The 72,089-nt window shown below is 37.2% G+C and overlaps 3 protein-coding genes and 1 long non-coding RNA gene across 13 annotated transcripts; 2 read left to right on the top strand and 2 right to left on the bottom strand.

Annotated features, from left to right (window-relative positions):
• Positions 1-8,162: 8,162 nt before the first annotated feature.
• On the top strand, positions 8,163-14,550 carry LOC139193399 (DEAD-box ATP-dependent RNA helicase 20-like). The gene is made up of 7 exons (XM_070816396.1): positions 8,163-8,358; positions 11,701-11,760; positions 12,313-12,459; positions 12,549-12,605; positions 13,564-13,705; positions 13,845-13,937; positions 14,286-14,550. Exons 1-7 carry the CDS (start codon positions 8,163-8,165, stop codon positions 14,548-14,550), a joined length of 960 nt encoding a protein of 319 aa, XP_070672497.1.
• Positions 14,551-32,134: 17,584 nt separating this feature from the next.
• On the bottom strand, positions 32,135-36,056 carry LOC103414419 (developmentally-regulated G-protein 2). The gene is made up of 12 exons (XM_070816700.1): positions 35,880-36,056; positions 35,528-35,619; positions 35,340-35,407; positions 34,968-35,044; positions 34,663-34,843; positions 34,403-34,459; positions 34,110-34,184; positions 33,839-33,958; positions 33,479-33,649; positions 33,061-33,174; positions 32,772-32,942; positions 32,135-32,548 (listed from the first exon to the last, which is right to left on the bottom strand). Exons 2-12 carry the CDS (start codon positions 35,595-35,597, stop codon positions 32,453-32,455), a joined length of 1,200 nt encoding a protein of 399 aa, XP_070672801.1. The 5' UTR covers positions 35,598-35,619; positions 35,880-36,056; the 3' UTR covers positions 32,135-32,452.
• Positions 36,057-37,726: 1,670 nt separating this feature from the next.
• LOC103414429 (uncharacterized) lies at positions 37,727-44,461 on the bottom strand. Of its 10 annotated transcripts, none has more exons than XM_008352822.4 (9): positions 44,160-44,461; positions 43,567-43,729; positions 42,897-43,068; positions 42,339-42,394; positions 39,533-40,396; positions 39,237-39,374; positions 38,681-38,971; positions 38,512-38,568; positions 37,727-38,110 (listed from the first exon to the last, which is right to left on the bottom strand). In XM_008352822.4, the coding sequence occupies exons 2-9, from the start codon at positions 43,693-43,695 to the stop codon at positions 37,949-37,951; spliced, it is 1,869 nt and encodes a 622-aa protein (XP_008351044.1). In that variant the 5' UTR covers positions 43,696-43,729; positions 44,160-44,461; the 3' UTR covers positions 37,727-37,948. The 10 variants fall into 10 exon arrangements, with proteins under 10 accessions (XP_008351044.1, XP_008351047.1, XP_070672696.1 ...); XM_008352825.4 differs by having other exon boundaries at positions 43,567-43,685; positions 44,160-44,376; XM_070816595.1 differs by having other exon boundaries at positions 37,727-38,287; positions 39,533-40,561; positions 44,160-44,371.
• Positions 44,462-66,435: 21,974 nt separating this feature from the next.
• On the top strand, positions 66,436-67,531 carry LOC103414451 (uncharacterized). Its single transcript, XR_526069.4, has 4 exons — positions 66,436-66,575; positions 66,656-66,735; positions 66,830-66,924; positions 67,229-67,531. It is a non-coding gene; the product is annotated as an uncharacterized lncRNA (long non-coding RNA).
• Positions 67,532-72,089: the final 4,558 nt, after the last annotated feature.

Here is a 72,089-nt window from a genome sequence, read left to right as displayed (position 1 = left end):
AATGATTTCCAGATCAATAAATGGTCACATGCATAAAGAGTTAATGTGTTTATATGTACACCACCATTTATTAATGAAAATACACCATGATTTAATATACACAAGGTTTAGATACTAAATTGAAGTTTCAATGTGTTTGATTTGTTGGTGTTGAACTCTAGTATGTGGTATTTAATTAGGGATGAGGATCCTCTGATCCTCACATCCTATATATTATCATATATCATCGGTCAATTTTCGTTATACACTGTTTGTGTTTAATTTTAAATAAAAAAATTCAAAATAATTTCTAACCGGATAATGTACAATAAACGGATAAAATCGATATGAGGATTTCTAGGATCCTGATGGGACCCAAATCCTTTAGTGAAATGAATGGATAATGACTACATGAAATATATATCCATAGGTACAAACACAACTGTGTGGGAAAAGAATTGAAAAGTATTAGCCAATAGGCGGAGTTGCAATGTGTTTGATAAGGGTTGGAGTAAGCGAGGCTGGGTGAAAAAAGGCTCTTTGCAGGTTCGACCATTTATGGCACCAACCCAACCTAACGACAGAAAATAATTCAGCTCTACAGATTTTAATGGTGGCCTACGTGGCCTCGCGGGTTTCCTTAAAACTAGAAGGAACAGAAAAAGGAAGTGCATGCAATGCATGGTAGTAATATAGGTTGAGGAGTGAGGAACGGGTGTCGGTAGGCGTGGATGAGCTTTTACTTCTTAGAAAAAATATAAAACTTCAAAGCAAAATGATAAGTTCATACGCTGCAGATCCGCATCTATGAGTTCAAAGATTTGAATGAACAACTTTGCAAGAAGTTGTTGAGACTAATAGGCTTTCAAATCGTTCATTTGAAAGAATTTAAACTCTTCTAGTTGGATGATCATAATACCCAAAAATTTAAATTATTGATCATAATCCCAAAATTATTTAGAGCAAATTTTCAATTAACAAAATATTGGTCTTAATTATTTTTCGATTTTTTTGCTTCAATGTTGGCTCGTACAAACGACTCTGTTAATTAAACTTGAATTCTCATTTTGTTAATTATCATGTATTCCATCACATACAGAACTAGTAGCTCTATATAATGTATCTCGAAGGGAGTTATTGAAGTAAAGAATAAGTGACAAACAATAGTAGAAAAAGTGACTGTACAATTTGAAATTGAATTATTGCAATATTTTTGGGTTTCAAAAAGAAATATTTAAGGGTTATTTGATAAACACTTGTTTTCAATTTTTATTTTTACCTTCTTGATAACTGAAATTTGAAATCAAATTTGATAAGTATTTTCAATTAAAAAAAAAATCTGAAACCACTTTCTTAAAGTTTTTAAAATTTGGTCTTCAATTTTTATTTTTTTTAAACATGAAAATAAAATAGTTATCAGACGAATTCTTAAATTTCTAATCTTAAAGAATTATAATGAACATTTACGGGTCGTTTAATAAATCTGTCCATTAGAGCAAGGCCACCCCTAAGGACTTTGCGCCAACACCCAGCGTATTTATCCACTCAAGTGAACAATAATAGACTGGAGTGAACAGTAATAGGCCAAGGCATCTCTACCCCTAAAAAAATGCGCTGGCACCCAACGCATTTATTTGGTGTGTTTTTTTTTTTTTTAAGTGATAAGATTTTTAACCAATTTCGGATAAAATTTCAAATAAACTTTAAAAAAAAATACAATAAAATAAAATTATATACTCATCAAATAAACTTAAAAAAAACACACTAAAATAAAATTACATAAACTCATCAAATAAACAATAAAAAAAACACACTAAAATGAAATTACATAAACTCATCAAATAACTTTATTCTTCAACCACAAGTTTTTTGGTATTTTTTTCACACAAAAAGTATATGAAAGCTTTGGTAGAAAGTATAGAAAATATTGAAATGTGGTGTAAGGTGGAAGATGAGGGTTAGGTATTTATAAAAAATAAAAAAAACTTTTTTAAATTTTACTGTATTTTTAATTTTTTTTTTTAAATTTTAAATTAATTTTAATGTAGTTCATTAATCTGAACCGTTGGATTTGAAAAATATTCAAATCCAAGAGCCCAGGATCTGCCACGTGGCCAACGATCATAAATCTGACCGTTAGACCCTTTTTTTTGGAGGGGGGATGGATAAAACATTGACCGTTGATCTATGATTGAATGGTCCAGTTTAAAATTTAAATTTAAATTTTTGTTACCGTTGGAAATCCAACGGTCTAGAAAAACTAGCCGTTGGAAATCCAATGGCTTTAAGAGAGCCACGTTGCTGCAGCCAAGGAAGAAAATATCGGTAATATCAGAAATATCGGTAGTCCGAAAACACGGAAATATCGATGGAAATATCGGGATAATATCGATATCGATAAAAATTACATGGAAACCACGGAAATTGTAAGAAAAACTTGGAAATTTTTATTGAAACTTTGCAGGATGTTTATTTAGTCAATTATCTATTAGTTTATCACAAAAAATTGGAAGGAAATACATTGCATGATGGATTTAACATTATCAAGTTGATTATATAGCGAGCTGACAAACATTGTGAGTGTAGAAAATATGTAGTAATTAATGAAAGAAGTCTAAACACACCATAATCATTTATATATAATGAATTAGTACAATATTTTACACTTTATACATTGCATGGTAAGATACATGAGTGACTTAGTACCACATAGAGTTCCTATGAGGTTCAAAATTTTGACTATCTTCATCATCTCTATGTGTAGAGTGAGTGTATTGTGAAGAGTAGTTATCAAATGATAAATCCCCAAAATAATTTTGCAAGTAATTGTTAACATGCCACCCATATAGATCTGAGATTGGTTAACCTTGTCCATAAGCAAAATCATTTGAAGATTGAGTCTCGGATTGTTTCCATGAGTCGCTCGATTCCATCCCAAAAGGAATGGGATATGAAGGGTAGGGAAATGGTTGGTTATGAGTATTACCATAGTTACCACTTCCCACTCCAACAGAGTCCGAAGTTCTAGATAACGAGTCATCTTCTTGACTTGACAAAATCCCCTTGCCTCTTTCTCTGCGAGTATAGTCCTTCCCTATGGCACCAATTCTTGGTCCTGCCCGTCTACTGCCATGGTCATCATCCTGTGTTGCATGCGTGAAGTTTGCCTCACCAGTGAAGGGGCTTATAAATCCGGGAGGTGGTCCATAATAGTTTCCATATCCACCACCACTACCTCCAGCTCCACTATGTCTTTCATCATTCCCACCTTCGGTGGTAGGTGAGTCTCCTGATCTTGTACTAGAGCTATCATTAGTATCAGCACGATGTTGTGGTTGTGTAGGATTGGAAGAAGGTGGAATTCCAGTGTTTCTTGGTCTTGGGCACAAAAGTTCTTCCAAAGAGTCAGCGCTGCTAGATCCCACATCCTCCTCTAATACTCTTTCTACATTTATCCCTTCATTACGTGCTTCTTCAGCAACTCTGAGAGCTGGGTTGCCTTCATCATCATCTAAATGAAGAGGTCTAATCCATTGAAAAAGTTGGTTACCCTCTGTATCATCATCTTCACCAACAATATCAAACACATCTAGTGGGTCACCACGGTCGACATGATCTATTTCTGCTTCCTTATCTCGAATTTGAAGCTTCATGTTGTAGTAGCCATAAACTAATTTTTCCAAGCTACTATGAGCCAACTTATTTCTTTGCTTTGTGTGTATGAGTGCAAATGTGCTCCAATTTCTTTCACAAGCAGATGAGGAAGCTGTTTGTGATAATACTTTGATTGCTAACTTTCTCACAGTTGGTGCATCGGTCCCATACATGATCCACCATTCAGCTACAATGAAAAACAATGTTGATAAGCCTAATAACTCCAACAAATTCTATTATAAACTTATAGTGAAATATGTTTATACTCACTAGGAGACATATTTGTTCGAGTAGCAACTGATGTTAGTTCTCCAAAAGTTCTTCTTGCATCTTTAAACCATGTTAGCTGAATTCAATAAATTGTGTTAGTTTAATCCAACAAAGTAATTATTATAATTTAAGTAATTGTGTACCTCATTTCCAAATTGGCCAACTGCTGGTGATGCAGGGTCTAATTTAGAGTATACATTATGTACAGCACGTATAAGGTTACCATCATCTCCAACACCGGGTTTGTATTGGTATCGGGGATTCAAATAATATGTTGTTCAAAGAAACACATACTCTAATAAGAGAAATAATACTTATGCAACTAAATAAATGAATTGCAAATTATGACATAATTTATACCTGCTGCATGCAAATCGTGGTATAATGTTTTATACCATCGGTCTTCAATTATCTTTATGACCCACCTTGCACCATGTTTTCTTTCCAATTCATCCTTCACTACACGCATCAACTCATACACTGCCCCCATAGTAGGATACATTTCTGTGTCAATGATCCGTAAAACTTTGTAAAGAGGTTCAAACACTTGACACACATGTTTTGATTGAGTCCAAAAAGCATGATCAAGCACTATACTTTCCACCATACGACCTGTATTTGAGCGGCTCAAATTGTGGTTGGCCCAATCGTCACTAGTGAATAGTTGCTTCAACCTTTCTTTCTTCTTGAGTAGGCTGTCTAATGCAATATAGTTGGTGGCGAATCGAGTGGTAGCTGGACGAATAATTTCTCCTTTGCAAAATTCATGCATCTTTGCCAACAACCAACCGTGATTGTAAATATAATTTGTGATCGTTCTAGCTCTTTTGACCACAGTAGCAACATTCTCTCTTCCCCATTGCCTCAAACATGAGATCAATACAATATGCTGCACATGATGTCCAAAACACATTATGATGCTTCATTAACTTTTTTCCGGCGTTGACAAATGCAGAACCGTTGTCGGTCACGACTTGGACAACATTATGCTCTCCCACCTCCAATAATAATCCAATTTGATAATAATCCAATTTAATAATAATCCAATTTAATGAATAGTCCAATTTGATAATAAGCCAATTTAATGAATAATCCAATTTAATGAATAATAATCCAATTATCTTAAAAATAATCCTAATATAAAACATAGTGATGAATAATAATCCAATTTGATAATAATCCAATTTAATAATAATCCAATTTAATGAATAGTCCAATTTGATAATAAGCCAATTTAACGAATAATAATCCAATTTGATAATAATCTAATTTAATGAATAATAATCCAATTTGATAATAAAAAAAACCTAATATTAATGAATAATAATCCAATTTGATAATAAAACATAATATTAATAAAATAAGAAATAACATTAAACATATTAAAATTATCCTAGAGAATAATTATACAACATTACTTAATTACTTAAAAAAATTAACATGTAATTGTTAACATTACTTAACTACTTACAAAAATTAACATGCAAGTATTAATTACTTAAAAAAATTAACATACGAGTCCACACAAATTTATTTGTTGTTGTATAAATTACAATAATATAAATATAAGTTTGTAAACTTACCTTAAATATGGAACCCTTTGTGTTCAAGCTTTGGAATGGATCTGGAATGGCTTTGAAAATGGTAAGGGAAATAAAATAATAAATAACATTAAACATATTAAAATTATCCTAGGGAATAATTATACAACATTACTTAATTACTTAAAAAAATTAACATGTAATTGTTAACATTACTTAATTACTTACAAAAACTAACATGCAAGTATTAATTACTTAAAAAAATTAACATGTAATTGTTAACATTACTTAATTACTTACAAAAACTAACATGCAAGTATTAATTACTTAAAAAAATTAACATACGAGTCCACACAAATTTTTTTGTTGTTGTATAAATTACAAGAATATAAATATAAGTTTGTAAACTTACTTTAAATATGGAACCCTTTGTGTTCAAGCTCTGGAATGGATCTGGAATGACTTTGAAAGGGGTAAGGGAAGAAGAAGAAACGAAAATGCTCTGAATGGCTCTGATACTCCACCTCTTGAAAGAATATCACAATGGCAGCTTTGAAAGAATATCACAATGGCTCTAATACTCCACCTTTTAAAAGAATATTGACACACGGTTTTGAATGAAACCACCATCCATGGTCTGAAAAGAATACAAGTTATAATTGTAAAAGTGGTCTGAAATTGTCAAAATAATTGTAAAACTTGTCGGGAATCCTGAGTGAGTCATGTGTCCTCCTGACAGGAGGAACCCACACACACACACAACGCACGCAACCACACACGCACACAACGCACGCACACAAACATCACACACGCAGACACGACCTCTGTCTCTCTCTCTCTCTCGATCCTTCTCGATCTCTCTTCTCCCTTCTCCCACACACACACACACACACACAGATCTCTGATCTCTCTTTTCCCTTCTCCGATCTCTCTTCTCCCTTCTCCCAAACACATACACACACACAGAGATCTCTCGATCTCTCTTCTCTCTTTTCCCAAACACACACACACACACACAGATCTCCGATCTCTCTTCTCCCTTCTCCCAAACACACACACACACACACACACACAGATCTCTCGATCTCTCTTCTCCATTCTCTGATCTCTCTCCTCCCTCTCCTTTCTCTCTGCACCGAGACCCACACACACACCACGGCTTTCTGCTCCTCCTTCTCCTTTCTCTCTGCACCGAGACCCACATACACCTCTCTTTTCTCTCTGCACCGAGACCCACACGCACACCATCGCACCTGCTCCGGCGAGTTCCTTCAATTTCTCCGGTTAGGTAAGCTTTGGGTTTTTCATTTTATGTTCTAGATCGAATCTTAGATATGAAATTGAAGTTCTATCTCGTCTTTTTGCAAGGATTTTGGGATGAAATCGACTCGGGAATAGGCACACCCATCTCCGCGCGAAGTCGTGGGTGTCGAAAAACTTTTCGAACACCTCCAGCCGTTTCACGGTAAACGGACGTTATAAAAACGTTCCTCTCGTCTTTTATTTCATGTTCATACCTAGATCGAAGTCTAGAGGGTTGTTTTACAGTCGGCCGGAGCTGTAGAAGCTTCGGCATTCGTCTCCGACATGCACAGTTCCGATATTTCACGATAATATCGATATTATCGATATTATCGCGAAATTTGTCCGAAAACCCCTTGGATACCAATTAAAATATCAGCTTGGGCAAAATTCGATAATATCGGAGATATATCGCCGATATTATCGATATTTTCTTCCATGGCTGCAGCACAAGTGGACTGACAGCGACTGCCGGCTTCTCTCCTACTCGCTGCCAAGCGCGCGTGTAGTCCACGCACCAACCAAATAGGTCGGCTCTTGGGTCTGTCAAAAATAGGCTGGTCTGTTGACTGGCATGGGCTGTGTGCCAGGCAGCTCGACGGGCTAGAGCTTGTTATTTGGATAGGGTGTTGGGCAAAAACCACTCCGGTGGACTTGCTCTTATTAATTTTTAGTTTTTGATTTTTTATTTTTATTTTGTAAACTTATTTGGTAACTATTTTAAATCAGTTGTTGGGAAAAATTCCATATACGTGTGTGTGTGTGTGTGTGTGTGTGTGTGTGTGTGTGTGTACACATAAAAACAAAAAGCCTGACTCACAGATACACATAGGTTTTAACCATCCAACTATTCTGCTCGCGGTACTCCTCCGGGTGATCATCTCCTATACGGGAAGTTATTAAACTAATCACTAAACTAATAATAATTAGCGCACTAAAACTTAATTTTCCCTTGTTTGCACAAGAATTCGATTTTTGTTAGAAAATTCTAAAATAACACAACCATGTCATTTCTCAACCATTTTACGCACAAAAGGTATCAACACGAAGCATAGGACGAGGAGAACATTTTTATACCTCTTGGGACCAAAAGCTAGGCGGAGGTGATCAGAAAATGGCATAGGGCTCTCGGCCAAACTTGAGTTTCACTCGAACTTAGCAGATTCGAACATGCAATACTCGAACATAGTACTCTGGACCTAAGGAAGGAGTTCTGTGATTTCAAACTCGACCAAACCAAAGAGATTTGGCCGTGTTTTGAACGGAAGTCCTACAAACTCGCCGGAAAAATGGTGGGTTAGATATTCATCCCTCAAACGCACTAAAACGCATGCATGCATGAAACCTTGTTAGAACTTGAAGAAGACCTTGAGAAAGAGTTGAAGCTTACCAAGATGAAAGTGGTTTGGTCAGAAAATGGCTCAAAAGCCACGGAGGTCGCCGGAGTTCGTCGTCGGGGAAGGTATGCATGCACATGCAGAGGATAATCGGGCTGAGATCGAGAGTAAGAGCTCGAAGCTCTCGGATCTTCAGGGGGGAGGGGGAAGGAAAAAAGAAGGGCTTTTTGTGGGTGGGGTAAAGGGTGAAGGAGGGGGTGCTTTTTGTGGGTGGGGTAAAGGGTGAAGGGGAAGGGAGAAGGAAAGAAGAAAAAAAAACAGAGAGAGAGAGCTACCCCGGGGGGGTTGGGGTGGGAGGAAAAAAAAAGGAAGACTTTGGATGTGGTTTTTAGGTATGAATGTTCTTTGGTTTTTAATTTTTGATCGAGGTCTTTGAAATTAATGTGATAATTTATTTCTACGTATGTTACTATATTTTTTAAATTAAAAATTAGAAATTTTAGTTGTTTATATAAATAAGATTTTAAATTTAAAAAAACATAATTTAAGGGATTAAAAATATTAAAATATAAATATATTATTATTTGTATGTATATATACATGGGAAATTAACCAAAACAACTATTGTATCAAAACATGAGTATATTCTTCAAAATCACAAAAAACAAATATATATATATATATATTAGGCTTAATAACATTAGTAAATTTCTTCGATTAAACTTGACATGGATACATTTTAAAATCAAAGAAAAAAAATGTACCCATATAAGTTTAAAAATGGATTAGAAAAAAATTGAATAGATTTTATATAAAAAAAAAGGTACATTTTACACATAACAAATTGGTATATTTAAGAATGAGTACATATTAAGATTAAAAAGTTTTACATGAATGGGTACATATAATTAGCATGGGTACATTTAGCAAAATAAAAAATACAAATAAAAAAAAATGGGTACAAATACAAATAAACTTCAAAAAATATGAGCACAAAAAAAAATTAATATATGGGTACAAATTAAAACTGAAAAAAAATTGATACAAATTAAAAAAGGATTACAAATTAAAAATGGGTACAAACTAAAATTAAAAATATATGAAAAAAATTTAGTCATAAATATAAATATACTAATTGTAACATTTTTAACATTAAATGAATATATTTAGAAATAAAAAAATATTTTATTATTGAAATAATTAATGATGTTATTAACCTAAGGATCTTGATCAAAAATTAAAAAGGAATAAGATTTTAATCAATAATGTAGAAAAAAGATCGATAAGAACTTAATTTCTCCAAAAATAAAAGAGGGAGCGAGAGAGAGATGAAAAAGAAAATAATGAAGTGATGCATGTGTGTTTCAGAGAGAGAGAGAGCTACGGTATGAGAGAGCTTAAGTGAGGGTGAAGAGTGAAAAGAGAGAGGGAGTGACGTGAGGGAGATGGGAAATGGCGCTTGTGTGTGTCAGCTAAAGAGAAGGAGAGATGTGAAGGAATTGAGCAGTGAGATAGAGAGAGAAATCGGTTGTAAATGGGGGAGGTGGGTTGCATGCACTTCCATTTCTATATTTTTTTATTTTTTCTTGTTTGTATGGTCACGTTTAAATCATATTAATATTTTATATTTTTATTATTTTTTGTTTTATTATTTTTATAAAAAAATCAATACAAAATGTTAACATGGTTTAACCATGATCACACAAACAGGAAAGAATAGAAAAAGTATGTAAGGAGGTGGATTATTGGCCGCGGATCTGCTGTCCCGAAAATGATGTCTCCTCTATGTCTCCTTGTTTATTTTTTTGACATGTGTCATGCAACTAACTCTAATTTAACTCTATTAACTTTTAATAACTTAAAAAATATATATAATAAAAATAAAATCAATTGACTGTTCATCTTCTCTCCTAATATGTATTTCAAAACAAAAATTTATTCCTTTAAAGAAATACAAAACAATAACCACAATGGAAGTCTGGAACTTCTTCCAATCTTTTCTCAGCAAACAAACATGAAACAATCCTCTTTATCCCTGGCGAAACCTCTTTTTTTTCTCTCCTCTTCCATTAAAAAAAACCAAAACAATAAACACAACAAAAAAAACCAAAACAATAAACACACCAAAACCCAACATAGGAAGTCTGCAGCTCCTTCCAATCTTTTTCCCAGCAAAAACAGTAACCCCAACAGCCCAACCAATTGTTGCTGTCCACGGCAATTCTCACCGCCGTTCAAGCTTTATTTCCACTCTCTCTTTCTATCTCGAACCAACGAAACCGCATAGGATGAATGAATTGAACCTTGCGATCAGTTCATCTCTCGACGTTTTTTGTTTTCGAGTCGATTCAAATCGGATTTATATCGATCGATCAGATTTCTTCCTTCTTCAAACCAAAATTTACATAAAATTTGTTGTTTGTCGGGCTGGGTCGATCACAATTGGGTATTTGAACAGACAAGAAAATGGCGAAGGAGAGAAGACGAACAGTCAACTGATTTTACTTTTATTATATATATTTTTTTAATTTATTAAAAGTTAACAGAGTTAAATTAGAGTTAATGGTATGACACATATCAAAAAAATAAACAAGGAGACATAGAGGAGACACCATTTTCGGGACAGCAGATGTAAGGAGGTGGATTGTCTGCCCTCCCATTTCCACTCTTCTCATCTCCTTCTGTTTGTGTGATCACGGTTAAACCATTTCAACATTTTATATTACTATTATTTTTTGTTTTATTATTTCTATAAAAACAAATTAATATAAAATGTTGACGTATCATTACTTTCCATTATTAAATTAATTCCCACTTTCTTTTCACTTTTACATACTCACCTTTCTCTCCCCTTTACAAAGATCGATTGTTTTCCCTTTCTTTTCATTTTTTTCTGTTTATGTGGTCACGGTTAAATCATTTTAACATTTTACATTACTATTACTTTTTATTTTATTATTTTTATAAAAAGAAATTAATATAAAATATTGACGTAGTTTAACCGTAATTATACAAACAGAAAAAATGAAAAGAAAGGGAAAACCATCGACCTTTGTAAAGGGGAGAGAAATGCGAGTATGTAAAAGTGAAAAGAAAGTGGGAATTAATTTAATAATGGAAAGTAATGATAGTATCTGATGGAGACGGAAAATTGGGTTGTCCAAAACCCAAATAAACCATTATTTTAAAGATCCACTTGCACACACCAACCAAAGTGGTTAGCATATGCAATAAAAAAAAACTCTACACGAAGGCAGATTTCCCTGCACAAGAAATTCCAAGTTTTGAATTTATCTTGGATATTTTTACACAATTTCGAACATAACTTATTTGTTAGAACTTTGAATTGAATTCTGTATGCGATCACGTGTTCGTGAAAATAAATACTATTCGAAAATAGTAAAATATGATTGGAAAAATGAAAGGAAAAATTGAGGTCCACGTAGAAGACCTACGTGACATTTGAAGAGCATTTTGATAATTTCACCACTACTGATAATTTCACAATCTACTTCCCTTAAGAAAATTTCATTCTCGAAATTCGAAACAACAGAATTTAATCAAGAAAGAAGTACAGATACAAGTTTCTTACATGTTTCTCTGTTTCCTATATGTAGCCTCTTTAGCAGAGTGGTATCTTCGAATTCCGTATCGCTTGCATCCACGTGATCATAATGGTGAGCATTACGAGAGTAGGTGTGTGTGTGTGTGTATGTGTCTTTGGGTCAAACCCAAACAGTAACTAATTAGGCACGATGCCTAATTAAAATATTACCGAATACAGGCCTACTTACCCACTTACTTAACGAACACAACAAATAGGACATCAATATCACAATCTACAGCCTGCAATACCGACAACCAACTGTTATCTCGATAAACCAGTAATGTTACTACGAGAATGCAAAATTACCATTTTGCACCTCATCAGAGAAAAAAAAATGCATAAATCGTGCGATTTATGCCTCATTTGGGCACACATGTTCGTAAGAACACACACTACCTAGAAAGACATGATACAAAGAGTAATAAGGACTCAGATGTCCACGCCTAAAATCCGTGTAGGATTTCCACTTAGCCGGTAAGGGCGTTTAGGGAAATAAAATAAAGATAAATGTAGGACGGGATTCTGCCAATTGGTCTATAGGGTGTTCTAATAGACCAATAGAAGATAGGCACGTTAGTAAGTCAGGAATAAAGTTTTCCATTTTATAATTTTTTTTCTTCAGCTCGTGGTGGAGATGGCCCAATAGTATTGATTTTAGCTCCAACAACTCAGCACGCTGAACAAATCCAACAGGAGGGTGCTAAATTTGTTGCAGCTTACAACATTAAAGTCTTATCCGGCTTGTACCTGCTTAAGCATGAAAATTCTGGTCAGCCTTGTGGTAGGTGGTGGTAGCGGTAAACTACATTTTACTATCGATTGCTATTGTTTTGCTACGTTTTTTTTTTCCTGTTATAGGCATTGGTTATGATAACATGCAATTTTGTGTAGGTGATGATTTTAAGGGGATTTCCTGTTTGAGTATACTGTTGTTCTACTTATTGATTGCAATTCATATTTTGGCTCAGGAGGTGGGATTTTAATCGACACACTTCGTAGCTTGCTTGTTTTGTTAAAGAGCAAAAGTACGAACTTGAAAAGCGTCACATACCTTGTGTTGAATGGTGCTGATTGGATGCTATTAGACACGTACGCATGAGCCTCAAATACGAAATATATTATCTCAGGTTTGACATATTACCCTTACTTGGTTCTTCATTAGGTTTGACATGTTACCCTTAATGGAAAAGATTATTGGATTCCATTAAAGGGTCAGATGAACTCTTTAGCATTTTGAAATTCCCTTACACACATGTGTGTAAGTGTGCGCTGTTGAAAAATATTAGGATTTTAGTTTATTTGAATATTTGGTTTTTTGGGCTTAGCCCGTTAGCATTAGGGTTTTGATTTCTTACCTTTTAGGATTATGATAAATAGCATGCTTGTTATTCATTTGAGAACAAGTTAGACACAATGTAGTTTCTTAGGGTTTTGTAGTCGTTCCGGCATTCTCGTTAGTTTAATAATATTCCTATTATTTTGTTAATCTCGTTCGTTGTGCACTCTAATATTCAACTTGGTATCAGAGCGGGTTCGATACTTAGGGTTCAATCCGTTCTCGTTGGTATCAATTTGTTTGTATCAATTTTGTTTCCATCATCTTCCGCTGTTTGTGCTTTCATTTTAGATTTGTTAGTTGGTATTGTTTATTTGCACATAAGAAAAATAAAAAATGCAAAAAGAGAAGGTAAAAGAAAAACAATTGTTTGCTGTTGTTTTGGCCCACACGGGCAAAAAGAGGAAAAACGGGTTGTGGGCTGTTTGCCGTCCATTTTGGTTGATGTCTTTGAGGCCCACACGAGTTGTCGGCCTGTTTGGAATTGTTTTGTTCGTTTGTTGGTACAATTGAGATATGTTAATCTCGTCCGTTTAGTGACGGGTTCTTTCCATACTCTCAACTCTAGCCAGTTTGCCAGCCAGAATCAAAAATCAAGAATCAAGAACCGGTTTGCCAGTTTGCCAGTCAAGTCAAGAATCAAGTTAAGTTTGCCAATTTGCCAGTCAAGTCAAGTCAAGTTTGCATGCATGTCAGTCTGCCTAATGGAGCCAGTTCGCATCTGCTTATTTTGACTTTACTGGACTTGACTTGACTGGCAAACAAAGTTTATGTTTAGTTGAAATTGCCATTGCTATCTATGGGTTTGTTGAATACAGATTCGCTCAGACTGTCAAAAATCATTCTGGTGTACTGGCTGGCCAAAAGAGCTTGATAAACGGGCAAAACTATTCCTTCACAACGCATGCAAAGTAATATATCTTACTATTTTCTTTTCCATCACATATTCCTTTTTAATTGTTGTTACTGGATGAAATTGGTAGTCACATAAAGTTCTTTTAATTCTATCTTGTGATTGCAATAGTACTCTTGGCGTATTTTTTTATGTGCAATACCCAATACATATTTGATATTAATCTTTGGATGTACAACAGGTTCAAATAGTTTCTCCAGTTCTCAAAAGTGACACCTCCGGTCAACCAAATTGTTTACGTCCTTACTGAAGATCAGAAATATAACAAGTATGGGACATTCTAATGGTTGATCTTGTGCAGTTTGTTTGAGGTTATATATAACTCTGATTTATTTCAAATTTTCAGGTTGGTCGAGCTGCTAGGTGGTATATTGGATGACAGCAGAATAGTGATATTCATGGATACAAAGAAGGGATGTGAATCACATGATCAGATCGCCCTGCAGCTTTGCACGGACGGTCAGCATGCAGTCTTGGTTCATGAAAACGAAAGTCAAGCGGAAAGGGTCCGGATTGTCTCTGAGTTTCAAGCTGGCAAGATCCCCATAATGATTGCAACAGATGTAGCCGCTCGTGTTCTAGGTATCAATAGAATTTCTCTTAGTTTGTGAAAGACTCGAAATGAACTCTTTTTTGGTTGTGCCTCAACAGTTGCATCTATTATTACTATTATAATTTTATTTAGAAAGAAATTTACGTTCTTCAATCTCGTCACAGTTGAAGGCTTTATTTGATTTACTAGTCGACATCCCCCTTTCCAAAATCATGTAGTAACCTAGGCTTTGCTTGATAAATTATTCAGTTTCAGATTCACATTTGTCATATACACATGCGATGGATAAATTTTTCAGTTTCAGATTCAGTTATGGTTACTGTGGTATTCGCCCAGAACTCTTAACCGAAACGAAACCGTTTTCATTTTCTAATAAAAGAATATAAACATTTATTTTATAGAGAACTGGTTATCAATAATCATGTATTATTAAATTTGGAAGTCCATGCTAGTAATTATATGCATTATATCATTATTAGTATAAATTATATGCTTATCAATTATCAGTAATTATTTTCTTGGTAATAAATATTTAATAATATTTATTATAAGTAAGGAAAACTAATGAAAATAGCTTGAGTTTTAATGATAAAGACAAAATAAAAAGTATAATAAATAGTATCAAGATTGATTTTTTTAATGTAAAAATGTGATTTTTCGTTAAAGTAAACAGTACCACAGACTTTTCGTTAAAACTTATTAGTAGTAGTATATTTAATCTCATTTTTGTGTAAAATCCACTATCTAATTAGTATATAATAAATATAAAAATACCATAATGGGGAAAACTGTTACCCAATGAAAAATCTGTCATCGATGGGTTGGATTACACAAAAACCCGTTCAGGGATTCTCCGGTTTTGAGTTCAAAGAAAATAAACGATTTTGGGTATAGTGATGACACGTCAAAACCCGATCCGCACGTTGCCCTCCTGTCCTACGCACACCCCGTAGACTAGATGCTTTCATGTGATTTCTTAGGGTATTATATAAATTTTGTTGCTTTGATCTGACAAACTTGTTTAGCTGCCCTACCCCAAATAGTGATGGTTGGTAGTACTTTAGAAATTCAGTAGAAATATTGTCCGCATTGTTGCGGGATTAGAAACAGTACGAAAAAATGTTTCAAAGCTATAATTTATTGTTATAGAATGTTAATGTTATCTACACCTAAAGATGTTTGAACTTATTGAAAGAATTTTTTCATGAAGAACATAAATTGGATGAATGAAACTCTTGAAATTCTTTGAACCACTCTGAATAGCATTATCTATGAATGATTGATTGTGTAACAAAAAATAGTAAAAGAGTATAACAGATGAAACTTTCATATGTAAAATTCAAACCTCTACACATTTATCTGTGCTTTACAAATTGTCATAAACTGCTAAGATAACAATTGGTATCACATAATTCGTATGCTATTAAACATAATGAATTCCATGAAGCAAAAAAAAATGATATGCAATTTTAACTTACTATATGAGTAGTTGGGTCCTCTGTGTTTTATCCGTCAAAGACATTGCAACTGTAGATCCTGGAAACTATAAAAATCCATCCAGTCAAGAGACAAAATTCAATAGTTATGGGTAAAGTGAATATGGAACCACGAATGTAAGATATACTTGAGAAATTTGCAAATTCATTACAATTTCAATTGAATTTCCAACTTGATTTTCTCGCTTAAAAATCTTAATCTACAAAACCAAATTAGTTTTATCAAACAACATTCACAAATAAAATCTGGTAAAAGAAGAGATCAATTGAATAACCTGAATAAGTGGAAGCATTCATACCTCAATTTAATTTCCAGCTTAATTTTGTTGCTTAAAAATTATGGTCTGCAAAACCAAATCAGTTTTATCAATAATAAAGCATCGATTTATGAAAGCAAAGACAACACATAAAAAGAACATTAAAACTGGAAACCAAGTCGTGATACTTCACCATTTGACATAAAAAATTTATCTTGCCTGCCTACATACACTGAAATCATTTTTTTGTATCTACACACTGATAATTTGACATTCAATACGGAAAAATTAATCATGACCATTCCTTTTTTTTAATTTTCAGGGAAAATTTGAACCACAAACAATCAAAATACCCTTCAAAAATAAATTTAACAGCAAAGAGATAAAGTATATACCTGACCCAAAAATGGCTTGCAAGCTCCAGAATAAAACCCTAAGAGACACCAAAATCTAAAAATAAAATAATATATATATATATATATATATATATATATATATATATATATAATTCCCACCTATTCGACTTTCACTCTATAGAAAACACAATTTTACAATATTAAAAAAAAACAACAACAACAAAGCCTTTTCCCACTAAGTAGGGTCGGCTATATGAATCCTAGAACGTCATTGCGCTCGGTTTTGTGTCATGTCCTCCGTTAGATCCAAGTACTCTAAGTCTTTTCTTAGGGTCTCTTCCAAAGTTTTCCTAGGTCTTCCTCTAGCCCTTTGGCCCTGAACCTCTGTCCCATAATCACATATTCGAACCGGAGCGTCAGTAGGCCTTCTTTGCACATGTCCAAACCACCGTAACCGATTTTCTCTCATCTTTCCTTCAATTTCGGCTACTCCTACTTTACCTCGGATATCCTCATTCCTAATCTTATCATTTCTCGTGTGCCCACACATCCAACGAAGCATCCTCATCTCCGCTACACCTACGTGTTGATGCTTCACCGCCCAACATTCTGTGCCATATAGCATCACCGGCCTTATTGCCATCCTATAAAATTTTCTCTTGAGCTTCAGTGGCCTACAACGGTCACACAACACGCCAGATGTATTCTTCCACTTTATCCATCCAGCTTGTATTCTATGATTGAGATCTCTATCAAATTCTCCGTTCTTTTGCAAGATAGATCCTAGGTAGCGAAAACGGTCGCTCTTTGGTATTTCCTGATCTCCGATCCTCACCCCTAACTCATTTTGGCCTCCGTTTGCACTGAACTTGCACTCCATATATTCTGTCTTTGATCGGCTTAGACGAAGACCTTTAGATTCCAACACTTATCTGCAAAGGTTAAGCTTCGCATTTACCCCTTCCTGAGTTTCATTTATCAACACTATATCGTTTGCGAAAAGCATACACCAAGGAATATCATCTTAAATATGTCCTGTTAACTCATCCATTACCAACGCAAAAAGGTAAGGACTTACAGATTGTTGATGCATAAAAGCAGTGAGGACTTTGGTACAACAAAAAGTATTAAGTTTGTGATCTTCGCTAGATTGCTCCGGTCATTAGTGTAGATAAGTATGTAAATGGATAGAGACAGGAAAGCAAACACAAGATGTACGTGGTTCATCCAGATTGGCTACGTCCACGGTGTAGATGAGTTCTCATTAATTGTGAAGGGTTTACACAGTACATAGGTTCAAGCTCTCCTTTAGTGAGTACAAGTGAATGATTTAGTACAAATGACATTAGAAAATATTGTGGGAGAATGATCTCGTAATCACGAAACTTCTAAGTACCAAAGTTTGGTATCGTCTTCACTTGCCTTATCTGTCTCATAGGTAGATATGGCATCTTCTCTGGAAGTACTCTTCCTCCATCCAGGGGTGGTATCTTTAACTGGTGGAGATGCACAAGGTAATGTATCAATTTCACTTGAAGCTTACTTGTAGTTTCAGGTTTGGTCAAGCGCGATACAAACCATGTATTAGGAGTCCCTCAAGTTGCCGAGCTAGGGGATCTGCTGAAAGATTTGACAGATAAGGTAAGCAATCAGAGCTCCAAGCAATCAGTCCCAGATCAGAAGTTTGATTTCGAGTTCCGGCTGATTGTTTTCATTCTCCCTATCTTGCAGGCAGCATGAAGGATAAAGAGAAGAAAAGGAGAAGAGGTGATATGAGATATTTTGCTTTTGAAAAAGTAACTTTCCACAGGCTTATTCTTGAACTGGGCTGGAGGGTTTTCTGGTTTCCTCCAGAGTATAAGGTCGACTGAAGAATTTGAGGGTCAAAACAAGTCCATCAAATCTAGAGTACGTTCGACCCTACTGATATGGGATACTTTTGCTGTTGACAAAGTAGTGGATGTATTGGCACGTGTTCTGTTACGCTTGTCTCCACATGCTTCCTTGTACCCTTCTCACTTGCCCTATCTGTTCCTCAGGCAGATGTGGTATCTTCTCTAGAAGCATAAGATGTTGAAGATGAGTACTCGAGAACAATGCCAGGTAAGTAATCAAGTAAGGGGTTCCAGGTAGTCAGTTCCTGACTGGAAGCTTGATTCCAAGTGCTGACTGATTGCTCTCTTTCTCCTTGTCTTGCAGGTAAGAACAAGGCCAAAGGAAAAGACAGGGAAAAAGCATGATATGGGATACTCTTGCTTTTAACCTTGATGATATGAGATATTCTTGCTCTGGTGTAGCTTGTTTGTAGAGGTATTCTCGGGGGGAAAGAAAGCTGAGTATTTTGAGAGGCTTCGTTGGGAGTGCCCTCTCAGATATGAGGAAGGGTTGAGCATTTTTGCAGGTCTGCCTGTCTGTTGAGGATGGAGGTCGACATATATAGGAGTCTCCCTAACAACAAGTAGTAATGTTATTCCTTTACCCTGCTTGGTCATAGCACGATAGTGGGAGCTGCCAGCTTCATGTGTTTTAACTCTGTCAGAGCACTTTGAAACAGTGGTCTGTGGTATCTGGAAAGCTGATGTTGCGTGCGAAGATTACAGACAAGCTTTATCCAAGGAGATCTGGCTCTCGAAGTTCAGAAAGCGGTGCCTCTTCGGTTTTCGAACAAGCAATCCTGTCAGGGATATGTCTCTCGAGATTCGGGGAACGGTGCCTCTTCGATTTTTGAGAAAGCAATCCTGCTAGGAGTCTGGCTCTCGAGATTCGGAGGGCGGTGTCTATTCGATTTTTGAGAAAGTAATCATGTTGGGAGTCTGGCTCTCGAGATTCGGAAGGCGGTGCCTCTTCGATCTTGAAACAAGCAATCTTGTTGGGAGTGTTTTCTCGAATGTGAGTAAAGGTTGGGCCTGTTTGCTAGTCTACCTTGCCACGGAGCACAGAGGTTGACACACAAGGACTTTCCAATTATCCAGCAGTGGTCCTGTTCCTTTACCCTTGTAGGTAATAATATGGTAGCTAGATCTTCAAAATTTATGTGTCTAAACTTTGTTAGTGCTGTTTCTTTGCTATTCTTTTACCCTTCTTGGTCATAGTGATGTAATGGGAGCTGCAAGCTTCACGTGTCTAAACTTTGTCAGAGATCTTTGGCAAAGTTATCTGTGGTACTCGTGAGCTGATGTTGCGTGTGGAAAGTGGATGATTGAACAGTAACATTAACGTGCTTTACCAGAAATCTTCGACAGAATGACCGTAATTTCCGCAAAGTTGAGTGTGCATGTGACAGGTGCTGACAAGGCTGAAAAAACAAGTGCATCTTCGATTTCTGAGATCGGCCCTCGTGGTCTTTGAGCAACCCATCTTTTGAGAAAGCAAGCGCATCTTCGATTTCTGCGATCGGCCTTCGTGGTCTTTGAGCAGCCCCGCTTTTGAGAAAGCAAACGCCTCTTCGATTTCTGAGATCGGCCCTCGTGGTCTCTGAGCAGCCCAACTTTTGAGAAAGCAAACGCCTTTTCAATTTCTAAGCAGGTGCCTCTTCGATTTCTGAAGCTCCGTCGAGTGCAGATTTTTATAGAGGCTGGCATTAAGTTCCAAAGCACACTTGAATCTCCACCAGTAGAAGCTCCATTCTTGCATTTCTAAGATCTTGATTTGTCCGACCTCTTCTCTCTTCAACACCTTTGAAAATGTCTGGCCCCTCCGATCGTCGTTTTGACTTGAACCTTGTTGAAGAGGCAGCCACGCCTTCTCCAGACAACATATGGCGCCCATCCTTCTTATCCCTTACTGGTCCTCTTACCGTTGGGGATTCCGTGATGAAGAATGATATGACCACTACGGTGGTGGCCAGGAACCTTCTCACTCCCAAAGATAACATACTACTTTCCAAACGGTCTGATGAGTTGGCTGTTAAGGATTCTCTGGCTCTCAGTGTTCAGTGTGCAGGTTCTGTGTCTAATATGGCCCAACGCCTATTTGCTCGAACCCGGTAAGTTGAATCATTGGCGGCTTAAGTGATGAGTCTCAAACAGGAGATTAGAGGGCTCAAGCATGAGAATAAAGAATTGCACCGGCTCGCACATGACTATGCTACAAACATGAAGAGGAAGCTTGACTAGATGAAGGAATCTGATGGTCAGATTTTACATGATCATCAGAGGTTTGTGGGCTTGTTCCAAAGGCATTTATTGCCTTCGTCTTCTGGGGCTGTACCGCGTAATGAAGCTCCAAATGATCAACCTCCGATGCCTCCTCCTTCTAAGGTTCTGTCCAGTACTGAGGCTCCGAATAATCCTTCTCCGGTGCCTTCTCTTTCTTGGGCTCTACCGACTGCTGAGATTTCTCCTAAGCAACCTTTGTAAAGGCTCCCTCTTGTTTGTTTATTTTGACTCATGTATATGTACATATTTGTAACTTATCGAAGATATCAATAAATAAGCTTTGTTTCATTTCAACGTATTGTGTTAAATACACCAAAGCCTTTTTCACTAAGTTCTTTGAATTTTTCTTTTGTTGAAGCTTGTATGTTGAAGCTTTGTGAGTGGAGCATGTAGGTTGAGGTAGTGTTCCCTTAATTTCTTTAGTGAGGAAAACTTCTCGGTTGGAGACTTGAAAAATCCAAGTCACTGAGTGAGGTCGGCTATATGAATCTTAGAACGCCATTGTGCTCGGTCTTGTGTCATGTCCTCCGTTAGATTCAAGTACTCTAAGTCTTTTCTTAGAGTCTCTTCCAAAGTTTTCCTAGGTCTTCCTCTACCCCTTCGGCCCTGAACCTCTGTCCCGTAGTCGCATCTTCTAACCGAAGCGTCAGTAGGCCTTCTTTGCACATGTCCAAACCACCGTAACCGATTTTCTCTCAGCTTTCCTACAATTTCGGCTACTCCTACTTTACCTTGGATATCCTCATTCCTAATCTTATCCTTTCTCATGTGCCCACACATCCAACGAAGCATCCTCATCTCCACTACACCCATTTTGTGTACGTGTTGATGCTTCACCGCCCAACATTATGTGCCATACAGCATCGCTGACCTTATTGCCGTCCTATAAAATTTTCCCTTGAGCTTCAGTGACATACGACGATCACACAACACGCCGGATGCACTCTTCCACTTCATCCATCCAGCTTGTATTCTATGGTTGAGATCTCCATCTAATTCTCCGTTCTTTTGCAAGATATATCCTAGGTAGCGAAAACGGTCGCTCTTTGGTATTTCCTGATCTCCGATCCTCACCCCTAATTCATTTTGGCCTCCATTTGCACTGAACTTGCACTCCATATATTCTGTCTTTGATCGGCTTAGGCGAAGACCTTTAGATTCCAACACTTCTCTCCAAAGGTTAAGCTTCGCATTTACCCCTTCCTGAGTTTCATCTACCAACACTATATTGTCTGCGAAAAGCATACACCAAGGAATATCATCTTGAATATGTCCTGTTAACTCATCCATTACCAACGCAAAAAGGTAAGGACTTAAGGATGAGCCTTGATGTAATCCTACAGTTATGGGGAAGCTTTCAGTTTGTCCTTCATGAGTTCTTACGGCAGTATTTGCTCCTTCATACATATCATTTATAGCTTGGATATATCCTACTCGTACTCCTTTCTTCTCTAAAATCCTCCAAAGAATGTCTCTTGGGACCCTATCATACGCTTTTTCCAAATCTATAAAGACCATGTGTAAATCCTTTTTCCCATCTCTATATCTTTCCATCAATCTTCGTAAGAGATAGATTGCCTCCATGGTTGAGCGCCCTGGCATGAACCCGAATTGGTTGTTCGAAACCCGTATCTCTTGCCTCATCTATGCTCAATGACTCTCTCCCAGAGCTTCATTGTATGACTCATTAGCTTAATACCCCTATAGTTCATGCAATTTTGTACGTCGCCCTTATTCTTGTAAATAGGCACCAAAGTGCTCTTTTGCCACTCGTTTGACATCTTCTTTGTTTTCAAAATCCTATTGAAAAGGTCAGTGAGCCATGCTATACCTGTCTCTCCCAAGGCTTTCCACACTTCAATCAGTATATCGTCTCGGCCCACTGCTTTTCTATGCTTCATCTTCTTCAAAGCTACAACCACTTCTTCCTTCCTGATTCGACGATAAAATGAGTAGTTTCTACACTCTTCTGAGTTACTCAACTCCCCTAAAGAAATACTTCTTTCAGGTCCTTCATTGAAAAGATTATGAAAATAACCTCTCCATCTGTCTTTGACCGCGTTCTCTGTAGCAAGAACCTTTCCATCCTCATCCTTGATGCACCTCACTTGGTTTAGGTCCCTTGTCTTCTTTTCCCTTGCTTTAGCTAGTTTATAGATATCAAACTCTCCTTCTTTGGTATCTAGTCGCTTATACATATCGTCATAAGCCGCTAACTTAGCTTCTCTCATAGCTTTCTTCGCCTCTTGCTTCGTTCTTCTATACCTTTCACCATTTTCATCGGTCATATCCTTGTATAAGGCTTTACAAAATTCCTTCTTAGCCTTCACCTTTGTTTGTACCTCCTCATTCCACCACTAAGATTCCTTTTGGTGTGGAGCAAAGCCCTTGGACTCTCCTAATACCTCTTTTGCTACTTTTCGAATACAGCTAGCCATGGAATCCCACCTTTGGCTAGCTTCCCCCTCTCTATCCCACACACCCTGAGTGATTACTTTCTCTTTGAAAATGGCTTGTTTTTCTCCTTTTAGATTCCACCATCTAGTCCTTGGGCACTTCCAAGTCTTGTTATTTTTTCTCACTCTTTTGATATGCACATCCATCACCAACAAGCGATGTTGATTAGCCAAGCTCTCCCCTGGTATAACTTTGCAATCCTTACAAGTTATACGATCCCCTTTCCTCTTTAGAAGAAAATCTATTTGTGTTTTTGACGACCTACTCTTGTAGGTGATCACATGTTCTTCTCTCTTCTTAAAGAAGGTGTTGGCTAAGAAGAGATCATATGCCATTGCAAAATCCAAGATAGCTTCCCCATCCTCGTTTCTCTCCCCAAAACCATGGCCACCATGAAAACCTCCATAGTTGCCTGTCTCCCTGCCCACGTGTCCATTTAAATCTCCTCCTATAAATAACTTCTCCGTCTGAGCAATTCCTTGCACCAAGTCTCCAAGGTCTTCGCAAAATTTCTCCTACGAACTCGTATCCAACCTTACTTGAGGTGCGTACGCACGTTCAAATGACTATTGGTCCATTGTTTGCCGCACTTTCCCGAAGGTTGTAGCTGATTATCATTCTCGTCATAAGAAGTTTGAATCAAACTTTGGTTAAGTGGAGCAACCGGAGGATACAAAGATGGAGGTTTCTAATTTTTAGGAGGCCGTTACCCTTATGGAAGATTAGTTACTTAGACATGGACCATTTTTAGTTGAATTTTAGACCCCTGGGGCTGAATTCCACTAAGAGGCCGAAAGCCCCCCCCCCCCTTTTTTTTTTTGTTTTTTGGTTTGAGTTTTGAGCAATTTTCCTTTATGTTTGGATTATTTGTTGGTGTTTTATTTTAATTTTGGATATTAAGTTTATGAATTACCTTTCTTGAATACTTAATGAATTGAATGGATATATGTTTTTTAAACTTTTATGCATGTGACCGATGTCATTAATTTTATTTCTAGGTATGACTAGTGGGAAAGTTAGTTGTCTGGCAGATAATGCAACCACGCACACCGTTTTGCATGAACACATCTATTTCACTAATTTCGTGCCTAAGAATGCACCTCTGACAACCCTCTCAGGTCCATCCAATTTGATTAAAGGATACGGTAAAGCTCGTATAATGTTGTCTAATGGCACTATTTTGACCATCAAGAGTCACTTTCTCCACGTTCCAGAAGAACGTTGTTGAGCTTTAGAAAGATTCGAGACAATAACTATCATGTTGAAACCTATATAGAAATCGGAGTTGAATTTATGTGCATCGCTTCTTACGAATATGGCCAGAAGCGTATTATAGAGAAGATGAAGTGGATCCCAAGTGGTTTGTATACTACAACCATATGCCCTATTGAAAGCCACTATGTGGCCGACTCAACCTCAGGCACTGCACACGAAATTACACTTTGGCATGATCGTTTGGGACACCCTGGACAAACAGTAATGTGCCATATCCTCAAATCTTTACATGGGCATCCTCTACCTAAAGTTTAGGTTCGATTCAGAAAGGTATCGCATGCCAAACCTGCTCCATGGGAAACATTATCATTAAGCCTTCTTATGATAAGATTCGTTCGAATCCTCCTATTTTTCTATAAAAGATTCAGGGGGATATTTGTAGATCGATTCAACCTCCCTTTAGAACATTTAGATACTTTATGGTATTGGTTAACGATTCCACATGTTAGTCACACATGTGTTTGTAGTCCATAAGAAATGTTGCCTTCTCCAAATTGTTGGCTCAGGTTATCAAGCTCAGGACTCACCACCTTGATTATACGATCAAATCTATTGGATTGGATAATGCTTGAGAATTCACATCGAAAACTTTCGATGACTATTACATGTTGGTTGGGGTTGAAGTTGAACATCTAGTACCTCATGTTCATACACAGAAAGGCCTGGCAGAGGCATTCATTAAGTGCTTACAAATAATTGCTCGATCATTGATCATACGTACCAAGCTCCCAATCACTACTTGGGGTCATGTAATATTGCACGCAGCCATGTTGGTTCGCCTGAGGCTCGTCGTGACCCAACCATATAGTGTCACTCAGTTAGCTACCAGATACAAACCCAACATATCGCATCTCCTCGTTTTTTGTTATGTGGACTATGTGCCGATTGCGCCACCCTTATGTACAAAAATGGGACCTTAAAAAATGATGGGAATCTATGTCAGTTATGATTCTCCTTCTATCATTCAATGCTTTGACAAACGATCTTTTTACTGCTCATTTCGCATATTGTCAATTATATGAGAGAGTCTTCCTATCCTTAGGGGGAGATTAGAACGTCAACGTTCCTGAAGAATGACACCAACTATCGAGGATAACTCCCACTTTGTCTCATTTAGATCCCTACACCACTCAGTCTGAAACTAAAGTGCAACGTATATTAGATTTTCAGAGCATAGCTCAGAGCATGCCAAATGCTTTCAATGATCTAGCAAGAGTAACGAGATCATATATATTAGCTGCAAATGTGCCTACAAAGATGAATGTACCAAATGAACGACGCACTTCCTTTTTGGAGGCCCGGGATGCTACTTTGGCTGATCCACGTACATTGACGGCTAGCCAATCATTTGTTCCTTCCAAAAGCATGGCAGACCCCTTGGTCCAAATGATTCGCAACCTTGGAAAAGGAAACCCACGACACAAGTTATTGAGCGTACCGTGAACCCGACCATTACCTACCCATTCTATCCAATGCATGAGGAAATTCTAGAAGAGACAAATCCTCATCCCGAGAATCGTGAGATTTCGGTCCATTATGCTAGCTTGGATGATGTTTGGTGTAGAAATGAGATGATAATTGACGATACATTAGCATATGCAGTAGCTACTGAGATCATGTTGAGCGATGACATTGAACCTCGTTCCATTGATGAATCTCGACGTAGAATTGATTGGTCAAACTTGAAAAGCAATCCAAGTCGAACTCGATTAGCTTGTGAAACATAAGGTGTTTGGGCATGTAGCTCTTACTCCTTCATATGTGAAGTATGTTGGCTACAAGTGGGTGCGTATCTCTATGGATATCTTGATATGGAAATCTCTATGAAGTTTTCTGAAGGACTTACATTGACTGGTTCAAATAGTTCTAAACCACGGAACACGCTCTCCATTCGGTTGAAGCATTCACTCTACGAATTGAAGCAATCCAGGCGAATGTGGTATAACCGTCTGAGTAAGTAATTGATAAGTCAGGGATATGTGAACAACGAACTATGCCTATGCGTGTTCATTAAGAAGTTGTATTCCGGTTTTGCGATTGTTGTAGTTTATGTCGACGACATAAATCTCATCGGAACTCCTGAAGAGCTTAAGAAAATTGTCGTGCCCCTGAAGTCGGAATTTGAGATGAAAGATCTTGAGAAAACTCGATACGGTCTCGGTCTTGAGATAGAGCATTGTTCGAATGGAATCTTAGTACATGAATCGAACTACACCCAGAAGGTGTTGCACCGTTGTAATGAGGATAAAGCAAAGCCTTCGAGTACTCCTATGGTCGTTCAATCGCTAGATGCAAAACGAGATCCCATAGGTTCGAATGAGGATGAAAAAGAGATTTTGGAACCTGAAGTTCCCTATCTAAGTGCGATAGGCGCTTTATTGTACTTAGCTTAATGCACTAGACTCGACATCTCCTTCGCTGTTAATCTTTTGGCTAGATACAGTAATGCACCGACACGCAGACAATGGACTAGTGTTAAAGATATCTTCCGCTACCTTAAGGGTAAGACGGATTTGGGTTTGTTCTATCCCTACGAATCCTCGAGAGGTGCCGCAACCCCCTCGGTTCTTGAGTCAATTCCCGCCTTGTTGGTTATGCCGACGCTGGGTACTTATCTGACCCACACAAGGTGCACACTCAAACGGGTTACATCTTTAACGTTGGAGGCACCGTAATACCTTGGAGGTCAACCAAATAGACCTTAGTTGCCACTTTTTCGAACCATGCCGAAGTACTCGACTTACATGACGCTACTCGAGAATGCTTCTAGCTGAGAGCAGTTGTGGGCTATATTTGAAGCACTTGCGATCTTCTTCCCGTCGTCGACATCCTTATGATAATCTATGAAGATAATGTAGCATGTATCAAACAACTCAAGAAAGGTTACATCAAAAGAGACAACACCAAGGACATTGCGCTGAAGTTTTTCTTCTCACATTAACAACAAGAGCATCAGAAGATTGAAGTCAAGCAAATCTGTTCCCAAGACAACCTGGCGGACCTATTCACCAAATCAATGCCAAAGATGACGTTTCATAAGCTTGATGAAGGAAAAGGTATGCGAAAACTTCCTGAGTTGTAACATTGTTAGTTCTCTTGGGAAATATGTCAAACTAAGGGGGAGTATCCCGAAGTATACTCGCTTGATCTTAATGTACCATTTTTCCCTAGAACATTTTTCCTTTTGGGTTTTTGCTACCTAACGAGGTTTTGACGAGACACCCATCCTGGGTTGGTCATATTCCTGATGTACAGGACGTAAACGTTTCATTTGACTTTGTATTTTCTCATGCACTTTTCCTTAAATTATGGGTTTTTGTCCAGCTTCGAGTTTTACCATAGCTGTTGTGTTTTTTGTGAGACTTAGTTCCATATGAAAATTCCTTTGTCTAAGACTAGCGTGTTCCCAAAATTAGTGTCGACGAGTCGACTTCCTCAACTCTACCTGATGACGAATCTACTTGAGTATTTACACACTCAAATGGGAGTGTTATAGATAACATATTAAAGTGTGATTTCTAAATCCTAGATTAGATTTGATTACTGGTTATTCCCTCCCTATTAGGACTGTATTTCCTTGGAGGATAAGGATTCTTCTCCTCTCTTATTACTATAAATAAAAGCACCGCGCAGGGGAAATAACACACCCTTAACACCCTCACTACAACACATATCTTCACTCTCACTCTCTACCGCGCCTCTTTCTCCCTTGTCAGATTAAATATGCCATAACATGGATGCTTTTGTAAGGGTTTATAAAGTAATGTTACACTTATCACATTTTTCATAACAAAGTATCACCTCTCCAATAGAGGTAAGCCCACCAACACATGTGAATCTCATCTCTATTAGAGAAGTTGTACAAATATGGTATAAAAATTGTGATGAGAGTAGCATTTGTGGAATTTGATATAGTGTCTAAGTAACCCAAAAGTTTTCGAGGAGATTAAATTATGGATCGTTGATATCCGATTATTTATTTCTTGTCGATACCGACCTATATATAGAAGGGAACTGTCAACTCACTATTTTCATATTTTTATTGTAGCTTCTCAGCCAAACATATTTAGAATAAGAATCTCCAAAGTAACTGCAAGGATATGAATGTTGGTAACGCTGGTGCATGTATAATTTTGTTTTTTTTTTTAATACCATCAATACTACTACCTGTAATTTACATTAGGAAGAGGAGGAGTTTGAACTTGAATGTAGTGGGTTGGAGAAGAAGACTCTTTAACCACTCTTTAACTATTAGGGCAATCCACCATTTGTCTAGTGCATGAATTAGTTTCTATAGTTTATGACTAATTAATTTCAATAACTTCGGTAAATATTTTACTATTTTCGATTGCAATGATATTAATATTCTAAACTATTTAAGGGGAGGAGGAAAGAATTTTAATCCAAAATGAAGGAGAAATGATCTATCTACTAGAGCAATCCCTCACTTTTGCATTTTTGCTAACTAGGAAGTCATTGTCGGAGTACTTGCGTTATCACAATGCCTGTAACTTGCCCAATCTTTTATATACCGTGCCTTTTTAAGTTTCCACGTCATTCTCTTTTCAACGTTTATTTCAAAAAACTAAAGCTTGTATAAGAATTGTAATTACTAGATAAAGATCAACTTTTAATCTAAAGAGAGGTGGTTATTTGGTACAGGAAGAAAATGTTGGAGTCCTAAAAAAGCAACGCAAATAAAATGATCAAGAATGACCCAGTACCCCACCGATCATTGCACAATCCCTTGATTAGAAGTCCTTTTACTTGTGGTGCAAGTTTCTAACATTAATAACCAACTGCTAACAGTGACATGCCTATCACACATACAACTCATCTGAGGAGCCTTAGGCCTCTCTGCGGCCTCCAGTGGCACTTAGGAAACATTCAAGAGAACAACTCTCGCAGGGGCTAACAAGAGATTCATATAAGAGAGAAATTAGCCAAAGAAAAAAAATGATTTTACATGATTGGGATATAGCATTGAGGTTCTGATATTATCTACTGCTGTAAGTGTGACCTCCATGGAATTCTCTTGATCCTTGCGAGGTGTAAATTCGAGGTTATCGCCGGAAGGCAGTCGGTCGATGAGAGTACGGCGGATGGGGCAGCCGGAATGAGAGTAGTCAAGCCACTTGTAATACAAAGGTGAGTGGAAATGTGCTTGCATTTTGGTAGCTACCTCACAATTTCTTCATTTTCCAAGCCTCTCAAGCACACGACACATTCAATAGTAGTACTAGTTTTACAATATAAAGATTCATCATCATCTTCATTTTGGTCATAAAGCTGGCATCCTCTTTTTGCAATAGTGCACCAATATTTCCCAGCACTTTACACAAATTTGGATGATTGACATCCTCTCGTACTCCATTGTTTCAGCATAACTAAAAATAAGCCATATTTTTTTTTTCAAAAACCTGTTTTATAAAATATAAAAGAATTATTAAATAATATGATCCAATTAAATAATATGATCCAATAAGAACAATGATATGGAGAACATGGGGCTTGTTTGGAAATATTTTTAAAATGGCTGAAACCGCTTTTAAAGAAGATGTTTATGGCTTCCAAAAACACTTCAAGTGCTTTTTCAGTATCCACTTTCATTTTTACTAAGAATTGGTTCAAAAAGCAATCACCAAAATCGTTTTTTGTCATTTTAAAAGAACTTATAAACCAGCTTTTAGTTGGTTTATATATTGTCGATGCAAGCTTAGAATTAAGGGCGTGAATGTGACAGGGTTGACAAAAATATTTTTTGATGAATAAATTTATTTCTTTTAAGAAAAACAATTCTTATTTTTGGTGAATAAATATTTAAATTGAGAATCTTCAAACCTCCATTTTTCCCCCTTGAAGAAAGAGAGAAAATTATGGACGACAATGTGAGGTGGTAAAATGGTAAGATGCTATCACTAACATTTGTAAGTGTGATGTCTTAATTTAATTTTCTTTGATAGTGAGTTTGATACAGTTAACTCTAGCATTACCGAAGGATCGTACTATAGAGATGGTTTGCGTGGCTCTGTTGGCACCCAACTTTTTTATAAGTAGTTCACCTACCATTTAACTCATTCCACATATTTGTACCATCATTTGTACGTTCTCTTTAATAGAGGTAGGTTCCATAAACGCATGTGATCTCATCCCTATTAGAAAGATGGTACAAAAGGTAATGCTAGAAAGACCAAATTTTAAAGCCAAATGATGTGTCACCAATAAGAAACAAGCACGTTACTTGACGCTTAGTTAATAATCCAATCACCTACAACCACATCATTTGGTTTTCAAATTTGGTTTTAAAGATTTAGTCTCCCTAGCATTACCCTGATACAAATATGTGGTAAGAGTCACATTTTTTATAACAAAAAAGGACACAAATGAAGGTGTTGGAGTTTGGGAACCACATCAAGTGACCCAGTGGTAAGAGCGCAGACTGCGACACGAACTGCGGCACTTCAATAAATAAAAAAATCCCGAGTTTGACGCTCCGAGCTGGTGACTCTGCTTGACTGTAGCCACGGACAAACTAAAATTCCCATAACTTCTCCGAGCCCGAAAGAGGAGATAATTGTGGCTTTCCACCGGTCGTCCCCTTTTTTTTTGAAATAAAAAAAAAATAAAATAAAAAATAAAAAGAGTTTTGGGCACATGACAATCGAATGCCACTCACAATGTTCAAATTATTAGCATAGACATGACTTGGGAATCCAATATTCTCTCCCACTATCTTTGTGTTAGCAATACCTTAAACCAATTGAAACAAACCCACTCTCTTACTCAAAACCCCAACGAGACCCAACCGCCATTACCATCTCTTGGTTCAGTTGCTCCAGCGGCTCCTACAACTCCCTGGGGCAACAATCTCCGTTATGCCCACAACCTGTTCAACGAAATACCTTCACGACCGGTTTAGTCAATCCATCACTTTATATGCGCAAATGCAGCGGGTTGGCGTATTGCCATCTGGGTTCACCTTCTCTTCCGTTCTCAATGCCTGTGCTCGTGTCCTGGCTGTTTTTGAAGGGAAACAAGTCCACACGAGGGTTGTGCAGTGTGGTTTCTTGGGAAACAAGATAGTGCAAACTGCGCTTCTTCATGTATGCAAAATGTGGGCTAGTAAGGGACGCAAGGGATATTTTTGACCGGATGGAAGAAAAAGATTTGGTTGCTTGGACGGCCATGATTTGTGGGTGTTGGAAGATGGGACTCATGGGGAAAGCGCGGAGGTTATTTGATATCGTGGGGCAGCGCAATGTGGCTTCTTGGACTACCATGGTTGCTGGGTACACGAAGAACGGCGGAGAAAAATTCAGTGGCGTGGGTGGCTATGATAGCGGGATACGGGAAGCGTGGTGATGTAGTGGAGGCCGAGATGGTAAAATCTCAAAGAGGAAAGGTAAAATCTGGAATAATGGGTTGATGCTGACAGAGTGAGAAAGATGACTCAAAGAGGAATGGTAAAATCTCCTGGGTGTAGCTGGAGAGGTTCTACTGTGTAACTGGGGTATACCGTCGCTCTCATCACGTGAATAATTGACTGTAAATTTTCTCATCGAAAAAATTGTTCTCTTTCTACAAATGAGTGCATCCGACTTTAGCTAGATAGGCTCGGAATTTATGCTTGGCACGCAAGCAAGATAGAGCCGAAGAGCGTTTACAAGTGTATTGATCACCATCTCCAGAAACACAGATTATCGTGCAGTACATGTTCAAAATTTCAGCAAGTAATTAATCTAAACATACAACACATGGACCAGAAAATTTACCTATTTCGATAAGCACGGCATTCTAACATCAATTCTTCTCTTTCGACTAATTTTCAAATTGAGCAAATGATTTGATTATGTCGTGCTCTGTAGGCATCTCAAATCTGGATATACATCACATCCACGGATCATTCTTCTGTGCCGATTCATGTAAGAAACTCGGGTCTGCATGGTATGCCTATCAATGATATTACTGCTTCAGGGGAGCCTTCTTCACTCTGTCGGATATACGAGCAGGGTCTGTTGAATGTGACTTGAAACGACCCCTCCCTTCCCCTTCCTTGTCCTGGAGAATGCAAACGCCAAAATATAGATTTTTATCAGAAGCACATTTCTTTCCTCGTCCGTTGCAAAGAAAACAAAAAACACTGGAATCTAGCAAGCATCTGGAATTACAATAGTCATACGACCCAAAATATAGTGATACCTTGGTCAAAATATAGTGATACAGAAGCCATGTATACTCGTCTATGCAGTCTTTCTAATGAAAAGCACAAAGATAAGTTTACCTTTTTCTTGACAATCTGAACCACATCTTCGTCATTCAAAACATGACCGAGACCACAATGCTGTGGGTAGTGCCTTGCGCTTGTACCCCACACTAGCACGTATTTGACTTCCTTCACTAAACTCCTGTGTATATGGTTACAAAAGTCTCCAACAGAGCAGCCCCCTCTATCCTACACATACATGCAAAGAGGAATAAGAGAAAACGAACAAAGCCAGAAAGCTCATAAGAATGGTGGGGTGTATTAATTGATCCTAAAAGATAACAGAACAAAAATATTTGCAACTTACAGCAGAAAGAACTACAGGATCACCGAAATCAGGTTGCTGGCCCTGTGGCTTGGTATAAACTCTAACAAGTCCCATCTCCTCCCACATTTTTGCAAGTAGTCTGTCAAAGTTCAGCTGTTGAGCAACATCATGAATCAAAGTTAATGTTCCGGAACCATTTTGTATGGGAAACTCTTGTTTCATATCCATTGCAAGATGTTAGAAAATGGTAATGTAATTTTTTTCGTTTTACACAATAGGGTCCAACAAAAACATATGTTTCATGGAAAGAAGCACGGTTGACAGTGCCTTCTTAGTTCTGACCAAAAGTTTTGCAAGTTTGCAACTGCGACAAATTGCTCAAGGTTTTTTATTGATAACACAGATGCACGGCTCCATCTCATTCGGATTTAATTGAAACAATAAGTGTAAAACTTGCCTTGAGATTGCAACTAATGACAACGGAATTAGGTTGCCGGGCTAATTTGTCCACATCATCAATACCAATAACATCTATCTTGTTGTATACATATACACACTTCATGTATTTCCGGTTTCCCTCAATGACATCGATAAGATCATCCACTGTGGCGTCCTCACGAAACAGCAACTGCATAAAAGCTACTATACATGAGTATTCTTTCCCAAAGGATGAGCACGGAGATGACAGCATCACCAATTGAAAGAGTGTACATCACCGACTTAAAGAAAAGCACGTACCACTAGTTGTGTATGCCCAATAAAAGAATCACCATTAGCTTTCATAAAGAACAACATTGACTAAGCCTAAGTAAAGTACCTCAGCATTGTGAATTTTGTATTCGTGAAGAATTTGATAGCAAAGCTTCTCGTCCACATGAGTCAAAGTGAGAGTGCTGTTGAAAGAAATTCCTCCAGTCTTTTTCTTTTTGAAGTAAATCTGCCCATGGAACAAAACGCAAAATCCAGCGGAAGTCCACAGTTAACAAAACAAACAATATATGGAAACAGCGAAACAACCGACAGAAACTAAGACCCGGTTGAGTCTGTTTTCAAAATGCTAATATCTATATTGTGAAGATGAAACTTACTTGAGGTGGTTTCTTGTTTAAACGTAAGCCCACAGCTTCCAGCTCCTTCGTCAATATTTGCCGATGGCCTTCACTCTGAAACATCAAAATGCAAGGGTTAGACTAAATAACTGACAGAATCCAAATAAAAAACAGGTAATCACATAAAGTATCAATAAGACAGGATTCAAAGGTCAAGCAGGTTGCTACGAATGGAAAACAATGAATGGTCTGTAAGCAGACTAGCAGTAAACTTTTTTATCAGCTGTTTAAATAGCAACAGTAACAACAGCATGTTACTAATAAATACTTACTTTTGAGGCATCAAGGACCATCAACACAATATCTGAAGACTTGGCAACAGCAATGACCTGCAAGAGAGGGTCTTATCAAATTCTATCCATTTCCATGATACTTGGAAATACAGAGCAGGAGAGAAAAGGCCAAATACAAGTCATCAGACTGATCACCATTCTACCTTGTTGTAAAATTCTCATGATATTATTGTACAATAAACGCATAATGACATGTTATCACAAGAAGAGAGGAAGCTTAAGGAGAATATTGTTCTCACCTGCCTCCCACGACCTTTGCCTTCAGAAGCACCTTCAATAATTCCAGGAAGATCGAGCAGCTGAATTTTTGTATCATTGTAATGTATAATCCCAGGAATGCAGGTAAGAGTTGTGAACTCATAAGATGCAGCTTCAGAGTGTGTGCCCGTCAACATAGTCAAAAGTGTCGACTTTCCCACACTACAAACAAAGCAGCAAATGTCATAAGGATTCGCCACTTATTACTGTTTGAAGGTACAACATTTCATTTTGCTTTCTTTCCACGATACACAATGCATATTGAGATTATATAAATATCGCAAACCTTGGAAACCCAATAAGCGCAACACGTCCATGACCAAATTTTGTAACTTCGAAACCATCTCCACCTCCGCTAGACCCCTGAAATTCATTTATGAATCATTAAAATGGAAAAACTAAACCTCAAACACATGAAAATAAAGTTGTTTCAAACCAATTGAACCAGTACAAAGATTTAACAAGAATCCCATGCACACCAAACTTCCTAACACTAATACAGGAAATGTTATATTCACATCAAACCATACTCATGTTTTTCTTTTTTTCTAACAAACAATATTATCTACACTAAGGACCATACCCATGTGTATGTGTGTATAAAACATAATACATATATATATACACACACACACATATTTATGGAAGAAGTGCATACTTTCGGAGGCTCCAAAAGCTGAGTCCTGAGCTTGGCAATCTTTGCCTTGAGCTGGCCAAGATGATACTCTGCATTTTTTTCAGCATTTCAATTAAATAAAAAGAATTAATATATAACCCAATTTATAAAAGAAATCAAAGAATTTAACTACCCAAAAATTTTGAATTTAATATAAAAAGGTAAAGTACCTGTGGCTTTATTTTTCTGAGTTCGAGCCATTTCGGCCTCAATTTCCTTGATCCTTTCGATGATCCCCATTGCTACTGGATTTTTTCAGCCCCTACAACGAAAAAAGCAACAGCAGGAACAGATGAGATATAGAAACTACCAATTGAGTAATTAAAAATTGAAGGGTCTGTTTGGTTGCCGAGAATTTGTCGATTCAACTTCGATGTCTCGGAAACCAAAGTTACCAAACAGAGAGTGAATTTCAGTGAGGGAGGAGAGGCTGAATTGCTCTAAGGGAGGTTGAATTGTTGAAGGAAGAAATGTTAATTGTACGAATTGGAGGGAGTGGAAGTGCTGCGGTGGAGGACTCACCGTGACTCAGTTGGCGACGATGACGTCTCTGGAGCTGAAAGTACCACAGAAGGAGAGAGACAGAGAGAGAAAGAGTGTGTGTGTGTATGAGTTAGGGCTGAGAAGAAGAGAGAGAGTATGGGCTTTCAATCCAGGTTCGGTAATTGCGTCTTGGGCCTTTTTCTTGGGTACCATCTAATCAAATTTCCTGTCTTTTTCTTTTTTCCTTTTTCTCATTATATGGGAAATAATCAAACTTTGTATTTATCGTATTCCTAACATAACTTTACTTTGTTCAGACTCGTTTAGTCACCCGTTTAGGTCATGATTTTTATTTAGATAGAGAATAGATAACTTTTGTTTTTCATTTTATTTTTTCACTAAATTGTAAGAGGCTTATTGAATACTTGGATGAACACTCATTATATGTTTGTTCTCCATGTTTTTAATATATTATAATACTTTATAATTTATATGTTATTCTACTTTGCAATTTATGTGTCCCAATACAGTTATGTAATTTTTTTTTAGTATAAATAGGCACTTATTTATATGATACATATAAATTTACTTAAATCTACCTAGTCCACCTCGACTCCACAAGCCGCCTAGGCACTAAACCCAACCCGCCATCCGACCAACGCTTAACGTTTTTTTAACCTTGGTCTCGATAGCACTCAAGCTCTAAATAGTTATTAATTTAATATGGTTAGTCTCTTTGGCTCACTCCACAAATTTAAGTGATGCAACTCGTTCATTTTTTGGATCTTCATTCAAGATTTTCTTTGAAAATTCACCCAAATCCCAAACCAGACATTGTTTAGAGCAAATCCACCGGAGTGGACTTTGCCCAGCACCCTGTCCAAATAACAGCCCAGCACCCTGTCCAAGTCCTCCAGCCCGTGCAACAACCTGGCACCCAGCCCATGCTGGTCTCTGGGCCAGCACAAAACAGGCTGACCAATAAGCTGGGCCATTTGTTGGTGTTGGCCACGTGGCCAATCCTGGGCTCTTGGATTTGAATATTTTTTTCAAATCCAACAGTCCAGATTAATTAACTACATTAAAATTAATTAAAAAATAAAAAAAATACAGATTTTTTTTTTTAAAATACAGTAAAATTTTAAAAAAGTTTTTTTTTTCTATAAATACCTAACCCTCATCTTCCACCTTACACCACATTTCAATATTTTCTACACCTTCTACCAAAGCTTTCATATACTTTTTGTGTGAAAAAAAATACCAAAAAACTCATCCTTAATTTTTTTGTCCATATAAACCATAAATCCCTACATCCATCTTCATCGTGTATTTGAAGAATAAAGTTTGTGGTTGAAGAATAAAGTGTATTTGATGAGTTTATGTAATTTCATTTTAGTGTGTTTTTTTATAGTTTATTTGATGAGTTTGTGTAATTTTGTTTTAGTGTGTTTTTTTTTTAAGTTTATTTGATGAGTATGTAATTTTATTTTAGTGTATTTTTTTAAGTTTATTTGAAATTTTATCCGAAATTGGTTAAAAATCTTATCCGAAATAAACTTAAAAAAAAACAAACACACCAAATATATGCGCTGGGTGCCAGCGCATTTTTTTAGAGGTGGAGATGCCTTAGCCTATTACTGTTCACTCCAGTCTATTACTGTTCACTTGAGTGGATAAATACGCTGGGTGCTGGCGCAAAGTCCTTAGGGGTGGACTTGCTCTTAGCCCTTCGGTTATTGCCGCATTCGGGTCATGCTTTTCGAGTCCATCCTTGTTCTAAACCAATTTGTGTTCCGCTGATCAACCGGCAAGTGTTCGCCGGTCAACTTGCATTGCAAAAATTGATATGTGCCCGCGGTTAACCGTAGTAGAGAAAATCTCTAACGTTTAACAACAGGCATAAACCCGTTCAATATAAATTACTGAGCGAGAGAATGTGTTAGCAGTCAGAGAAGGTGCCATAAACATGTTTAAGCCTACATCTCGGCAATCCATCTGCAGCATATAAGCTATGTTAACAAGTGAGCGTCAGCATATGAAAGCGGTTACAGTCCAGCAGTATCCTTATTTCTGGATCCGCACGACTAAATGTTACTTTGTATACAATGCTACAAGAAGCCTGGTCTCATTTGATGCACGCTTCGACTAACACTGGCCGGCTTGCTCGGCCCTAGATTTGGCGGTACCTGCGCGTGCATCTCAGCAAGCTCTCTTACTTTCAACAAAATTGATGCCGGGATGGGTACTGAAGCATGTTTCCGGGAGTTTATCTGCATAATTTCCCACAGACAAACCAAGTAAAGCCAGTAATCAAAAGGACATTTAAAGAGAAAATCAATGCTGTATGGTGTAGTATATATAGAGGCATATTTGCTTCTTAGTACAGACGCCAAACATCAGCTTCGCACGTCACAATGAAGCAAACCACCATAGGACACCAGATTTTGCTGTAGACACCCGTCGAAGTGTAAAATACTATGGAGATACGATCGAAGTGCAAAAAATTTATTTACAGAATATAGGCATTTCTGGAAGATATATTTGAATGCAATATTAGAAGTTAAAGGCTGAGCAAAGAGTTCAAAGAAAGCTTGCATTTGAAAGAGATGGGAAGTTGGAACACTTCCCGTCTAACCAACTCATGAAAGAGAGGGAAGGGAAATGTACTCACTCCATCATCAGGAGGCGTTTGCGCAAAGCTAGCTTTCAGCAGGTTTCTCCACTTGTCCTGCAAAATGATACATGTTTTCTTAGTCAAAAGTATTTACCATCGTTTTTAGCATAACTGGATGCCAAATGAACTTGGTATCTTGAACACAAATTGTAAAGCAAAATTATACCTTGAGATCAACAGAAGTGCGATATGAATACGATGCAAAGGAAAGCCTTTTGATCTCAGACCACCTACCAGTGCCACACTTAGACACACCCTCTACTAATTTTATAACCTCAACAAGAGTCCAAGCTCGATGGTGTTTCCTTCTCATTCCACCTTTTGCTGTGGGAATCTGGGCTGTACCATCATCTGAATTGTCCTCCGATGAATCTGTCTGCTTCATGCCCATGTTCTTATCCGGTTCAATTGTGCCCATTACTGAGCGACGCTTGTCTTTCTCTGGTTCAGCAGTAAACTACATATGTAACAAATTAACATAACAAAAAATTAGCATGCAACCAACTGTGAGGTAATTTAGTATAGCACTCAAACAAAAGGTAAACTATGATATCAAAAAGAGGTTGTTACTCCCATTAGTCCTCAGTAAGACAAAATACCACTCCATAACTAATAACCTGCTACATTAACGTTACCCACGCATTATCAAATTCAAACACATATGCCCATAACTCAATGTGAAGTAAGAATAATGGAATCCAGTTAAGCGAACTTGATCTTGCCTGTGATTTCATCTGTTCAGAAGCAGATCTGGTTTTCAAGACTTTGTCTGCATGCTCACTCTCTGGTAGCGAACTACGCACACTAAAGGCCTCTTTTACAAGTTTAGCTGTCACACCCATTACACTCATGTCGAACTTCTACAAATAGAAAATCGAACACATTCAGGCATTGTGTCATACAGATGACTTAGAGTGTTATATCATCATAATAGTAATTCCTCTGCTTAAGAAGAAAAGGAAAAGAAATGAAATGATAAAGCAACTCTATTGCCACATTATAAAAGGGTTTTACCTACCATAAGGGCCATAATATTTTTCCTTGGACGGCTTCTACGAACTCGAGAAACATAGGGAACCTGAACACCTGATCCACCAAGAGAGTCCAACCTGGTGACATAAGTTCTCTCATTTGAAGGGACATTTGTCACATTTCCAAGAGGGTCCAACCTGGTGACAGTAGCTTTCTCACTTAAAGGGACATTTCCAAGAGGCCTACAAGATTTTAGAGATGTTTGTCCTTGTCCAGCATTTTTAACTGGACTAATCACTTTTGGGCTACAATCTTTTGATTCAACTTCAGAAAGCTCTTCAATATATCTCTTAGTGGGCTTCCGAACTCGTTTGGCAGCTCTCTGATCTGTGTGAAGATCCTCACTTCCACAATCAAGTTCTACACTACTGTTTCCCAATCTCTTGCCCGAAACAGTGTGAGGATTTTCAACTTGGCTACTGTGGCTAGTTGGTGAAGTTTCATACCCATGATTCTTTGCTTCACCATCAGACCCCTCAGTGAGCATACCATCTGCATTCTGAATGCTATCGTCTTTACCCTTCTTCACCAAGTTGTTATCTACGATGGTGAAAGTTGTGGTTGAAACATCACAAGAGTTAGTCAATCCCATTGTGATCCTCCTCTTAAGCCATAACTTGTCCTTAACAGTAGTTTCTCTCCCAAAAGTTGCCCGAAATAATTCATGAAGTTCTCTAATTGATAGGTTGTCCAAGCATATCTCCCCCTTTAGTGTATTTAAATCAGGCTTTGAACTAGTGCAAATGACACAAGCTGATCCATCTGGCGGTTGTTTTGAGCACTCCCCAATTCTCCCAGATTCATTAATATGACTTCCATCTGGACTCAGTGATGATGGAGGACCAATATCCTGCAAATGAATTTCAGAATGCAGCTTCTCATCAATAGCAGGTAATTTATCATGCTGATCAGAACACTGGATGTCTACATTCATAAAAGAAGAAGAATGATCAGGCGATCCCCATGCTAAGTGGAGCCTCTCTTCCTGTTTGACCTTTTGCAACATCTCAATGTACTACAAGAGATTTTGGAGGTCAAGAAAGATTCAAGACGATTTTTTAACTAGATATGCTAAAATTGTGCACATACTTGAAGAGATAAAAGAAAAAGAAGAAATGAAAGAAACTATCTGTAAGTTATAAGAAATGAACAATCAAACCAGTTGATATAGAGATATGCCACTAACACGTAATACTGAAAAATTTCAAGATCAAGAAATTCCTTTCTAGAAGATTAAAATGCATAGCAACTAGGAAATATAACTGCTGTACAAGGGGTATCTGTAAACATGTCCAAGCACTTGAATCAATTTATGAAAGAGACATAAAGTTCCAAGTTATCCAAAAGAATAATGCTATGGCTTGTATTGTTATATTAACACCCCACATATTGTTGAATACACCCCACATTTTCTTTTTCAATTAAAAATCATCTTAATACACCCCACATGCTTCCCAATAATACCCTCATACCCCACATTCTCAATATACAATTTACATTTTCTAATACACCCTACATTTTTATACACCCCACATTCTTCACACCTTATAATACTTATTTTTAATTTTTATAAATTAAATTTACTTTGGACATGTGAAACGAAGGCCTACTGACGCTCCAGTTAGAAGATGCGATTATGGGACAAAGGTTCAGGCCCGAAGGGGTAGAGAAAGACCTAGGAAGACTTTGAAAGAGACTCTAAGAAAAGACTTAAGAGTTCTTGGATCTAATGGAAGACGTGACACAAGACTAAGCGCAATGGCGTTCTAGGATTCATATAGCCGACCCCACTTAGTGGGAAAAGGCTTTGTTGTTGTTGGGAGTAATGCTCTCTCTAAGCAACTAAGGTTTGATGATCTGGAGGAATTGATTGGCATTGTAAATTAGGTCCTCAAACGATCAACTAAGAGATATAAGTTAAGGAGCAAATTGGTGTCTGCATTTCCCAAAGTGTTCTAATGTAAAGGGTTTGACTACAAAAGACTCACTGTTTAAGAGCGTTCTGCATGACCGTGGTGCAGATACAACCCATGACTGCAGGCACTTTGAATGATATGACAAACAACCTTAAATTCCTGCTAAGACCTTGAACACACAACAAATATTATTGTTTCTTGGGAGTCAAATGTATTTGGGAAGCAAAATAAAAGCATCCTATGAATCCTGCTATAGGCAGGCCGCAAGTACTTAATTTGTATACCTAGCAATTCTTGTGCAGTTTCCAGTATAGGTAATTCACAGATTCAGACTACTTAAAGCTTCAGCATTCATTAAACAAATCCAATCCTACCTTAAGTTCCTTTATGGAAAGACTTCTATCACTTTATATAGGGAGATGCCATTCAAATCACTAAAACAATGAAAAATATGAAGTCTTACCTCGCGTGAAATTTCCAAAACGTCGATTTTGTGTTCTATTCGTCAAAAATAATTTTTCTCAACCAACGTTTTTGTAGTTTTATTGGTTAGGGTTTTATTCTATAATGGAGGGTGAGGGGTTTTGAGAATTGAAGAAGATAAATAATACGTTAAAACGTGATTTGGAGTGTATTTAGAAATTTCTTACTTTTTTTTAACCTAATAAGGTCGAAATTGTCATTGAATAGTAGGGTATATAAGTTATTTAATATTAAATTTTTATGTGGGGTGTATTCAACATTATATGGGGTGCTAATAAAAAAATTAGGCTATTCAGAAAGGTCATAGCAGGGTACAATTTTAAGCAAAATAGTACTTATCCATCTGATTCTACAACAAAAGACGAATTGTATCCAAAGAAAGCAAGTCAGTACCTCAAGCCGTGCACTTAATTTTGCATCAGCTTCTGTGTTCTCTGAATGTGACAGACCTGGAAATGTATTGCTCCATCAGAGATGAAAACCATTACAGAACCAACACCATGAGATATAAAAACAGAATGCCTTCAAATAACTTAACAAACCAAGTTATACAACTAGTTTCCAACAAAGCCATTTATCATTGAAAGAATACTTCACTAAGTCACGGAAATAATAGGTATACAACACAGAACTTGAATATAACTTAAAGTACCCAAAATTGGTCGCTTCAGTGGTGTATATAAATGAACTTCAAACCCATTGAGGAGAAGAAGTAAGTTGGAATAAGATTTCTCAAATTAATTAGATATTTGAGATTTGAGATACTCATTTAACTTGTAAGATTAAATACAAAAGTCTGAATAGATAAAAATCAGACTTAGAATGCCCCACTAGTCATTAGGTACAGAAGTTATAGCTGAAGGTTCCAAAGTGCATTAAAGTTACTACGAAAAATTTTCCATAATGATAAAGATAATGAAATCATTAGTCATAACAATAACTCAAATAGACCTTCTGAGTTTTCTTTCTGAGGTTTCCCAGAGGAAGACTCTTCATTGGAAATGCACCTAACATTTCCAGCGTCTGGAACAACAGGTAATTCAACTGTTTCGTCAACAAGAAAATCCTCAACTTCCATTACTTCATCATCTGTTGCTGGCACTAATCTCCCATTACCTTCAACCTGGAATCAAATAAGACAAAATAAACGGCAATGAAAATATCAACTATGAACTTTTTAGTTCATAGTTGTAGTGCCACGATTTTAAGTTTCCCTGCTTAAAAGCATTATGGAGAAGCTGGCTCTCATCTCGCCAAACCCAAAACTGGCCTCTCATTTAATCCAAGTATAAACCTCGAGTTTAAAATTGGTGACAAATTAAATCCCCAAACCCAAAAGCTTCAGAGAAAAAAACATATCAAATCACGATGCTCAATCTTCAACACCTTTCTATTATGATTTTCTAAAATCTGATTCACCCCAGCACCTGGCTACTTCTAATTGTAATTTTTGAATAAAATAACCATAAAAAACACTTGGTAAATATACAGTCCTCTATCAACTCTAAAGCAGTATAATGAACACCCATTACACAAGCTAATCATGTTTCTCTACAAATTTGAAAGTTGAATCAATCCTACTGAAAAATAATTAAAACTTTTAGTGCAAATGAAAATGTACCCGAACAAGCTTGTATACAACAGGATCGGCAATCTGCTTTGGCGAAGACAACGAAGAGCTACTTTTCTCAACCCCACTCTCCTCACACATCCCTTCATCATTCCCCTCAACACCAACCACTGTTTCCATGGAAAATCCACCACATGCAACTCAAATACACAAACTGAAACCCCAACAACAAATAAACAAACACAAAAAAAAAGGTATACAAAGTTAAACTTCTAAATTTTCAAAATAATGAAACAAAATAAAATCTTATCCACAAAAATATAACGCACCCATAACTCAAAACACACAAAAAATCTCCCCCAAATCAAGCACTCAAACCTAACCAAAAGCAAATCACAAAACGAAATTACCACTATATCAAACTACATTTTCTCCAAAGACTGCAAATTTCCAAGCCTAATTACATAAAACTATACTTCTAGTGAGAGAGAAAAGTACCATTTCAAGCTGAATTTCAAAGTAATTCACACAATATCACACTAAAAGCTGGGAACTTACATGCATAACTAGAAATGTTCAAAATCTTCGCATTCGGGGCAAAATTGAACAACAGATGAAGCAAAATTGAGTAGGACGGGGCTCACCATAGGACTGTGGGAGTGAGGAGGGAGTTGACTCGGTCCTTGCGAGTGGAAAATTGCAAGGAAAGCGACCGATTCGAGGCGCGCCGGAGACTGAGTCGGGAAGAAGACGAGTCGTTTTCTGAGAGAGAAAGCTTGTGAGGGAAGCTTTGAGGAAAGGGAAAACAATCGGATTGGTCTGCTGCTACTGCACCCGTGCGTGCCTTGTTTGCGCCTCTCTATTTTTTGCCTCGCTTTTTTAGTAAGCTGCGAGCTTTGCTGTCGTACAGTTGCGGACTCCAAACGCTACTTCCAATGCACTTCACAAATGGGACTTGGCGTCCGGTTCTCTTTTATGTTTTCGATATTTTTTTTTTTTCTTTAGTAGAAAATGTTTTTTTTATAGAAAACTTTAACGAAAAGTTTTCGGTATTGTTCATTTTAACGAAAAATTCTATTTTTACACTAAAAAGTCAATCCTGGTACTATTCACTTTATCATTTATTTTGTCTTTGTCGTTAAAACTCAAAGTTTTCAAGCCATTTTCATTAGTTTTCCTTTTTTTTGTTCAAATTACGTAGTAATGACGATTTTTTATATGAGATGACACGACAATAATATTAAAACGGACAAAAATATCAGTTGAGTAAGAGAATCGTTACTTGGTAAGAATGTGAGTGTAACACAACTCGATACAAATACAATATTAATTAGTTTACTACTACATGAGATAAAAAAAAATAAATAAATAAAAATTGCTATTGATGTTTCAAAAATCTCATTTGCACTTCAAACTTTCTATAACTAGAAAGAAAATTACACTTGTAAGGAGTGTAGAATGAGATTTTTGAAGTGCTAATAACAGTTATCTAAAAAAACTATCACTAAACTATAATACTAAGTATCAACTAGCTATCTCACTACCCCTGACACGCCTCGATCCTGGTGTCCGAAGGAGAACGAGATGGCCAACACCCAAGGGTGACGCAAACATTTTATGAATGCATATGCTGAGAACATATAAAACATGCATATAATTTTCACGCGTAACAATGCAATAAAGTAATCAAGTACAAACCTTAATAAACTATAATATTCAATTGCCAACAATTAAAAAGTGATAATGCATGACATGTTCAGAGCATACTACTAATTCGATATACAAGCGGAAGGAATATTAGAAAGTGTGATTACAAGAGATGTCCTACGCAGAGAGGATGACACAAATTCATTGATATGGGAATGCCTCGTATCTCGGGTCGTATGCCTCATTCCTAGGTCCTAAGGGGGTGCAAAACAAAACATGAGGGGACCAAGTTTATATATAAGTAATACTAAAACAATTATTCTTCAACGTACTAACCCCTAGTTTTAGAAACTCAAATAGTATAATAAGTAATAGGTTTTCCGAAAACCCTAGCATGCCATAAAACCTTCATAAAACATCTATTGTATATAGTGTGCTTAGTAGTGGTATCACAATCACCCGAAGGCGTATATAAATCTTTTGCCCGAAGGTTCTACATTGCCCGCCCGAAGGCATATATAAATGAATATCCATTAAGTAAGGATAGAAAATCATAAACATAATCTTTCCAAAATATATCTCATCGGAGCTTAATAGCTCAAACATCATATCATAAATCATATTCATAAATATCTCAGTAACGTAAATTCGATAAAGCATGATATTTCATAAAGCGTAAATCCGATAATTTAGTGAACATTTCATAAAACATAGTCATAAAATCATGTTTTTCATGTATGCATTTCTAGTAATAAAATCATGCATTTTGGAAGGGGTCCACTCACAAAAACTCCGTCGTCGAAAAGTCGTTCGAACTATAAAGGACGGGGTTGCCTCTAACAAACGCACCTAAGCACATAAAGGGACCAATTAATAAAACTCTACTAAAACGATTGAATTTGGGAAACCAGACGTCGTAATCTGATTCAGGACATCGAAAACCTAAAAGAGGACCTCGGGTTCCCCCACACACCACCACAGGGCGGCGGCCTGGGAGGCCACACTCCACTGCAAGCGCCACCACTCGTCGATATGGGTAGCTAGAAAATTTGCTGACACCGCCGTGCGTGTGAGCTCCACGCACAGGCCATGGCAGCCCTCCACGCACCACCTTCGAAAATTTTGGAATTTCCCAGATTTTCCCTCCAACTTAAGAGCCCATTTCGAGCTCGATACAAGTCTAAATCGAGTGATTCAAAGGCCAAAATGTAGTTAGGAATATGGAGAAGAGATTCATACCAAGTTGGAACCGAGTGGTGGCTAAAGTTGGCCAGAAAAGTGGTTAAAAGATGGCCAAATGACCACGGTTTGGAAAGTTCCAGATTTACACAGTGACTTTCTTTAAGCTTTTATGTGTTCTTACACCACCCAAAAACTTACTAATCATGAAGTTCCTTGCACAGTAACTGCATTGTGCAACACGGGGATGGAGTTTTCGAATGGTTTTTCTCCTCTTTTTTGGTTCAAGAACTCGTAGGGATTTCAAGAGAAGGTGATGGTGTAGTCATGGTTGTTGTTGTGGCCTTGTGGTGCCCTTGAGGAGGCTGGTTTGAGAGAGAAAGGATAGGGCGGAGAGGTGAGAGAGAGAAGGAAGTGACAGAAAGAAAATGGGAGGGGGAGGTGTCTCGGGGAATATGGGAATAAAAAGCAAGGGAAAAGGATCCAAAATGGGTTCCATTGACTCACAAATTAAGGTCACAAGAGACAAAACGTGAAATATTCGAAAAACGTTTGACGTTTCGAAACGTAATGTCTTCGTTATAGCTCCAACTTCGAATCCGTTCGCGCCCATGCATTCGTGGCGATGAGTACGATAAGAATAAACTAAGAAAATTAGTCACAAGCGTTATGTCGAGACGGTCAACGAAAGTCAACGTTCATGCCTCAAAGGTAATTTGGTAATTTCATACGTTCGATAATATAAAATATGACAAATTTAGGACGGGGTATCGCAACCCCTCATCTAAAGGAAAAATACACATTTTCTATATCTTCATAAGTATTTATAATTAAGTTGATTTTTTCGTGTTGTCGTAAAATGAACAATGAAAATAAAGAATATCTCGACCCAAACAAAGCACGATTTTAATACACGAGACGAAATAATAGTATTCAACTTTCAACCCACATAAAACTTAATTTTGACACGTATACAATAATAACAACTGCTATATATATTTTTTATTCTTGTTGTTTTTATACAAGTTAGAGCAGGGAGGAGGAAATCAAATCTAAGATATAGAGTACACATGTAAATGTTCAGAATTACTTTAGCAACAAGTATCTTGAAAAAGATTTTTCCGGTGGACCAAAGGGATAAATGGAATTGAGATTAAAATTAAACGTCCATTTTGACGAGAAAAAATTGTTACCTAGAGTTGAAAAACCTATGAAGCACGCGAGCTTCAATTTGGCGCAGAAATGCGTTCGGGGAGTTTGAGTGGCAGCGGCCGAATTCACCTTAGTTCGTCAGCCTATGGCATGTGATACGGCATGGAGCGGCTCTGATTTTCCAATTGTGAAATTCAGGGCAGGTAAATTGGTGTGCGAGAAATTTGCAGAGGCATGAGCCTTGGAGAAGAAGATCACACACGGTTCCAATTATTTTGTTATTTGTCCTACCCTAAACAACTGTTGGTATGACTAATTGTCATCGGTTGACTTAAGAAAATAATAGGGAAAGCACTTGAGTATATATATATTATGGAAAAATGAAAGTTTGTCATGGTGTATCATATCCTTCTCTTCTTCACTAGGGTTATATGAAGAAGAGAAAACAAGTGAAAGCTCCCTCCAGATTCAAACTTAAATAAGATTTTTACATCGGGTGTAATTCCGTACTTTGGGAATTATATATTGTAAGAAATACCTAAACATATGGATTCAAGTGATACCACAACACTCATCACTACTACATTGTGTATTATATCATTATTATACACCATTTGACTTTTTCTTTCAATACCATTGTACCAAACTGTTACTATGGTAACTAAACGGTATGAAAATTATTTAGTTTCGACAAATATGAATAACATTACATACGGTACAATACATTGATGTCATTCTAAACATAATTGGAAAGACTCCAAAAATCTCATTTTACACTCCTCACAAGTGTAATTTTCTTTCTAATTAGAGAAAGTTTGGAGTGTCAAATGATATTTTTGAAGAGCTAATAACAATTCCCATTGAAAACCACAATAAACTAAAATTTCAAAAACAAAGGCAAAGCTATAATTAACTCATTATATTTTTTTATTATGCAGATTGATGTCATAGAAGCCTCGATCTTAGAAGCTGACTATGAGATAGTAGCTCCAAAAATAAAAGTTGGTTGTGTATATGAGATCACACGGTTGCACAGCCGTTGCAGTAAACAAAAGTACAAGGTCGTACCATACTCTGTACAACTGTTATTCAATGTGAAAACAACTTTCAAATAGATACCAGAAAAACCTCCACACATTCCTGAGCACCGCTTTTATTTAGTGGATTACAGTGAATTGATATTGATGAGTCGATTTTATACTACATATTTCCTCTATTCTCAGTATATTTTGGTGAGATTTTGATGCTTTCTTATGTATTTTTAAAGTAGGACATGTGAATCATTTTTTAGCATAAAATAGTCAAACGGTGGAATTTTTAAGTTATTCCAATTGGAGCGGATTCATGAGTCTATCAAGAATGTTGTCAAAATTTCATAATTTTAGCCCAAAGCATCTGATTGCGGCAAATTAATTTATGCCTAGCCATCAGTGCTAGCAGATTGAGTTGCAGAGCTTATTTGCAACTTTTGGGCCGGAAGATGATGGATTTTGGGCTTGAGCTGTTCTTGGGACTTGAAGAGGAGGTCCTAATCTTTAATTCAAGTCTTTTTGGGCCTATTTTGGATCATTGAAGGTTAGAAACGTGGTTATTTTTCTGCTAGGCAGATTTCCTACCTTGATTTGGATTGTGTTTTTATGTTATCTTTGTATTATTTTGTTTCCTAGTTTTTAGAAGACCTTTCTATATGGGATTTTAATTTGTAGCAGTATAAATAAGGCTATTCAACCATTAGGGTTCTCTACGCAACATTGAGAGAACTTAACAAAGCTTTGGTGAATTTAAACTTTTTACCTACAAGATGTTTTCAATCATTTTTCTACTTAATGATATTTTCTTTGGTTTTTATAATGAGTATGCATACGGTATCACTAAATCTAGAAACAACAACACCATTTCTAGAATCGGTGCCACTATTTCTAGAATTGGTGCTACATGATGACTATTTATAGAAATAATGGTCACACTATTTTTTATAAAAATAATTTACAAAATTCAATTTAATCTGAAACCATTTGCCTATTTATTATGACGATGAAATTTCATTGTTCCTTATATAACAAAGTGTTCGCCAATTTCTTTGAATTCAATTAGATGTCTCAAATATTTTCGATTTGGCTAAAATTTTGCAAGGATGATCTATGAGGCCCAACTTGAAAAATAGATGGTTCAGATCGTTGAAGGTCGATGTGGTGTGGGTCCCACAACTAATCTCCATTTATATATATATATATATAAAGAGAAAATGAATGTGAGATGAGAAAAGAGAGAAAGGGGTTGGGGCCAAGTGGAAGATAAGTGATAAGAGAGATGAGAAGTGGACGGGATGGACGATGAGAGATGGGAGAGGGGAGAGATGAAAGAGAGAAAGAAAAGGGTGGGGCTAGTGGAAGAGGAATGAGGGAAAGAGAAAAAAATTGTAGTTAGGCCAATTTGTTAGGTTGTTTAATGTTGAGTTTTGTCCTAACCATTAAATAAAGTTATTAGGTTGTTTTTGGTTAAAACTCAAAGTTTTGAAGTCATTTTCATTAGTTTCTCTAAGTTATTTTTGGTTTAATTTGTTCAAGTTTGAGTTTTAACGTCCTAGCTATTTGGGTTTGAATCTTGGACATTGATTAAGGTGGCTTTGCCTTGCTCTTGGCTTAGTTTATGTAAACTCAAATGTATAGGATTACTGCTATAGTATGTGTTATGTGGAATAATAAGTTTATCTTTATGTTTATATGGAATGGATTTAGGCCTTCAAGCATTATTCTTGCGATGAGTTAAGAGTAAAGGGTCACATACAATTGAGCTTAGGATTTGATACCTTAAACTTTCGGAGGGGTTGTATGAACACACTAGCCAATATCCTGTCAGTGCGGTTAATGTAGTATGTTGTATGACCATGGAAATGAACAGTCTCGCTACTTTATCATGCGTGCTAGTAGTGGGTCTTATAGACCAATCAGCTACAATATTTTAAAGTGATTGTGAATGCTGAGTGAGCACAAAAGTTGGAAAATGGACACTCTAAATACTTTATCATGTGTGGTAGGGGTAGTGGGTCTTATGGACCGATCAGCTACGATAACCTCAAACAATTGTAAACGCTGAGTAAGCACAGAAGTTGAATTAGTCTTGTGAATTATTGAGCAGTGAGGATATACTTATCATTTATGCCATTATGTTTGGTTTGCTTTACTTGTTGTGAGTGAGGTACGATCGAGCGCGTGATCGTAGATAGGCGATGCTCACCCCTACAACAGTTTTTGGATGCAAGTAATGCACGGGATGTGACAACCTATCCATAATTTTACAATTTTATAAATTTTTAAAATGTGAATTTACGAGAATACCCTAGAGGCGAGGGTATTGATTTTCGTTGACCGCTAGTTCATGACGCGTATGAACCGTATTCCAAAAGTACTTGGCGGTGCGAACGCGTAGACGCACGCAAAATTGAATTCGGAACTACGACGGAGGTTTTACGGAACTACAAATTCGAAAAGTACGTGGTAAGGACTGTTATTTATTATTTTATTCATTTCTCATAAATATTATTATATTAATTTAATAGTTTGTTGTTAGGAAAATGGGGAAAGAAGAAGGAAGCGGGGACGAAGGAAAACAGAGGAAAAAGGGATTGGGCAAAGATGCCCAATCGGGGGAAAAAAAAACATAGAGAGGGACAGGAGGAACGAATTAGAAGAGGATGGAGGAAAGTTTGCCCAATGAGAAGAGAGGAAAGAAAGGGAAAGGAGAGGAGAGAAAATGAGAGGATCGACCGAATCCCTTGGACCCGCGACCCCCCTGATCCAACTCTTGACGACTGTTTCGACGAGTTTTCCATTGAATTCTCCAGCTTTCTTCAACCTCCCATCACCCCTAAACACCTTCACGACATCCCAGCATCCAAAAACCCTAGCCTTCAATTCACGATTTCTGAAGCAACAACCTTCAATCACCACCACCAAAACACTTCTCTGGAGGTCAGGAACAAAGCCCAAATAGTTTTAGGGGCGGTGGTGTTGCGGATTAATCGAATTGAAGAACACCCAAATTCTTGGGGTGTGGCTGGTTCTTGGTGATTTGAAACTTTTCTTGGCTAAATTGGACTTGGCCACATACTCTACTCATTGAGATCTTCATTCCTGAAAATTTTGGTAATCTTTGGAAATAGTTGGATTTTCCGGCGAGTCGAGGCGGTCGACCGCCACCCACGGTGGCATGTGGCCTGGGTGCCGTCGATGTTATTCTTAGGCTAAATTAGATGCCTTGAGCTCAGTTTTAGTAATTGTACGACGTAGGTTGACTGTTGGAACCTAAATTCTCTATGTTATGTTAATAGGTCATTATATGAATCGACGATCCGACCGTTGGATCGTCACTAAACTTTAATATGTTATAGTACGTAATATTTGAGAACCATAGGAACTTATGGATCGGGAATCCGATATACAGATCTTCCCGAATTGGATTTGTAAGTTCATAAAATAAAATATTAACCGCCACTTGGTTTTGGCAATTGGTGGAGATCCGACCGTTGGATCGTAATGGAACTTTATGATGTTGTTTAAGAAGTATAATGTGGATCTTTGGAAGTAAGGGATCGGAAATCCATGAAGCGGATCTTCCGAATCGAACTACGTAGGGATGTGTGTTATGTAAGTTGCATATTTTATTGATAAGAACTCTAAGACGTGATTTGATAATTGTTCTAGGCGACGATGGTTCGTAATGTCGCAATATTCGTGCTAGGGAGTTGTAGCGCGGACCTCAAGTAAATGGGTCTTTTCCTTTCTATCATATATATATATATATATATATATAATTGATAATTCCACAAATGGTTATAAATTGATTATTGCACATAATTACTGTGAATGCTTTAAAGTTCTAATGCGAACTATGAATGGTTTGATCCCTGTTTAGGGTACGTAGGCAGTCTAACGAGACATTAGATGCAGCCATACCATAAATGAGACTAAATAATTGAGACAATAGCCTTGTTTGGGAAATTGTGCCATGTGAGGGACATTGGTGGAAAATGTGAGATTTAACCTTATGATTGAGTGACTGGATGTTGGTCATATATCATTGTGTGAAAGGATCGAGAAATTTAAAGTAAAGAATCGTAAGTATTGATAGTTAGTTAAACTAGTGTTTAGTTCAGCTTGTCACCGATAATTATTCCCGAAAATTAATAGTTCGGGAGTAGGACGTTATAGATTGTGCATTTTACGCCACATTATTGATATATATATATATATATATATATATATATATATATATATATATATATATATATATATATATTTGGAAGCACTACGATATAGTTAAGTTTTGGATTTGCATCAGGGCATGTTCATAAGTATATTATTGTGCATAATTATTGTGAATGCTTTAAAGTACAAAGGTGAACACAGGATGCATAGATAAGTTCAGGTGAGTATATGTTGTGATATGTGGGATGCATGGTTATGATTACATTTTATTTAGAACGACTGAGTGATGGCATGACTATATTATGTTTTAAACTCCGACACTGTTGTACAAGTTGCAATAGAGGCAACTCCGACATTGTCGTACATGTTGTCTATAAGTCGTACATGCCATATTAGATGCATTTAGAGCTCATAACCCTGCACCCCGGTGTTAGTGCTCTCGCCCGAGGACAGGGCCTAGCCTTCACGTGATCGTTCACCTCCCGCACCACACGTTCACCTTGGATTCAAGGTAGGTGCCAGCCTGTCGTACAGACCATATTAGGTGGTTCCGACTCGTAGGTGACTTGTGATACTTTGCACAGCCTTCACTTGATCATAGCACTTGAGCGTAATTATTTACAACCGGTCTGTCGTACAGACCACTAGAGGTGGTTCTGACTCGTGTGTAAGGATATGTGATGAGCTATAGGTTCAGTCATACAGGCTACAAGAGATGGGTCCGGCTGACATATTACTGGGATGTTGATTGATAAGATATGGATAAGTGGTACAGGTCGATATAGGTGACTCCGACTTATGAGCTAGCATTGATTGATGAGATATGGATGAGTCGTACAGATCACTACAGGTGACTCCGACTTATGTACTAACATTGATTGATGAGATATGACTGTAGTCATACAGGTCACCATAGGTGACTCTGACTGGCGTGCTAGTATGGGTCATTAAACACATGATTACTTATATTGCTAATGAGATGATGTGTGGTGGTATACCTCTGGCTTCATTGTTAGTATACTTTTGATTTTATACTTATACGTAGTATGATTTTCTGGAAACTAAACAGGTGCTATGGTGAGGGATTATATTGTTTAGAAGGTCTTTATTAAAGCTTTATTTTCTGGCCCACTCATTCTTGTTTTTATCCCTCCAGGTCTAGTAGTAGAGTTTTCGTATCGACGAGGATTCGTGGCAAGTCTTGGTATTGGAGATTACCTTTGATGGTATAATTTTCAATCCACTATACTGTACTTTACTTATGCTCTTACGTCACGTGTGAAATGGGTTCATTTTCGCTCATAGTGCACTCTTATATTTAGGCACTTTTAGGTTTAAATTTATTCACTTTTTCCACTTCATTACACTTTATGGCTCCGTCACCTTCCAGGTGTCGGCCAACACGGCTCGATTCGAAGTCATAGTTGACATTCCAGGTTGGGGTGTGTCAGTTTGGTATCATAGCATAAGTTGGGTAGTATTGCGTTCATCACACGCGTGATGTGAGTATTCTTGGTTCTCGAGTCTAATGCTTGAATCTTGCCACCTCGTTGAATAAGGAAAATATGTTAGTTGTTCCTAAGTTTTGGGCAGATTTGACGACTCGTCGATCTCTAAAAGATCAATTAGGCGAGTGTCTCTAGATTATAAGCAAAGAACTTTTCTGCCAAGGAAAGGTGTGGAATTGAGACTAGTTGATGGCCTTAACATGGGGTTAATGTATCATTATTGGTGTATCGCCAGGGATTTATGGGTCAATCTCATCACTATTGTTAACCGTCATTATTAAACCTTTTGAGAGTAGAAATCAAAAATAGTTTTGATTCCTTGGCGATATTTGGGAGAATACCACCATTCCACTTCTTTGTACTACATTAGTTTTCCTGCATCTTTTTGTACAAATCCTATTTCAAATTGGTGGTCTATGGAACAAATTTTTGAAACTCAGAGTTTTCTCGTGAAGCATGTTGAATTCATAGCAGTCTTATCAATGTATAGAACCATTTGGAATGAACTATTTTATTTGTGATTTAAAGTTAACAATTATCATCTTTGCTTGGAAATCGAACAACATTTCTCTGTGAAGAACGTGTCCAAAATCTCTATCAACCTTAGAACTTCTTTAATACACTTACTTTTTGGAACGGACTAAGTTCTGACAGTGGCATTAGAAGAATTTAATCAGCAGCTATGAGTGCACTATAGTGTATCTTCCGGTGTACGAAAATGACATATTTACTTTTGAACACTTTCAGCTTGTCCTATTCTATTTCAGTTGGAAAATACGAGTATCGATATGGAGTTACCTTTAACCTATCAAGAAATGGTTTGAATGATTATAATCATTTTGTTATATGAATGGAGTTGGGAAGTATCATTATACACTCTCAGTTCGAGGTATTTTGTATGTGTAGAGATTGTGAAAATCAATAATTGTGATGCCGAACCAACGTTACGCTCATGTGGTGTTCCAATTAGTGGTAGTTTTACTTAAGTAGAAAGCAGTATCCTTCCAGCCTCAAAGCTTAAAGTATTGGCAATGGTTTATTCTCTTAAAATAGGCGTTGAAATTTCAACAACAAGACACTTGTGAAGATAACTAAGATAGAAGTGGGATGCTGTTAACTCCTCCATGTGATGTGATCAAGAAGTTCTCGTTGTGGCATGATCAAACATGGAGGTAAGAAAGGAATGAAATTGAGGCTTCCTTTGGTGTGTTTGAAGAGAATCCTCATTCTAGATACGCCTCGCTTTTGATTAACTTTGAGAGGATATTGAGAATATGGAGTTCAAACTTTCTGGACAACTACAGTTTTTCTAATTGCATTCAGAGGATGATGGCATTATGAGAAAGCTGCTTCTAAACTTCATGCTAGTTCAGGCAAACAGAAACCCGACAAGATTATCATCTTGGTGTATTTATATTTCATCGTGCTACATGTTTCACTTCCAAGCCTTTGGAAGTCTTTATGAAGATTATGAGTGTTAGATGTTGTTAGTGTCATATTTCCACCATTAGCTAGGTTGCAGCATACCATTATCTCTATTTTAGTTGCTTGTAACCACAGTTACAATTTTGGGTTAGCTATGTTACCATTGAAGTTGACATACAGAGACCTTATGCTTAGTACATATTCGGTAGATGCTTACTTTTGTTAGAGTTATGGGTAACTACGGTTACATTCATGATTAGGAGTATGACATCATTTGAGAGATAATATAAATATTTTATGCACAGCTTGTGATTTACGGAAGAGTATTGCGATTAAGTATTTGAATAATTGAATTTGTGTTGTAAAAAATTTTATGTTATTGACGATGTTGCCTAAGAAGGTAGTGAATGAGCACGATCGAGGCGTGTATGTGTATTTCCCAATGAGGGGCAAGATGGTAATATTGCACCCTCGAGAATTGTTACTCGTTTATCGAGACAACAGTGGGTTGTTGGTATTGCGGGCTGCAGACTGTAATATCAATAACTTATTCGTTGGGTTCGTTAGGCAAGTAAACAAGTAGGTCATTCTGCGTTAGTATTTGTATTTACTTATTTAAGTAGTTATTTGTTGTCTGGGCTTGACCTAAAGATAATACATGCTTATTTTTGAAGTACGTTACGCTACGAGTGCGTTTGTGAAAAATATTTTATGCTCGTTTTTTATTTCAGTACAACTGTTTGATGTGAAAATTACTTGACACACAAATTAAACTCTATTGTTGACAATTGTAGCAAAGATGTAAGTAGGGATCGTTCTAGACCGGGGATTAACTAGGGATACTAATCTATACAAATATGACTCAAACATACCAAACTAGACTTAGAAACACTCAACTAGACTCAGAAACACAAAACTAAACACTTAAGACTTAAAACTGACTCAAACTACTCAAAACAGCAAAACTAAGTTAAAAAGACTCAAAACAGACTCTAGGGAGTTATTTGGACGAATTTAAGACTAGTAAGACTCAAAACACTAAATTGGACAGATTTAAACACTTTTCTAACTAATCTAAGACACTTAATTAAAAGGGGGATTGATTTTGACGAAATTTAACTAAACTAAACAGATTGCAAAACAAAGTAAATTAGGTGATTTGAATGGTGAAAACTTAGCCAGAGGATCCTTCTCCACACATGACATTTGCATATAAACCAATTTCCAGTATTGTTCCCTTAAACTATGAGTGACAACACCCTAAGTTAACCGTGACAGCACAAATTAACCATCAGATTTTCCTTAACTCATTGAATTGGACGAGATACGTATCACAACCAAATTATCCTTATCAAGTTCCCTAACTATGAAAAGCATGATAGAAAGACATATCAAAGGTCATTAAGTTCTTTGAAAACCATGAGCATTGACGAGGCATTCGTAACTATGAAAAGCATGATACTCCTGCCTAGGATTTACTTAACACAATCATGACTAATGACTTCCACTACTTGTGAATATAAGTTCATAACAATTAGGTGAAACTCCCTTCTACTCTAGCATCAAATTCATGCATGCAAACTAAGTATGCATCATCAATCAACATACATAAACAAGTTTTAATAACTCATATAAACAAATCACATTCAAGACTCAAGAAACAATAACTGGATGTAATCAATTCATATAAAGCATATAATCATGGCTTCGAACTCACCTCTAACTAAAAAGAAATTAGTTCCGCATGTCTTTAGAAACTGAAATAAACATTAAAACCAACATTGAAACAAATTTAAAGATAGAAAGAACCAGGAACGTCCCAGCAACTCCAATGGCAGATTCGAACCCTCATTGGGTTGCAAGCCACGACACAAAGCTCTTTATCCTCTTTCCTTCAATGCAAGCACTTGATGAATCTTTGTGTTTTGGCGTGAATTGTATAATAGATGGTGATGTCGAATTATGTGGAGGGTGGTGGTGATTTATGCGGCACAAAAGATGTATTTATATGGCTAAAAGGGCACAGCAGAGAGACTCTGTATTGGAGAAGAACTTAACACTCCAAATCCATAAGGAATAGGCCATCTAGAAGTCAGAAACCAAAGAGATTAGGGAAGGGTGTGGCAGGTATTAGAACTTCTACAAGGGATGTTTCAGCACAAATTTCTGAACCTAAAGGGACAAGGATACACGACACATGTTTTAGAGAAGGATTACAAGTCCTAAATCACCAAGGAGAAGGCATATATGCGGCACATAAGGGATAAGGGTTCTAGAATCTGAAATATGTATTTTAAATGCATAATTATCCCTTATAAATGGCTGGAATTAAGGCACAAACTGATTTGGATAAGATAAGATAGGATAAGGCTAGATTAGGAAAAGATAAGATAAGATAAGGTTAGTTTGGATAAGATAAGGTTGGATAAGGTTTTGGATAATGTTCCTTCTTTTGAGCTGATTCTTTATCTTCTTTGTCTTGAATTTATTTTCTTCATCTTCTTATCATATTTCTAGCCTCTTGAACTTCAAAAATGTCCATCCACCTTGCTACATACATAAGCTATCCATTTGATGCCCAAAACTGCTCTAAAATGCTCTAAAATGCACTTTCTTGCCAACTTTGTCATTTGGACCTACAAACACACGAAAATAGCTTAAAACACTATAATAAACAAGAACTAACTATGAAAATGCAAGAAAACAAGCTAACTAAGTCGCATAAATATGCTCCTATCACTATTTTAACTTCACTTCACTACATACATATTCTGATGTTATGTTTTATTCGTCTATTTTTGGACACTATGTTTTGATAAAATATTATATTTTGGCATGGTATTGAAGGGGAAGGAAAGTTTGAGCTTGAAGGCATAAAACAGGAATCACTATACTCCGATCACAACGGAATGGCATTCTCTTTTATGCAACCGCTCTAGTTTGATTTCTTCTTTATGTGTACATCTTCTTACGATCTTTAGGAGCATTTTATGTATAACTAGTGATTTCAAATTTCGGGGACGAAATTTTTTAAGGTGGGTAGATTGTGACAACCCGTCCCTAATTTTACAATTTTATAAATTTAAAAAATGTAAATTTACGAGAATACCCTAGAGGTGAGGGTATTGATTTTTGTTGATTGCTAGTTCATGACACGTATGAACTATTACCTTACTGTATTCCAAAAGTACTTGGCGGTGCGAACGCGTAGACGCACACAAAATTGAATTCGGAACTACGATGGAGGCTTTACAGAACTACAAATTAGGAAAGTACGTGGTAATGACTATTATTTATTATTTTATTCATTTCTCATAAATATTATTGTATTATTTTAATAGTTTGTTGTTAGGAAAATGGGGAAAAAAGAAGGAAGCGGGGAGGAAGGAAAACAGAGGAAAAAAGGATTGGGCAAAGATGCCCAATCGGGGAAAAAAAAACATAGAGAGGGACAGGAGGAACGAATTAGAAGAGGAGGGAGGAGAGTCTGCCTAATGAGAAGAGAGGAAAGGAAGGGAAATGAGATGAGAGAAAATGATAGGATCGGCCGGATCCTTTGGACTCGCGACCCTGACCCGACTTTTGACGACGGTTTCGACGAGTTTTTCGTTGAATTCTCCGGCTTTCTTCAACCTTCCATCACCCCCAAACACCTTCACGACATCCCAGCATCCAAATTGACCCAAAATGGACGAGTTTCATCGTGATTTCACGAAGAACACCCGTATGGGTGCCGTGAAACCCTAGCCTTCAATTCACCATTTATGAAGCAACAACCTTCAATCACCACCACCAAAACTCTTCTCTGGAGGTCAAGAAAAAAGCCCAAACAGTTTTAGGGGCAGTGGTGTTGCGGATTAATCGAATTGAAGAACACCCAAATCCTTGGGGTCTGGCGGGTTCTTGGCGATTTGAAACTTTTCTCGGTCAAATTGGACTTGGCCACATGTATAAATTTTACTCTACTCATTGAGATCTTCATTCCTATAAATTTTGGTAATTTTGGAAATAGTTGGATTTTCCGACGAGTCGGGGCGACCGACCGCCACCCACGGCGGCATGTGGCCAGGGGGCCGTCGATGTTATTCTTAGGCTAAATTAGATGCCTTGAGATCAGTTTTGGTAATTGTATGACGTAGGTTGATTGTTAGAACCTAAATTCTCTATGTTATGTTAATAGGTCATTACATGAATCGACGATCCGACCGTTGGATCGTCACCAAACTTTAATATGTTATAGTACGTAATATTTGAGGACCATAGGAACTAATGGATCTGGAATCCAATATACGAATCTTCCCGAATTGGATTTGTAAGTTCATAAAATAAAATATTAACCGCCACTTGGTTTTGGCAATTTGTGGGGATCCGACCGTTGGATCGTAATGGAACTTTACGATGTTGTTATAATGTGGATCTTTGGAAATAAGGGATTGGAAATCCGTGATGTGGATCTTCCGAATCGAACTACGTAGGGATGTGTGTCATGTAAGCTGCATATTTTATTGATAAGAACTCTGAGACGTGATTTGATAATTGTTCTAGGCGACGATGGTTCATGATGTCGCAATATTCTTGCTAGGGAGTCATAGCGCGGACCTCAGGTAAGTGGGTCTTTTCCTTTCTATCGTATATATATGATTGATAATTCCAAAAACGGTTATAAATTAATTATTGCACATAATTACTGTGAATGCTTTGAAGTTCTAATGCGAACTACGAATGGTTTGATCCCTGTTTAGGGTACGTAGGCAATCTAACGAGATGTTAGATGCATCCATACCATAAATGAGACTAAATAATTGAGACAATAACCTTGTTTGGAAAATTGTGCCATGTGAGGGACATTGGTGGAAAATTTGAGATTTAACCGTATGATTGAGTGATTGGATGTTGGTCATAAATCATTGTGTGAAGGATTGAGAAATTTAAAGTAAAGAATCGTAAGTATTGATAGTTAGTTAAACTAGTGTTTAGTTCAGTTTGTCACCGATAATTATTCCTGAAAATTAATAGTTCGGGAGTAGGACGTTATAGATTGTGCATTTTAAGCCACATTATTGATATATATATATATATATATATATACATATTTGGAAGGACTACGATACAGTTAAGTTTTGGATTTGCATCAGGGCATGTCCATAAGTCTATTATTGGGCATAATTATAGTGAATGCTTTCAAGTACGATGGTGAACGCAGGATGCACAGATAAGTTCAGGTGAGTATATGTTATGAAATGTGGGATGCATGGTTATGATTACATTTTATTTAGAACGATTGAGTGATGGCATGACTATATTATGTTTTAAGCAACTCCGACATTGTCGTACAAGTTGCAATAGAGGCAACTCCGACATTGTTGTACATGTTGTCTATAAGTCGTACATGCCATATTAGATGCATTTAGAGCTCATAACCCTGCACTCCGGTGTTAGTGCTCTCGCCCAAGGACAGGGCCTAGCCTTCACATGATGGTTCACCTCCCGCACCACACGCTCACTATGGATTCAAGGTAGGTGCCAGCCTGTCGTACAGACCACATTAGGTGGTTTTGACTCGTAGGTGACTTGCGATACTTCGCATAGCCTTTACGTGATCGTAGCACTTGAGCGTAATTATTTTGCAACCAACCTGTCGTACAGACCACTCGAGGTGGTTCCGACTAGAGTGCAGGGATATGTGATGAGCTATGGGTTCAGTCGTACATGCCACAAGAGGTGGATCCAGCTGACATATTACTGGGATGTTGATTGATAAGATATGGATAAGTTGTACATGTCGCTATAGGTGACTCCGACTTATGAGCTAACATTGATTGATGAGATATGGATGAGTCGTACAGATCACTATAGGTGACTCTGACTTTTGAGCTAGCATTGATTGATGAGATATGGATGAGCTGTACAGATCACTACAGGTGACTCCAACTTATGTATTAGCATTGATTGATGAGATATGGTTGTAGTCGTACAGGTCACCATAGGTGACTCTGACTGACGTGCTAGTATGGGTCATTAAGCACATGATTACTTATATTGCTAATGAGATGCTGTGTGATGGTATACTTCTGGATTCATTGTTAGTATACTTTTTGATTTCATACTTATATGTAGTATGATTTTCTTGAAACTAAACAGGTGCTACGGTGAGGGATTATATCGTTTAGAAGGTCTTTATTAAAGCTTTATTTTATGGCCCACTCATTCTTGTTTTTATCCCTCCAGGTCTAGTAGCAGAGCTTTCGTATCAACGAGGATTCGTGGCAAGTCTTGGTAATGGAGATTACCTTCGATGGTATAATTTTCAATCCACTCTACTGTACTTTACTTATGCTCTGACGTCACATGTCAAATGAGTTCATTTCTTCTCACAGCGCACACTTGTATTTTGGCACTTTTAGGTTTAAATTTATTCACTTTTTCCCCATCATTACACTTTATGGCTCCGTCACCTTCCAGGTGTTGGCCAGTACGGCTCGATTCGAAGTCCTAGTTGATATTCCGGGTCGGGGTGTGTCACGGGAGAACATGGCAGTGGCGATAAAGTGAATTTGCCTTGCTAAAAATTGTATTTGAAGTAAACTCTGATTTTATTGTAGTTAACTTGCTTGTTAAATAAAATTGAAATTTCGATTTATTGTTGGCTTACCAATTTTATTTACATTCTCGTAGGGCGTTAAAACACAATTTTGTTCCACTCTATTTGCCTTACTTTCTATTGGGAACGTGGTGTTATAACGTTGCGGCATGACATCATAGTATCAAAATGTCAATAGGACGTGGCACTATTAGGTGTCTGGTTTGTGGATGTGACACCACTTGTCAGGCACCAACCCAAGACCATCCTAAAACATCATAAGGGTATATGAAAGTAAGTAAAAGATAACAAAAGCAGGGAAGAGATAACCAAAATCTCAATAAGTGCCAGAAAGCTAGAAGAGCTAACATATCTAAGAAGCACGTGCCGCACAACAGCATCGATACATTCATTAACAAGCTGGCCAGAGGATATCATCTATCCATCCTTGAATTCCATGTACTTGGCATGCTGAGCCGTGAGTTTACCACTAACAATGACATGCATGTTGTAAAGTTAAAAAATAAAATAAAATAAAATAAATCTCTTTACTAAGTTGGTGTGTAATGCTTACTAATAATGTCATTGAAAGGAAACGGCTTTCGTTCGCACCTCACATCCCATTGATCCACTTTCCATGACAAATTTAAGGACACCAAAGGCCATAGCATGCCCTAACAAAAAAGAAGGTAAAAGGTAAGTTCAATAGGAGTCGACAAAACCCAAACCCCAAGGTAACAACTAAAGCATAATGGTTGTACAAGACAGAGTTATATAAACCTAACGTATGACATAAACCAAGCAACACAGAACAAGGAAATGTTGAATAAGAACACGGAAGCTTTCAAGCCATTTGGTTTAGCAACCATCAAAAAGCTGTAGATTAGCATTCATAAAGACTATGGTTCCTAAAGGAACAATAATAATTGACCAACTCGGAATTCTAATTAACTTCATTTAGTAATGAATGTTTAATTAACTGATTCCCTCAAGCACTCAAGTGAAGCACGCGCTGACAATTAATGAAATGTAGGAGTTCCTGATAGGATTTTTACTGCTTATGTGAATGCGATAAAAACCTTCTATTTTACTTGCAAGAATCACAAGGTTATTGTAGTATAAACGGATCTCGCAAGGTCATTCTCCACAGGGATTATTAAATAATTCGAAACAAATCAGATTCCAATTAATGATTGTAAAGTAGAAATTTAGATGATTGATTTTATAATCGACTTAAATTAAAAACGAATTTAACTATTAATGATAAGACAATCTGCAATATTAAAACTAGAGAGAAGAAAACAGTTATGAAAAAAAATCAAATTGAGAAGGCACTAGGGTTCCACCATCACCTAGTAATCCTATGAATTCTTACCTATTACTTATGATCTACACATGCCACTTTGAAGGTTAGATTTTCCTAATTCATATTCTACTTGGAACCTCCAACATAGAACGTATATCTAACATGCAACCTGTCCGGACGTTCGGATCAAATCTAAACATGAAAGACTCATTATGCTTTATGAAAATCCTTTGAAAAACCATGCAATCCTTAAGACGTGATATTCATCCTAAGAGAAATTACAATTATTAATCACAAGAAGCCAGCGTCAATTTCAGGGAACATTCCGACCAAAATTGCATCAAATTACTTTTCTAAAGATCCTAATGGTGATCAGGCATTAAGACAATTAGATAGTTTTTATCCCGGTGATTAACAATTCAAAATACGCATGCAATCAATCATAAGAAATTTAATAAAAATCACATATTCATGCTAAGGCTCAAGGCTTCGCCCTAGCAAAAGAAATTAGTTCCGCATATTCATAATTGAAATCATAGAAAATATTCTTAAGAAAAAGATTGAAAACACCTTCAAGTAGAAAATCTTCAAAACCCTAGCACTCCTCTCTGTCTCCAGTATTGCATACAATAAAGCGTCCTCTAAAACTGTAGACGGCTAAGCAATATATTTGCTAAGCCACCACAAAAACCCTAGCCAACTAAAATTAATAAAAACCCTAAATAAAAATAGTAAAATTCGTCTAAAATCTGAACAGCCACGTTTTGGCCCAAAAGCTGCTCCAAAACTGGCCCAATATAGCTGGATTTGATGTTTGGAATATTCTGAACACTTTTCTAGAAGGCCACGAACCCATCCGAGGTCATCTTGGGCTCCAAAAACGTCATTTAAGCCCAAAAACGTCACTTTCCAGCACTGCGCACGGCTTCTTTATTTCATCGCCAGAAAATAACTGCTTGGTGGAAAAATCCCAAATTTTGATACGATCAAGCTAATTGACTCACGAACGTCCTCCAATTGGAATTACTCCAAAATTCGTCCATTTGGTCCTGTTTTGCTCCAGAAGAAGTCGAAAGTCCTATATTGAAAATACAATTCAAAGTATCAAAATTCTTCCAATATATTAACCAAAATATACTAAGATTAGGGTAAAATATATAATATAAAATCTACTCATCAAATACCCCCAAACTTAGCTTTTTGCTTGTCCTCAAGCAAAACAAGACTCAAACAAAAATAAAAACTTAACAAACTAACTAGCTAAAATTAACTGACAAAAATTTTCACCTTCAAAGTTGCAATCCATAGCAAATTTTAAAAACTAGAACATCTTTTCAAAAGTTCCAACCAATCCCACCACAGAGTCTAAGCCATTTAGAATCAATTAGAAAAGAATTCACAAACTTCCTTTGGTGTAAAGTGAACCAACATAATTAAGGAGACTCGACTAAAACCCTTACCTCTCGTCCTTATTTATTTCACACATAGTAACTTTAAATATAACTCTCTTTCTTTTTCTTTTTTTTTTCTTTTTCACTTTTTTTTTTTCATATATAACATTTTTTTTTTCTCCAGTAACAGTAGTGGTCGTGCAATGTCGGTTTACTTAAGCTTTCGATCCAACCCATGTAGCGAGCTTTAGGTCAATGACTCCCAAACCACTAGGGCTTTAGGACACTAGGTGTAGAACACCCCTAAGGACTTATTAACCCGAGCTGAAAAGGCTACGAAACCAACTAACCACCCTGCCTCATGCCAAAACTCTACCGTTTGACGCGAGAATCACTGCTGATTAGGCAGGACTGGCCCGGTTACTAGGCAGAACCTCGGGTGAGACAATTATTACTTTATTTATTTTTTTTTTTTCACACTAATAACTGACTTTACTTAAAATAAAAATTAAAAATTAAAAATAAACTTAGACTAAAAGCAAGTATTTCAATCTCACTTCCCACAAACCATGTTGGTGTGATGTGCAAAGTTCAAAGTATAATTCATGAATTAGTGTCTAAGCAACGATAAATAGAAAAGACTCTAATGTGGGATTAACTTTCACCATGTCCATTTGTTCTAACGCTTAAAATACTCTATGGATATTAACTTAGGAATAATGAAACTAAAATACTTTCCCACCCCCAAACTTATGTCACACTTTGTCCTCAAGTTGTAGAAAATAAAATAAAAGAAACTAAAATAAAAAATGACAAAAATAAAATAAACTTAAACTAACAAATAATAATTATAACAAGGAAAATGAGTAACAATAACCAAAGAAAAAGAAAAAAGACTACCTGGCTTTGGAAGTGACGTTGTGGTTGATATAGGTGTGGCCAAATAAAAACCACACAAAGCCCATGCAATGAAAACCAACTTGCACGCCACCTTCACTTGCACGCCTGCTGTACACAGTATTTGAAATCAGCAGGGCATCACGTGGCTTCCATCAGGGCCTTGCTCTGAGAAGGGCATGCAGCTGGCGTCCATTGGATTAAAGAAACTCTGAGATTTTGAATGGCATTGGATGCTCTGAGATATTTGATTGGCATGCAGCTGGCATGCGAATTTGCATATGGCGTGAGCAATGTCTCTTGTCAGAAAAAAAATCCCTATCAGTCCTCAGTGATATTTTTTTGATTTATTTTTTTTATTTTTTTATGTGTCAGTCAGTACCACAGAGCCAACGGCTCTCTACCACTGCAAAACCATCCTCCTCGAGTAGCCCGTGAAGCTGAAAATAGGCACACGTGTCGCGCATCCGTTTCACCACACCTTAGGATTCCAAATAAAAGGTTTAGATAAACCCATTTGTCCATCTCTCTTTCTAGAAAAGCTAAAAAAACTTTTAAACCATCTCAGTTCTGCATTCCTTTTCCTACCAATCTTCCATTTTATTTTTCAGCCCTCGCTCTCACTAAAATCAGAAATTGCTCTCTAAAATGAAAAAGAGCTCTCCTTCTATCACATTTGTCTCTCATTTCCTTACTCCTCTTCACCCTTAGCCGCGCAACCACACACACCTTCCTCTGCAAAAATCCGAAAACAACCCTACCACAGAGGTAAACCTTGTCCATTTTTGCGTCTCATATACTCCACACTGCATGTGTAGACTGATGTGGTATCTTGTTTATGTGCACAGGTTCTCGATCTGGAAGTTTAGCCATGACAAGGAAAACGCAATGCAAACCAGCTACCATGCAGATCTGGTTCCTGCAAAAGGTAAAAATCTTGTACTCCGTAGGTTAATGACAAAAATAGCTTCATCACCTATGCATATAATTATAATGGTGTGGTATGTGTGCACAACACTCAGATCTGTGACAGACCCGAGAAAGAACTCTCAAACTGAAAATCCACTGGACATAAAGCATGGCCCATCATGAAGGTTTTGATCTTTCGATTATGAAGGTATAAACTCAGCCCTGTTCTTGGTTAAATGTCATGAAACGCTTTATTTCGTCCATGGAACTTTGAAAAATAATAACAAAAACCATATGTATATGCGGGTATGAACATGAATCGAACGAACAACATACTGACTAACATGATATGATGAAAGTGAAGTTGAAGTGCGGGAGACTGATGAACAAATAACAACACTAATAAGACCTTCAGAAAATATGACTTTCACAAGCTTGTGTGTTTTAAGTGATACATAACCTGGATCATGAAAATCAAAGTGTCATTAGTCTTCTTGTTGTGAACTATGCAGGAAATGTGGTCACTGATAGATCCGTGGGAAATAAAATGGACGGCGAAACCTCAGCTGCAATAGACAAAAACGGGACAAGCTTCCAAGAACCCAGATCGGTGAATCTGGGAGGTAAAATTTCATATCCTTGCAAGTGGAATTGTTGTAGATCTGGTAATAATAGCTGTACTCGGTTCTGTGGTGTATGGATCTGTGATTTAATTGTGCTTCCTCCATGCATCGCACAACTGAGCTGCAGAAAATTAACTGCTCTAAACTCTGTTTATGCGCTGGATCTACAACAATCACCCCCAAACTTGCATCTGTGAATGATTTTTTTTTTTTTTTTTTTTTTTTTATATTGACTGCTTTAAATTTCCTGCCTAGTGTAGATGTGGTTGATGTGAACGTTAGACTTGCTGCTGGGTGCAGGATTCCAGCCTAGGACGCGCTTTATTTTCCATGTTCGCAACCTGCAATTAACCAATACGCGTTAAAAAATGGAACATAAAAATAAAAATAAAATGGGTAAATAAAATCAACTTGCCATCTTCCAAATTTATTTATTTATTTTTTTTTTTGAATTTTTAGTTTTTTTTTTTTTCTTCCGAATTATTTTTATGTGTATGTTTTTTTCTTTTTTTTTTTTAAGAGAAAATCAAACAAAAATTAAAATTAGCAAAGAGTTTAGAAAAATTGGGTTGCCTCCCAATTAGCGCTTTATTTTAAGTCTGTAGCTAGACGTTGCGGAAGTTCGGTGGCTAGATCACTGGTGCCTTCAGAGTCAAAGACTCGTATGCTGTATCGAAGGGTGACTCCATGTATGGTTTCAGCCTGTGACCATTCACCTTGAATGTGTTGACTTGAGCCTCATTAGATATTTCAACTGCCCCATGAGGAAAGATTTTTGTAACCACATACGGTCCAGTCCAACGAGATTTCAATTTTCCTGGAAACAACTTTAGCCTTGAACTGAATAGCAACACCTTTTGCCCTGGCTGGAATTCTTTCCGTAAAATTTGACTGTCATGAAACGCTTTAGTTCTTTCCTTGTAGATGCGAGAACTTTCATAAGCACCCTGACGAATTTCCTCCAGCTCATTGAGCTGCAATTTACGTTGTTCCCCAGCTGCGTCATAAGAAAAATTTAACTCTTTAATTGCCCAGTAAGCCTTATGCTCCAGCTCCATAGGTAGATGACATGCTTTCCCATAAACGAGTCGAAATGGCGACATCCCAATAGGAGTTTTATAAGCTGTCCTGTAGGCCCACAATGCATCATTTAGTTTTAAACTCCAATCTTTTCGTGTTGAACCAACTGTTTTCTCCAAAATGCGTTTTAATTCTCTGTTTGAAACTTCCACTTGACCAGATGTCTGTGGATGATAAGGTGTAGCCACACGATGATTAATCCCATATTTTGCCAACAAATTAGCAAATGGTTTATTAATAAAGTGCTTTCCCCCATCACTAAGAATAACGCGTGGAATTCCAAATCGCGGAAATATAACACCTTGGAGGAACCTCAGGACTACTGATCCTTGATTAGTTGGTGCTGCTATGGCCTCGACCCACTTAGACACATACTCCACAGCCACTAAAATATATTGATTCCCATGGGAAGATGGAAATGGTCCCATGAAATCAATACCCCAAACATCAAATAATTCAACAATCAAAATACTTTGCTGGGGCATCTCATTCCTTTTGGACTGGTTGCCGACTCTTTGACACCTATCACAAGCCATGCACCAATTATAAGCATCTTTAAAAAGTGTAGGCCAAAATAACCCGCTTTGCAAAATTTTCTCTGCTGTCCTTTTCTGCCCAAAATGTCCTCCACAAGCAAAATGATGAGCAAACCTTAAAACGCTTTCCTGTTCAGCTTCTGGAATACACCTGCGAATAATCTGGTCTGGGCAATACTTAAATAGGTATGGCTCATCCCAGAAATAATGCTTCACATCAGATAAAAACTTCTTTTTCTGCTGAAATGTTAAATCTGGATGCACTACACCTTTAACTAAGTAATTAACAATATCAGCGAACCATGGTGAACGGAAATGGACTGCAAATAACTGTTCATCTGGAAAACTTTCCCTCAGTGGTAGGGAATCCTCTTCTGAAACTGTGGGAATAATCAATCTAGACAAATGATCAGCCACCACATTTTCACTGCCCTTTTTATCTTTGATTTCTAAGTCAAACTCTTGCAATAAAAGAATCCAACGAATTAATCGAGGCTTAGCATCTTTTTTAGACAACAAATATTTCAAAGCTGCATGATCTGTATAAACAATCACTTTAGCTCCAACTAAATACGAACGAAATTTTTCCAAAGCAAAAACGACTGCCAACAATTCCTTCTCTGTTGTTGCATAATTTAGTTGTGCATCATTGAGGGTTCGACTAGCATAATAAATAACTTGGGGAAGTCTATCTTTCCGCTGTCCAAGAACTGCCCCCACTGCATAATCTGATGCGTCACACATCAGTTCAAAAGGTAAGCTCCAATTAGGAGCTGCAATAATGGGTGCTGTAGTGAGGAGTGTCTTTAACTTCTTGAAGGCCTCCAAACAAGCCTCATCAAAAATGAAAGGGGCGTCTTTAGCCAATAAATTACACAAGGGTCGGCTAATCTTGGAGAAATCCTTGATGAACCGTCTATAAAACCCGGCATGCCCAAGAAAAGATCGAACACTCTTAACAGTTGTCGGGGGTGGCAACTTTTCAATTGCATCAATTTTAGCCTTATCAACTTCAATACCCCTATTAGAAATCAAGTGGCCCAAGACAATTCCCTGCCTAACCATGAAATGACACTTTTCCCAGTTTAAAACCAGGTTGGTCTTAATGCATCTGTCCAGAACTAAAGATAAATTCTGCAAACATTGGTCAAAAGAATCCCCAAAAACAGAAAAATCATCCATAAATACCTCAACTACATGTTCAACTAACCCGGTAAATATGCTCATCATGCAACGCTGAAACGTAGCAGGCGCATTGCACAAACCAAAAGGCATTCTTCTATATGCGAAAGTTCCAAAAGGACAAGTAAAGGTTGTCTTTTCTTGATCCTCAGGGGCAACTGGAATCTGGTTGTACCCTGAATAGCCATCCAAGAAACAGTAGAAAGCACGACCAGCCAACCTTTCCAACATTTGATCAATGAAAGGCAATGGAAAATGATCTTTTCTAGTTCCCGCATTGATCTTTCTATAATCAACGCACATACGCCACCCAGTAGTCAAGCGAGTAGGCACAAGTTCATTATTATCATTTTTCACAACTGTAATACCAGAACGCTTAGGCACCACTTGAGTTGGACTAATCCACTTACTATCTGAAATGGGATAGATCATCCCAGCATCTAGAAGTTTCATAACTTCATTACGAAGCACTTCTTTCATAATCGGATTTAACCGACGTTGTGCGTCAATGGCAGGTTTTACTCCATCCTCCATCAGAATTTTGTGCATACAAATTGTAGGGTTGATCCCTTTAATGTCAGCTATAGTCCAGCCAATTGCATCTTGATGACTCCTTAAAATGCGCAACAATTTATCTTCCTCTGTTGATGATAAATCAGCAGCTATAATAACTGGCAGCGAAGAATCTGCACCCAAGTAAGCATATTTCAAGTGTTCTGGAAGCACCCTTAACTCCAGTTTAGGTGGCTGTACCTTAGAAGGTTGCAATAGCTTTTTGGGTTCCCCCAAACTTTCAAAAACGTGCCTCCAACGTGGAGGTTGAAAAGGAACACTTTCCAAAGCTGAAACATACTCAAAAACCTCTTCATCTTCTGTATATTTATTCTCAAACCCGTGCAACACATTTAACAATGGATCAGATGTCAAACGTGACATAATTTCAGCATGTAATATGCTGTCAAGCACATCAACACGCATACAGTCATGCACATCACCTGGCCTTTTGGTAGCTTCAAATAAACTGAACACAACAGATTGATCTTGCATTCTAAGTGTAAGTGTCCCAGCCTCTACATCAATTAACGTTCTGGCTGTAGCCATGAAGGGACGCCCCAAAATAATCGGTGTTTGCATATCTTCATCCATATCCAAAATCACAAAATCTGCAGGAAGGTAGAGATTATCCACTTTAATAATTAGGTCTTCTATAATACCCCTTGGATAAGCAACTGAACGGTTCGCTAGTTGTAGAATAACTGATGTAGGCTTGATTTCTCCTTGTCCTAGTCTCTGAAAAACAGAAAAAGGCATTAAATTAATACTAGCACCTAAATCAATTAAAGCACGTTTAAAATGAGAATTTCCAATTGTGCATGAAATTGTAAAACTCCCTGGATCTTGTTTCTTTGGGGGCAATTTGTGAAGCAGAACAGCGCTGCACTGTTCTGTAAGAATCACTTTCTCAAAATCCACAAGCTTCTTTTTCTTTGTGCAAACATCCTTCAAAAACTTGGCATAAGACGGAATGTTTTTGATGGCATCAATTAACGGCAGATTTATCTGAACTTTAGACAAAGTCTTCATGAAATCTGTCAATTGTTGATCTTTAACTTTAGGCTTCAACCGTTCGGGATAAGGCATAGGTGGCTCATAAACACGATCCTCAACAATAACTGCACTATTTTCGGAACTGTTCACTGTCTGTTCAGAATCTTTTGAATTAGCAGATTTTTCAACAATCCCCGAATCTGTTTTAGGCTGTGAAATCACCTGCGAATTTTGAATGCAATTTTCATCCCTGTTATCAAAACTTTTTCCGGAACGTAGAATTCTAACTGCCTTGCAATCTGCACCTCCCCTAGGATTTGGTTCGGTTTGACTGGGAAATGTACCTGGAGCCCTTCCAGAAACCTGCAAAGCAATCTGCCCAATTTGTTTTTCCATGTTTTTCA

The sequence above is a fragment of the Malus domestica genome, chromosome 17, assembly GCF_042453785.1.
Source record: "Malus domestica chromosome 17, GDT2T_hap1".
Taxonomy (NCBI): Eukaryota; Viridiplantae; Streptophyta; class Magnoliopsida; order Rosales; family Rosaceae; genus Malus; species Malus domestica.
The sequence above is the reverse complement of the archived record's forward strand: the minus strand, read 5'-3'. Positions and strand labels throughout refer to the sequence as shown.

Excerpts from the sequence above, each read along its gene's own strand:
- LOC139193399 (XM_070816396.1), top strand. The coding sequence starts at position 8,163 with ATGGCTCAAAAGCCACGGAGGTCGCCGGAGTTCGTCGTCGGGGAAGGT. Across the intron at positions 12,460-12,548 it reads GCTTAAGCATGAAAATTCTG|GCATTGGTTATGATAACATG; the intron begins GTCAGCCTTGTG and ends TTCCTGTTATAG. Across the intron at positions 13,938-14,285 it reads TCCTTCACAACGCATGCAAA|GTTGGTCGAGCTGCTAGGTG; the intron begins GTAATATATCTT and ends TCAAATTTTCAG.
- LOC103414419 (XM_070816700.1), bottom strand. The coding sequence starts at position 35,597 with ATGGGGATCATCGAAAGGATCAAGGAAATTGAGGCCGAAATGGCTCGA. Across the intron at positions 34,844-34,967 it reads GCGCTTATTGGGTTTCCAAG|TGTGGGAAAGTCGACACTTT; the intron begins GTTTGCGATATT and ends CTTTGTTTGTAG. Across the intron at positions 34,460-34,662 it reads GCAAAGGTCGTGGGAGGCAG|GTCATTGCTGTTGCCAAGTC; the intron begins GTGAGAACAATA and ends CCTCTCTTGCAG.
- LOC103414429 (XM_008352814.4), bottom strand. The coding sequence starts at position 43,695 with ATGGAAACAGTGGTTGGTGTTGAGGGGAATGATGAAGGGATGTGTGAG. Across the intron at positions 40,562-42,338 it reads AATTAAGTGCACGGCTTGAG|TACATTGAGATGTTGCAAAA; the intron begins GTACTGACTTGC and ends AATCTCTTGTAG. Across the intron at positions 38,972-39,236 it reads CTGAACAGATGAAATCACAG|TTTACTGCTGAACCAGAGAA; the intron begins GCAAGATCAAGT and ends TTACATATGTAG.